The 67191-nt window shown below is 48.3% G+C and overlaps 2 protein-coding genes and 1 pseudogene across 2 annotated transcripts; 1 reads left to right on the top strand and 2 right to left on the bottom strand.

Annotated features, from left to right (window-relative positions):
• The first annotated feature begins 8502 nt into the window (after positions 1-8502).
• On the top strand, positions 8503-10275 carry LOC114508660 (tryptase beta-2-like). The gene is made up of 6 exons (XM_028526671.2): positions 8503-8555; positions 8767-8827; positions 8975-9146; positions 9259-9524; positions 9681-9844; positions 9919-10275. Exons 2-6 carry the CDS (start codon positions 8767-8769, stop codon positions 10081-10083), a joined length of 828 nt encoding a protein of 275 aa, XP_028382472.1. The 5' UTR covers positions 8503-8555; the 3' UTR covers positions 10084-10275.
• A 19012-nt stretch (positions 10276-29287) lies between these two features.
• LOC114508359 lies at positions 29288-55597 on the bottom strand (annotated as a pseudogene).
• Positions 55598-60378: 4781 nt separating this feature from the next.
• On the bottom strand, positions 60379-62899 carry LOC114505751 (mastin-like). Its single transcript, XM_028523490.2, has 6 exons — positions 62872-62899; positions 62716-62776; positions 62350-62530; positions 61854-62125; positions 60819-60952; positions 60379-60723 (listed from the first exon to the last, which is right to left on the bottom strand). Exons 1-6 carry the CDS (start codon positions 62872-62874, stop codon positions 60559-60561), a joined length of 816 nt encoding a protein of 271 aa, XP_028379291.2. The 5' UTR covers positions 62875-62899; the 3' UTR covers positions 60379-60558.
• Positions 62900-67191: the final 4292 nt, after the last annotated feature.

Genomic DNA, 67191 nt, shown 5'->3' with positions numbered 1-67191 from the left:
CCAGGTTGGCAGTTGGTGCTGCGCTCATCTGATCTGTGGTGAAGACCACAGGACACTGGGGCGGGCAGGGTGGTGCGGAGACTCCAGTCATGGGGTCCGAGCCATCTGCCGGGCTCAGCTGGGTCTGGAACTGTATTTCTGTGCTTCCTTTTTTTAAAATATACTTTTAAATTTAGAACAGATTTAGATTTACACCATGCACCCAATGTCCTCTATTATTAACATCTCACAATAGTATGGTTTAGTTGTTATAATTAATGACACGATATGATACATTATATTAACTAAAATCCCTGGTTTATTCAAATGTCCTTACTTTTTCCCCAATGTCCTTTCCTGTCCCAGGATCCCAGCCAGGCCCCACATGACATCTAGTTGTCCCATCTCCTTAGGTTCCTCTGGGCTGTGACAGTTTTTAGACTCCAGGCTCATCCTGTACATTTCCTGCCTCAGTCCCAGAATCAGCCATTTCTCCAAGAACCCCGGTTCCTTTTCATGGAGATGCTGTTAGATGCTGTCTGGGCACTGGGGAGCTGGTTGCTCTTGGGGTGTCCTTGCCTCTAGGCCCTCAGCTGAGAGAAGCAAGTGTGTGTGCACTAACTGGTGTGCAGACACACACCCATGTAAGTGTCTTCACATGTAGCCATCCATAACTTCAAACTTGTGTCTCCAGTTCTAATCCATCCCCACGGGTCTCTCTCGTCTCCTCCCGTGCTTGTCTGCAACCCCCTCCCCGATAGGGAGGACCCAGCTCCCACCACCCTCCGTCCAGTCCCTACCCTGTCCCTGTCCAGTGTACCTATTGGACTGTCACCCTGCACCCTTGTGGGAATCAACTTTGTCAACCAGAGTGCTGTGCTGTGTGAAGTGCCTGTGCTCCTAGTCTCGCAGTCACCACTCATGGCCGGAGGGATTTAGGTTGGCCCCTTTTCTCCGCACCCCCTCCAGGGAGCTCATTTCATACCTTGGTAACACAGGTAGATGTTTTGTCACCTTCTGCATTTGCGTTTCTTTGTGTTGCCAGGTGGCACCCCATTGGAGGGAGTACCACTGTGCGGTCCGTTTCTCCACTCACCTGTTGATGGACTTCTGGTTGTTGCATATTTGGGCTGTTGTAAATAAAGCCGCTGGGCACATCGCTGTTTAAATCTTTTTGTGGAGGTCTCTCTTTATTTCCTTGCACAAGGTTATTCCCAGCCCTTCGAATTTCCAGATTCAGTCACCCCTTCAGGGGGTTCAGCTCCTCCCAGGGGCAAATGGTACTCAGACCCAAGATGCAGGAGAAGGTGCTGCTGATGGCTCTGGGACAGAGCCAGAGAATGTGTGTGTGCACGTGTGTGTGCACTCACACACACGTGCACACACAAGCAAGTGCATGTGAACATATGTGCACATGTATGCACATATGTGCACATATACCACACCCATATTTCTCTCTATATATTGAAATATGAGCCTTCCCCAATTATGAAGCAAAGAGTTTATTTCAGTTTTTCCCTCTTCACATTGGCCCGCTTGGTCTGACATGTGAGACCTGGTTCCTGTCCTTAATTCACTGACGTTTTTGGTCAATTCCCCCCCAGAGGACTCTGGCCCCCACTTGGGGAAGCATAATCCCCAGCACCACCCCTAACCAAAAACATACCTGCCCTGCCCTGCTCCAGGCTTCAGACTGCTCCATTCAGAAGGAAAGGGAGGGGGAGGTAGAAGAGTGGAAAGAGACTGAAACATTCTAGCCCAGCAGTCCCCAACCCCCAGGCCATGGACTGGCAGAAGTCCGTGGTCTTTAAGGAACCAGGCTGCAGCAGGAGGTGAGAGGCTGGCAAGTGAAGCTTCGTGTGTATTTACAGCTGCTCCCCATTGCCGGCATTACCACCTGAGCTTCCCGTCAGATCAGCAGGTGTCACTATTCTCATAAGAACGCAAACCCTGCTGTGAACTGCACATGTGAGGGATCTAGGTTGCTGCTCCTAATGAGAATCTAAGGCCTGATGAGCTGAGGTGGAGAGAGGTGTGACTGCACAGAGACCATAGTAAATCAATTGCTTGCAGACTCACATAAAAACCCTATCAGTGACTCTGGCTACTGTGGCTCAGTGGATTAAGTGCCAGCCTGTGAACCAAAGGGTGGCTGGTTTGATTCCCAGTCAGGACACATGCCTGGGTGCTGGCCAGGTCCCCAGTAGGGGGCGCACGAAAGGCAACCACACACTGATGTTTCTCTCCCTCTCTTCTCCTTTGTCTAAAAAAATAAAAAAAGATCTTAAAAAAAAACTGTCAGTGAGTGGTAAGTGACAGTTAAGCTGCTTTTGGTGGAAGGCTATAAAGCCACCCCGCCCCCCACACACACCCTGGTCCATGGAAAAATTCTTCCATGACACCCGTCCTTGGTGCCAAAAATGTTGGGGACTGCTGTTCTAGCCGTATCAGTGGGTGAGTAGCAGTGTCCCTTCTAGTCTGCAGTTTCCTGATGAGTAAGCAGGATGAGCATCTTGCCATGTGCTTCTTTATCATTTGAACAGCTTCTCTGATAAACTATCAGCACCAACTTGTTATCCACTTTTTAATGGGGTAGGGTGTCTTGGTGAGTTGTAAGAGTTTCTTTTCTTTTCTTTCCTCCCTCCTTCCCTTCCTTCTTTCCATCCTGAATCTGGATATAAGTCCTTTGTCAGATACATGTATTGCAAATATTTTTCTCTCAGTCCATGGATTGTACTTTTATTATCTTAACAGTGTCACTCAGAGGGTAAGTTTTAAATTCTGAAGACATCTCATTTATCAGTTTTTGAGTCCCCTCTGCCTTCTTCCAGGTTGTGATGATTTTCTGCTATAGTTTCTCCCAGATGTTTTATAGTTTTAATGTCTACATTTAAATCTATGATACATTTTGAATTAAATTGTGTATATTACTTGGCAAGTGTCAAGGCTCATGGTTTTTTTTTCCCACATGGATTACACAATCATTCCAGAAATATTTGTAAAGAAAGCCATCTTTTTCCGCTCTGGAAAATGATTTGTCCTTTATAGGGCGTCTCCTCTCTTTCTAGACTGTTGTTTCGTTGATCTAAACATCACTCTGTGCTCTTACTGCACTCTCTTAATCACTGAAGCTTTATATTAAGTCTAAAAGGTGTCAGTGTGTGACCCTCCAGTGGAAGCCGGGGTCATCATGCGCAGGTTTGTTTGTTGGAGACTTCCACAGTGCAGGTCTGGTGACCCCACTTCTCTTGCAGCTTGTCCCCCCAGAGCCTCTGGAGCCCCCTGAGAGTCCACAGGAGGTGGAAGTCATTGTTGTGGATACAGAGACCTTCAGCCAGGACTATGCTGGCCCAGGGACTCTGGGGATGGAGTGGGACTCTTTGTGCTTCCTGGACTTGCATGTCTATTTCCTTCACCAAATTAGGGAAGTTTTCTTTCACTGTTTTTTTTTCAGATAGATTGCCAATGTCTTGCTCTTTCTCTTCTCTTACTGGCTGCCCCTATGATGTGAATGGTGGACCTCTTGAAGTTGTCCCAGAGACTCCTTACACTGTCCTCATTTTTTTGGATTCTTTTTTCTTCTTGTTGTTCTGCATGGTTATTCTTTTTTGCTTCCTTATGTTCAAAATCATTGATTTGATTCTCAGCTTCATCCACTCCACTGTTGTTTCCCTGTAAATTGTTTTTTATTTTAATTAGTGTATTCTTCGTTTCTGACTAGATATTTTTTTATGCTCTTGATGTCCTCATTAAGCTCCTTGAGCACCCTTACAACCAGTATTTTGAACTCTGCATCTGATAGATTGTTTATCTCCATTTTGTTTAGCTCTTTTTCTGGAGTTTTGATCTGTTCTGTCATTTAAGCCATGTTTGCTTCTTCATTTTGGGAGCCTCCCTGTGTTTATTTCTATTCACTAGGTAGAGCTGCTATGACTTCCTGTCTTTTTTTTTATAATTTTTAAGATACAGTGAAATATTTTTTAAAGATTTTTAAAAAGATTTTATTTATTTATTTTTAGAGAGGGAAGGGAGGGAGAAAGAGAGAGAGAGAGAGAGAGGGAGAGAAGCATCAATGTGCAGTTGCTGGGGGCCGTGGCCTGCAAGCCAGGCATGTGCCCTGACTGGGAATCAAAACTGCAATGCCTTGGTTCGCAGGCTGTGCTCAATCCACTGAGCTACGCCAGCTAGGACAACTTCCTGTCTTGGTAGTGTAGCATAATATAGTAGGTTTCCTCTAGAGTCCTATGGCACAGCCTCCCCTATCACCCAAGCTGGGTACTCAAGGTACACTCTTCATGTGGGCTGTGTATACCCTCTTCTTGTAGTTGAGCCTTGATTGCTATTGGCAGGTCAATGGAAGGGATTTACCTTGGCCAGTCAGCTGCAAGGACTGACTGTGACCACTGACCACCCACCTCCACCCTCCTTGGAGGATCACCTGTGCAGAGGTAGGGTGGTAGTTCTCCAACATGGTCTGTAGCTTCCACTGTGAGCTCAAGCACTAGGATTTTCTGGGTGGTGCAGACCAAGGTCAGCCCCCGCCTGGGTTCTGCCTGGGGTCATCCTGTCTGAGCTATAAAGCAATCTGAGATGGCTGCTACTTGTGCTGGGCTTGAAGATTCCCAGGGGAAGCCAAGCTGTGAATCTAGGCTGACTGCTGCTGGAGCTGGGCCTTGGGCCACTTAGCAAGTGGTACAGGGGCTGGGGGCTCACTGAGGCTGGCTGTTGCTTGTTTGAGAGGATTTAGGAAGTTGTGAAGCCTGAGACAAGACCAGCCATTCACACAGAAAAGCCACAGTTAATAGTTTGAATGGGCCCATAAATTGTGTGGAATGGAGACAGGGGATCTCCAGGGTGGGGCAAACAGTGTCATCCAGGTTGATGGAGTCTCAGATATGGCACCTGCCTGCCAGCTTTGTGGCTCTGTGGAGGGAGGGCTCAGAAAACAGACAATGGCCTCTGCCCACCTTTTTGTCTCAGAGAAAACTGTCACCTTTGTGAAGGCAAAGCTCTTGCCTTAATCCCAGACACTTCAGGTCCTCCCTGTATGCCACTGGTGCCTTTCAAGCAGCTACCCTGGTGCTAGAGCTCAGAAATAATGAGTCTGAGTAAGTCCACATGTGGGTTCTTTAAGGGTAACCATTTGGAACTCCAGAAGTGTCTTCTACCAACTCAATCCCCACTGGTTTTTGCAGGCAGAAGTTATGGGGACTTATCTTCCTGGCACTGGAACCCTGGACTGGGGGCCTGGTGTGGGCCTAGGACTCCTGGCTCTCAAGATATCCCTCCCAAATTTTTATCCACCACATGCTTGTAGGACCAGCCTGTTCCACGTCTGTGCCCCTCCTACCAGTCTGGATGGATGTGGTTTCTTTAATTCCATAGTTGTCAGATTTCCATTCAACTCAATTTCTGATGGTCCAGAGTGATGGTTGTTTTATATTTTAGTTGCAATTTTAATGTGGTTGTGTAAAGTGGTGAGCCATGTCTGCCTGTGCTGCCATCTTGACTGAAAGCCCTGGATCCACTTCTCAGAGTCACAGACCCAGTCCTGCATCCCAGTCAGACCTGTCCCCCTGTTTCCTGAACCCCTATGACCCATGGGCAGATAAGAGGTGGGGAGGCAGCCAGCTTCCTCCACTTCCCCAAGTGCAAGTGCACAGCTCCTCCCAGCAGGTGTTAAGGGGAGTACTAGGGCTTCCTCTGGTGGAGAAGCAGGGAACTGCAGGACTCCAGAGGGACCTGGGCTTGTGGCAAAAATAAGCCTGCTTTATTTGTGGGTAACATGATTATGTTCACAGAAAAGTCAAAGCATTCTACCAACACAAGAATAAATGAATTTAGAAAGACTGTGAGATACAAAATCAATAGAGACAATGCAGAAATATTGTACTTCTAAATATCTACTTCTAAATCATTGAGAAATAAACATAATACTATTTGCCATAGAATACAAAAATTCAAACACTAGGAATAAATATAATGAAAGGTGTGCAAGGTCTCTACATCAAAAACTACAAAAAAGTGATGGAAGAAATTTTATTTTTTATAAGATTTTTGTTTTGATGCCAGTGGTTCTTTTTTTTCAGATTTTATTTGTATTTATTTCTTTAGAGAGGGAGGGGAGGGAGATAGAGAGAGAGAGAGAAACATCAATGTGCGGTTGCTGCGGGTCATGGCCTACAACCCAGTCATGTGCCCTGACTGGGAATTGAACCTGCGACACTTTGGTTCGCAGCCCGCACTCAATCCACTGAGCTACGCTAGCCAGGGCTGGAAGAAATTTTAAAAGCCTTAAATAGATAGAGATAGGTCACGTGTCTGGACTATTAAGATATCAGTTCTCCCTATATTGATTTATATAAATCATGTGATCCAAATTGACATCCCAGCAGCCTTACTTTTTGCAGAAATGGACATTCCAATTCTAAAGTTAATATGAAAAGATAAAGGAGCTGGAATAACCAAGACCATCTATGGCCATCTAGAGGAAAAAGAACAATTATGGAAAACTTATCCTTTCCAATTTTAATAATTAAGATGGTGCAGTACTGGCGGCAAGTTACATTGTGAATATCTACTAGCAGATTCTAAAGTGTATGTGGAAATGGAAAAGACACAGGACAGCTGATATGATATTGAAGAAAAAGAACAAAGTTGGAGGACTGACACTATTCAGGACTTGCTGTAGGTCTATAATGATACTGATGAGAGAATAGACACGTATCATTAGAATAGATCTAGAGACTAGATCTCTCCAGAGAGAATGGGTCTAGAGACTAGAACAGAGAGCCCAGAAATGGAATCAACTGACCTTTGACAAAGAAGCAAAGGCAATTCAGTGGAGAAAATACACTCTTTTCAACCAATAGTCATCAACAACTAAATATCCATATGCAAAAAAATGAGTCTTGACAAAGACCTTTCACAAAAATTAATTCGAAATAGGCCATTTTGAATTAAGTTTTATTAATTTAGGTTTATTAAACCTAACATTTAGGTTTAATAATTTAAAATAAACCTAAATGTAAAATGCAAAACTATAAAACTTCTAGCAGATAACATTAGATACAACACCAAAGGTATGATCCATGAAAGAAAAAACTGACAGATTGTACTTCATAAATATTATAAAATTCTGCTCTGCAAGAGATAATGTTAACAGAATGAAAAGATGAGCCACAGACTGGGAGGAATTCTTTGCAAAGCACATACCCGATTAAAAACTGTTATTCAATATACAAAGAACTCTTAAACCTCAACAATAAGAAAGCAGGCAGGCAACCCAAATCAAAATCGGTGAGCGGAACGTAAAATATTCCACGTGTTCTGTGAGCTCCAGGCATCCTTCTGCCTGCTTCAGTCAGATGATTTTTTGTCCCTGACCTCATCCCTGGTGATGCCCTGGATAGCAGTGGGCACGCAGGCCATTCAAAAGTGCCGGGAGGGAGGAGGTTGGCAGGAGGCCCCAGTGACCAGGAGGCCCAGGGGAGAGTGAGGAGATGGGACAGTTGACAGGCAAGGTCAGGAGGTTGCAGGGAGGGGTGGTGAGGCCTGACTGGGGCAGTGTCCGAGGGAAGCTGGCACTGGCTGCTTGTTATCTCACTGTCACTTCCAACTGCCTGGCCCTCCGCTGATGGCACTCAGATCCAAGATAACAAGGCCCCACTGCGACAGCAGAACTGCTCAGATAGCCTGCACACATGGACTGCTGGACCTGGATTCGGGTCTCCATTCGGCGTGAGGGCAACAGGGTGAGGACGCTCAGGGCTGTTCCCTCCCAAAGTGGACCAGGGGGACTGTGTCGGCCCCTCCCTGGGAGTGAGGTGGGGGTGACTGAGCCCTACTTGTGAATACAAAGATGTGGGGAGGAGTGACAATGGTGTCACTGACCCAAGAGCACCACGCTGCACTTCTTTAAGGGTGGCCCACAGACATGGGTTCCTCGTGGGGAGACGGTTGGGGTGGGAGTGACTGGTCACATAGAGTCGGGACAGCACCACCGTCCCTGCATGCAGCATGCCTGAAGGCCTCTGGAGGGACTCCTCTCTGCACCTGGCAGATGAGAGGGGTCTAATTAATACTGGCAGCTGGAAGCGGAGCTGTCTCAGTGCCAGGGGTCAGCTGGCTGAAAGGGAGAGGAATGCTCAATGTCTGGTTCCCAGTCTGTGGCAGGACCAGGAGGCCCGGGCACACGGGGGAGGGGGGGGACTGGAGGGCACTGTATGGGTACTAGAGCTCCTCTCCCCTCAGTCGTAACCAGACTGGATTAGGCATCTCAGCCACCAGAACCTAGGAAGCCAGGACCCACCCAGTGAGGTGGCTTGACCTCTGCTTGGGTGCATATCTGTGCTGGCTGACAGGCTGGGGTGATCTGGACCCATGAGAACTATGGATACCCAGATCAGTGGTTGGGCAGTGGGGGCATATGTCACATGGAAGTCTCTGTCTGAATCACCCACTTCCTCCACACTGGATTGGAGGGTTGCACAGCCCTCCTCTGACCCCCTCTTGGCCCGCAAGGATAAATGGGGAAGGGAGAGCTGGCTGGGCAATAGCAGCACGGAGCAGCCGAGGTGAGCACGCCCTGCCAAACCCCAACAGCTGGGTGTCAGGGCTCAGAGCAGCTGAGCCTCAGATCTGCCGCAGCGAGGCCTCAGACTCCAGGCATGAGCCGACTGCTCCCTGACCCTGGGGTCCCCAACTCCATCTGCACCCCAGAGCCTGCAGACCCCTGCCTGGCCCAGCCCCCAGCTGGGCCCTACAGTCCCTCCTTGCTCCTTGCAGATGCTGAGCCTGCTGGTGCTGGCAGTGCCCCTCCTGCTGAGCCTGGCCCATGCAGCCCCTGGTGAGTCCTGACTCAGGCCAGCCCTGTCCCTGCCCTTCTCCCCACACCCCCAGGCCCCACTATGGGTGGGTGGGTTCACAGAAGCCCAGGTTTGTGTGGGCACAGGGGCCAAGCTGTGTCCTGTCCTGAGTATGCTTTCTGCCTCAGCCCCAAGCCAGGACCTGGAGAGAGTGGGCATTGTCGGGGGGCAGGAGGCCCCTGAGAGCAAATGGCCTTGGCAGGTGAGCCTGAGGCTCAAACTTAAGTACTGGATGCACATCTGCGGGGGCTCCCTCATCCACCCCCAGTGGGTGCTGACCGCTGCCCACTGCGTTGGACCGTGAGTGTCCTGGGGGCCTGGTGGGTGGGAGAGGGCGGGGCTCCACCTTCCTTCCCAGGTGTCCAGGAGAGGAGGCTGCTCAGCCCCCTGAGTGGGTGCCCCCTCTCTCCAGAGAGACCACGGATCCTGCAGTCCTGAGGGTGCAGCTGCGGGAGCAGCACCTCTACTACCGGGACAGGCTGCTGCCTGTCAGCCGGGTCATTACTCACCCCAACTACTACACACCTCCGAATGGGGCGGACATCGCCCTGCTGGAGCTGGAGGACCCCGTGAGCATCTCTAGCCATGTCCAGCTGGTCACTCTGCCTCCTGCCTCGGAGACCTTTGCCCCGGGGACTTCATGCTGGGTGACAGGCTGGGGCAATCTGAGCAGTTCAGGTGAGTGCTGGGAATAGCTGGAGGGCTTAGGAAAGTGGGGACTGCTCACATCCATGACCCAGCTCTGGGGTTCCCTTTGGGGGAGGGGCCCTAGCAGCTGCCTGAGGAGAGTGATCACCTCCCCACTGAGGCAGAATGCTCTCCTCTCACCCCCAGAACCCCTACCACCGCCATACCTGCTGCGGCAGGTAAAGGTCCCCATTGTGGAGAACAGCGTGTGTGACTCAGAATACCACACTGGCCTGAACACGGGGGACAACGTCCAGATCGTCCATGATGACATGATATGCGCCGGGAACAGGAAAAAGGGCTCCTGCCAGGTGGGCCCCTGTCCTCCCCAGAGTCCCCACCCACCCCAGCCTCTGCAGCCACTGCTGACACCTCTCCTCCCCAGGGTGACTCTGGAGGGCCCCTGGTCTGCAAGGTCAATGGCACCTGGCTGCAGGCAGGTGTGGTCAGCTGGGACAAAGGCTGTGCCCAGCCCAACAGGCCCGGCATCTACACCCGTGTCACCCACTACCTGGACTGGATCCGCCAGTATGTCCCTGAGAAGCCCTGAGCCTGCCCCTGGCTCTGACACCTGGTCCGTGGAGGACCCAGCCCCCTCCCGTCCCCAGACCCCTGCTCCCTGCCCTCCCAGGTGCACCTTCACCACCTTCCCTGTTCCTTGTGCTGATCCCCCCACCTTCCGCACCCTCAGCCCAGGGAGCAGGTGGCAGCACCAACCCCCATTAAAGCTCATGGAGAACACTTGTGGTTGTGGCAGTCTTTCTGGTTGTGGGTGTCCCTGACGGGCAGGGGCAGGGCCGGGGCAGCCAGCACAGCCACTGTCTGTCACTGTGGGGTCCCTGGGACCCTGAGGTGGGACAGCCCCCTCCCCAGCCCCTGGTGCCCAGGGCTCATGTCCCTGTGCTGAGCAGCCACCTGTATTCAGGACACGGAAAGCAACACAGAGCATTTACTAGACAATTCTAGGGGCGCCCAGGTGCCCAGCCATGGGGTCATAGCATGTGGCCTTGGCCCCTCCACACCCTGTGTCCCTCCAGCCAGGCAGGGCCCTGCCTCTCCCTCCAAAGCCCCCCAGCACCCCCAGGCCTCAGTGTGCATGGACTCGGGCAGTCGTGCGTCTGCTGCTCTTCACGTCTATGTGATCGGTGGCACCTCATGACAGTTTCAATGAGCTTTTGGTGGTTTTGATGTGGGCAGCCCCTTCACAAGTGAAGCCCTTCCCCTTGGCAGGAGAGGGGACAACTGTCCACCTGCAGCACTGGGGACAGCGCCCTCAGGCCCACGTCTGCTCCCACCGCCTTGGACGCTCTGGTCGCTGGGCGAGCTTCCCTGTCCCCGCTCCTGTGGGTGAGCCTGTCGCTCTCCCACGTCAGGCTGCCATGCCTCTCAGGTCGCCTCCTGGACACACAGGCTGCTGTAAGCCGGCAGCCCTGCTGCCCCCGGTGGTGCACATGCTGCAGGTCTGGGTGGGAAGGGCCTCTGTCCCCTCTCAGCCTGAGCCCTCGCTGCTGTGGAAACTGTCATGGGGCAGGTGCCAGCCCTCCTCATTTTCCTTTCATCTTTAATCATTTCATCGTGGCCAGAATGCACGCCCTCCCTAGGAGCTGAAGGACGTAGATGAACTGGGCCCTTCCCTTCTCCCTCCCTCATGCCCATCCCGCACTCTCGAGGTGGCTTTGGTGGTTGGGGGTGACCTCCTCGGACTGCCCACCTTACACAAGCACGTGGACACTTAGCTCTAAGTGCCTGTTGTGCTGGAGGACACTGAGGGGCAAGCAGCCACCAGCCTCCTCCAGTGGGTGTGGAAGGAAGATAGATGGCAGGGCCTGGGGCTGAGACCCCCCCAGACTGGGCAAGCAGAGACAGCCTCCCCTCATCTGGTCCTGGATCTGGAGGAACTCAGCCAGCTCAGCCAGTGGCAAGTGACAGATAAAGTGAGTGCTGGCTTATCAGGGTCAAACTGGCCTTCCACTGGGCCAGTGGGGGCTGCAGGCGGCCCGTCCCCCCAGGGCCAGGAGGGGGAGGTGGTGTGGGGCACGACGCCCCTCCCTGTGTTGTCCTGCAACATCGGCAGAAACCAGTCCAGCCACAGAGTCCCTGATGGGACCACATGGATGGTCCTCAGAATTTCTGGTTTGACAGCAGGCCTGGAACCCTGAGGGAGCAAGGGCCCTGCCAGGAGCCACGTGATGGGGTGGCAGTGGGGAGAGAAGGGCTTCAGTGCTCTAGGGGAACTGAGCCGGGACAGTTGAAGGCCCTGACATCCTCTCCTGTGGGCACTGGGGAGGGCACTGGGGGTCCAGAAGGCAGAGAACCAGGGTTCCTCTAGACCCACTCCCCCAGCCCACACCCTGGGAGACAGGAGGCCTTCTGGAGCCTGGGAAGGCTGGCTGGGCTCCAGCCCCATGTCCCCAAGCTGGACAGAAAGGGCAGTTCCTTTCCCCGGGGGGCACCACCTAGGTGTGTGGCCGTCACAGAGTTAGCTGAGTCCTGCACACAGAAGTAGCGCCACTGTCATCGCTGTTCATCATCAAAGCGAAGGTAGCCCATGCACTTCTGAGCGCAGGCTCTGGGCCTGGAGCTGGCAGGAAGGAGGCAAGTCTGTGCCCCAAGAAGCTCTGTCCTGCTGCACCTCAGACAACCCACCCTTGCACCTGAGTTTCCCTGCATCTACAGGAGTACTCTCCCATCTGACCTGCAATTTGGTCTAGGCAGAGAGCGGGGGTGGGGACAGGAAAGTCGCAGCCCCTTTCTGAGACCTCTGACCAGCTTGGTCATCGGGCCCTGGCCTGAGAGAGGACGTTTAGGAAGGGCCGCCTGCGCTGGGCAGCTGGGGCCGTGCCTGCCTGGTCGCCAGTGGAGACCACGGGACCTGGGGATAGGTATGGGGACAGGAACACTGGGGAAGGCGAGTTGGGAAGAGTTTAGTCACCTGGCCTGAGCTGTCTCTGCCGGGCTCAGTTGGCCTCGACCTGGGATGGTTCTGAAGAATACTCAAGACCAGACTCCCCAAGGACAGAGGGGAGGAGCCAATGTGCCCAGAAAAACTAGGGAGAACCTCCAGAAGGGGGCAGCACTTGCCACCATCTTTGCCCAGGTGAGGAGAAAAGGCTCAGGTTTGCAGCCAGGATGTCTGGGGTTGGGACTGGTCTGACTGTGCGCCCCTGAGACAGACACTCGCTGTCTGGACTGTAGGGCCCCTGTGGGGTGAATGGAGGTGGGAAACCCTCCCTTCGGGGTGTGCAGGAGGAGCAGGTTGGGTGTGCTGGGAGCCCGGACCTCAGCTCCTCCTCCATCCTCCCTCACTCCTGGGGCGCAGGGCAGGATTGACTGCAGGGGATGCTGGAATGCTGTGTGATTGACTATGGTTGTGGTTACGTGACTGTGTGCCTTTGTCTGACTCAGATTGTGGGCTTAAAATTGGCGAAGCTTAATTATGTGCATATGAAAGACATACACACTAACTGCCACGCCCTCTTCCAACCATGTTTTTTGACAAGGTCTGAACATGGAAAGAGGGAATTCAAGGAATCCATCTTCCTGGAAGAGAGCATGGCATACAAAGGGGGGCGGTAATTTTTCTGGGGATTGCTTTTAATAATTTCCTTGCTAATATTAATCATGGTCTTACTTTGTACCCTGATTCTCATAAGAACAGGCCATGAGAAGAAAAAGTCTCGAAGTGAGTCAACAATTAACTTTGAGGGAAATTCTGAAGGGACAACTAGTTTTCCCTAGACTATTAAATCATGCCCAAATTGTTCTAAACAAGGTGTTATAAACCTGAGTAAGAAATTACCCCCAATTGTTCCCATAAAAGAATTCATTAATCAGTTACAACAGGTTGAATTATTGGTGGACTTTCCCACGCCTGTTCCTTACCCATAGATACAAAGAGTCTTTCAAGAAAACAAGAAAAAACTATATAGACCCCTACCCACAGCCCAGGGATACCCCTGGGTAGCATATTGGATTAATGGCAAATTATGGTATCCTCCAAGAGGAACTAATAGTCTCCAGAGGGTTCCAGATCCCCCACTGCCTTATACAGGAGCATATAATGAGGGTGGCATTAGAATGGTCAATAAGGATGGAGTCCAAGTGCCTTATAATAGTCTAAATTTCATGGAAAGGCTAGCTGGAAGCAGACCTCCCTGGTGTTTATTAACTAAGGAACAAAAAAGGTTTACTGTGGCTGGATTTCCTGTTTATCTCTCCTTACCTGTTTGTTTTGGTGATCAAAAGTTGGTGGGATTGTTAGATACCTGTATCTCAGGTTTATTGATTCTCATAATTCCAATGAAATTGTATAAAATAATTTCTTGATTAGAGAATAAAATCCCCTCTAATGAAATAGCCCCTGAATGTCTAAAAGTTGTTGGAGTAACAGCCTCCCCTTTACTTTGAATAGGAATATATATCAAGTAGAATTAAACAGGCAAAGAAATAAGAAAAGCTGGTTAGCTATTATAAACTAAGCACGTAGAAACAGTTACCAGGGAGTCAGAGTCCATGGTGCATAGAGAAATATTTTAGACAGAAAAGGTAAATAGCTAAGTTAAACATCACAAAGGCCTTATAATAAATTTCCTATAACCTCTATTCAATCTAGCATATCTTTTGCCCCATGACAAATTCTGAGAACTTTAATAAACAATAAGATATTCAAATTCTGTACATACAGCTATTTTTAATTATCTGATTTATGGCTCTCTTGGTCAAAACAATCTTTGTTTAATATAACTGAATCCATTGAAACTTTTGTACAAATTCCTGGTTACCTTTGTATTAATTTTTTTCTGCTTCATCTAATCGCAAATGTTAGTCACTACCAAAAATGAAAGTATGAAAACCTGCTTGTACTTGCAATAAACGGAACAGAGCATCACCGTCCTCTGAGGCGTGTTGTTGTCTGTCTCCCATCGCCAATGCCTTACTCACCTTTCAGGAACCCCTGGACCCAGCTGCAGCCAGACCTCGGCAACTAATGGTGATTTTTTTAAAAATTTAAATTATGAAAGCCTTTTTCTAAAAATATTTGTCGTGAACTATCTGAGCACCAACCCATTTTTCCCCCAGATCAGTAATTTTCTGTGACCGAGCTTCGGAGCACACAGACAGACCTTCAGCCAATGAATGTTATTGAAGCCTGTGGTTGTGATTCCCGCTGTGTGACCCCAGGCGAGCCAGCAAACCTTCCTGAACCTCACCGCAGATCACATCTGTAAAGCGGTTACTCCTTGGGAATGTGGCAGGTGGCTGTGCCTGCAACCACAGGGTCTGGAGGGGTGGGAGGCTCTCGGACTGCTGGGTGTCCTCTCCTCCTTCCTCATTTCTGGACTTTTACTCCTGGGCTGGCTCTCTGCAACCTTGGCTCCACCCAGGAAGCATCCTCCAGGGCACCTAAGCCACCCCCACTGCACCCTCTCCTAGGCCTCTCCCAGCCCACCTCCACCAGCCCTTGTCATCCCCCACTTCCTTCCAACCCTCGCCCAGGTCACAGCTGCAATCTGCTCCCAAGGAGGGTGTGGCTGAGACCCTGGGAGATGCCTCCTGTGCCCCAAGCCCCCACTGGGTGCCTAGACCTGCACATCCATCAAGAAAGGTGACCTAAGTGACAACAGCAGCAGTGTCTCAGTCCATGGGGAGCCTGTTTCCAGGGCTGGACCCTGACACTGGCTGGGTAGGGAGACTCCAGTTCCCAGAGGCAAACCCTGGGCAAAGGGGAGTGCCTGGGGCTGGCTTTGCCCTTTGCCCCCTCTCCCCTGTGTTTGGGGCAGTGGCAACATGGGGAAATCAGGTGTCCTGGCTGGATCTGTGTGTACAAGGCCCATGTATGCATGTGTGTAAACATCTCTCCCTCTCTCTCTCTCCCTCTCTCTCTCTCTCTCTCTCTCTCTCTCTCTCTCTCTCTCTCTCTCTCTCAGGTTTCCCTCTCCACTTAGATGAATTGCAGGAATTTGAGTGGATACTAAGAACCCAAGGAGGAACTGGGGGTTCAGGTTAGATCCCCCAGGAGCATCTAGCTGATAATCTTTGTGTTAGATTGGAAAAAGGTCTCAAAGTCTGGATGGCACTAAATGCTATTCCCGCTAATTGTTAAAATGCAGTACAGTATTTTGCAGACACGGCTGTAAACAGGACCAGCTTGACAGAAACCCAATTGGATAAGTGTAGCCAACTGCAAAGAGGAAATCAATGTGTAATTTACCAAATAGTGTGTGTAAGCGGTGGCTTAACCTCCCTTCAGGAGGACAGATCTTTGGCTGTGAGTCCCTCATCTCCTTCTCTTGCTGCAAGTAAATAAAACTACCCAACAACAACCACGTCTCGTTCTTGAATAAAGCATCCCAATAGATGAACCCCTGGAGTTCAGTAATAAATCTGGTGACTCAGATGGGATTCTTCTAAAGCAACTCCCTCAGCCTGGTGCAGATGCAGCAGCTCATCCAGGGCTTCCTCACCTGAATCTTAACTGCGCAGAGAATCTATTCTATAGGAGGCTCCTGCTTGGTGCTGACCTCAGGAACAGCTGCCCGGTTCACCTTGACAGCAAAGCGGAGTGGACACCTGAACCCATGTCATTCAGAGTTTCAGAAAGGAGAGAAGTAGTTTGCCCCTGTAGTCGCTTTAATTAGTGTGTCTATTCCCATTTGGGTATTGGATTATTGAGAGTTTCAGGCAGGATAGATAGCAAGCCAAGGCAGGGAGGGGGAGGGAAACACGTCTCACCCACTAACTCAGCAGCCCTGAGCCCAGTGCAGTAACATTGCCGGGTGTTCTGAACATCACAAGCAGGGATAGCGCAGGAGGAGGGGAACCCTTGAGATGCTGTGTTGGGAAAGGGGGCCTTTGTAGCGACTTTCCTGAGTCAGAAAGCCTTTACTAGCTGAGAAAGAAAGCCTTTGTAACTGTATATTAATTCCAAGGTCTAGAATGGGGAGGAGGAGAAGTACCTAGAAGCTAGCTAAAGTATACAACCCCTGAACCCCAATAGTCGGAGCACTCAAATGAGCTGAGTGCCCACTTGCAGCCTTTGCTCAAGTGTATTTCATAAATAAATTTGTTATTTCACTTCTACTATACATGTCTCTCGATTGAATTCTTGTCTTGCAAGTGAGGCAAGAATCAAGGAGGGGAAGGCCCCCTGACTCAGGTCTCCCTGGTAACAGAAGGATAGTTTTGGGCATAGGGCTGTTGGAAGGGTTCAGGTTGCTTGGGCAGGAGCTGTCTCTAGGACTCCAGTCCCAGGGCCCAACCTAGTCTCACTCTGGAGAGTTGAGGAACTCCTGCAGGGCAATCCAAGACACCCCCAGGTGACCATCTCTGGTCTGGTCGTCTGGTTTCTAGGGCACTCTGGGTCACTGACAGTATTTTTGGTGGCAGAGGTTATGGGATCATAGCGTCCAACACCCTGTAGTTTCTGTCCTGCAAGAGTTGGATTTTCGGAGGACTTCCAGCAAGATGGAGGCATAGGTGGATGCACTGTACCTCCACGCACAACCAAGATTGGAACAACAACAATTTAGAGCTAGAATAACACCCAGAACTGACAGAGAACCTATCTGAATGGAAATCGGACAGCCAAGAAGTTGAAGTAGACCTGTTCATCCAGACTGGTAGGAGGGGTGGAGCCGGGCAGGCATGGGTCGGCAGTGGCACGAGGTGATCGGGGAGAACTCGGCGCAAACTCAGTGTGTAAGCCATCCAGGGCACCAAGATCGCAGCGGGTGGACCCTGAGTACGCAAGCAGCAGCTGGCAGACCCAGTGAAGCAGCGATTGTGGACCAGGGCAGAGCGCACAACCCAGGATCCCAGAGAGGGGACTGTGATCCCGGGAGAGCGGAACTACCGCCATTGTTCCCTCCCGCCCCCGCACCCGTCCCCACATACAATGTCACAATCTAGCGACTGGGGTGCCCAGCCCAGGTAAACACCTAAGGCTCTGCCCCTCACCGTAACAAGAGTGACCAGACAGGGAAAAGAAAAAAAAAAAAAAGGAGAGACAGAGAGAGACGTGTCTCCAAAAGAAGAACAGATTAGTCCCCCAGGACTTATCCTTTTGAGTGACCAAGAAATAGCCAATCTATCAGATGCAAAGGTCAAAACGCTGGTTATCAGGAAGCTCACAGAATTGATTGATTTTAGGTGCAAATTAGATGAAAAAATGCAGGTTACCATAAAAGAGATGAAGGAAGATGCACAGAGAGCCAATAGTGATGGGAAGGAAAACTGGGTCTCAAAACAGTACAGTGGACCAGGAGGAAGCAAAAAATAACCAAGCAGGAAAACATGATGAAATACGAATTCAAAAAAATGAGGAGGAGCTTAGGAGTCTCCAGGACATCTTTAAACGTTCCAACATCCGAATTATAGGGGTACCAGAAGGAGAAGAGGAAGAGCAACAAGTGGAAGAGTTATTTGAACAAATAATAAAGGAGAACTTCCCCAATCTTGCAAAGGGAATAGACTTCAAAGAAATCCAGGAAGCACAGAGAGCCCCAAAGAAGTTGGACCCAAGAAGGAACACACCAAGGCACATCATAATTACATTAGCCAAGGTAAAAATGAAGGAGAGAATCCTAGAAGCAGCAAGAGATAAGGGGACAGTAACCTACAAAGGAGTTTCCATCAGACTGTCAGTTGATTTCTCAAAAGAGACCTTACAGGCAAGAAGGGGCTGGAAAGAAGTATTCCAAGTCATGAAAGACAAGGACCTACATCCCAGATTGCTCTATCCAGCAAAGCTCTCATTTAGAATGGAAGGGCAGATAAAGTGCTTCTCAGATAAGGTCAAGTTAAAGGAGTTCATCACCACCAAGCCCTTATTTTATGAAATGTTTAAAGGGACTTATCTAAGAAAAGAAGATAAAGAAAAAACATGTATAGTAAAAAGGACAGCAAACTCACATTAACAACCATACCTAAAGCAAAGCCAAAAGAAACTAAGCAAACAACTAGAACAGGAACAGAACCACAGAAATGGAGATCACATGGAGGGTTAGCAACAAGGAGTGGGAGGAGGAGAGAGGGGGAAAAGGTACAGAGAATAAGTAGCATAGAATGTAGGGTTGAAAATAGACAGGGGGAGGGTAAGAATAGTATGGGTAATGTAGAAGCTAAAGAAACTCATAAGTATGACACATGGACATGAACTAAAGGGTGGGATATGGGTGGGAGAGGGTGTACAGGGTAGAGGGGAGTGAAGGGGAGAAAATGGGACAACTGTAATAGCATAATCAATAAAATATATTTTTAAAAAAGAGTTGGATTTTCTTCTTTGTGTTTATGTTTGCGTTTGCCTTGTATGTAAACACACCATCTTATACATAAATGCACCAGCTATAGGAAATACAAACTTGATCCCCAAATGCATCCCCTTAGGGTGCAGTGTCCAGAACTGGATAAAAAGAACTCTGTTTATTTGACTTAAAGAAATTAAGCACTTATATAAGTTAGGAAATATAACAAATGGGCCAGTGGTAGCTGGGAGACATTTAGTGTGGATTTGGGAGGCATTGTTTTCTAAGTGCAGCTCCTTTGCTTTCTCGGGCTTCATACTCCCAGCTGTCCGAATAAGATGCCCACTGTCCTCTTCCTTTGAAGAGTAAGTGTAAAAAAAACTGTATGCCACATCTCTTCAAAGACACTGGTTGATATAAAGATATGTTCTATTAGCAGGTGTGATTTTGGAAATTTTACTAAAGGTGTGGTAACAGAGGCCACATATTGGTGCCAGGAAAAGAGAAACAGATCTGCTGTGGTTTAAAAATGTAGCCTGCGTCAGCCTAACTGGACTTGCAAACTGTAGCAGGTAGAATCAACCACATGTGTGTACATTTTGGGCAACAGAAGCCAAAAGGTTGGACTTCCTGGCCACATGGCATGGGAGAAAGTTGGAAATGACACAGGGAAATGAATTGCTTTTAGTGTGATGGAAAAATTCGTGAAGATTTTAGAGTGGTCTTAAAAAGTCAGGACCAACGTTCATTCATGTGAAAGAACACACATCTGCAAGGATGGTTTCGGGGTCTCTGACTCTGGGCAGCAGCAGTGTCATACGTTCCCTTGGGTCAGAGCCCCGTCAAGCCAAAAAGAGTCATGAGACCTCAGCTTCTTCCCTGAACAGCAGCCCATCAGCCCCCCTTCTCTCCTCCAAAACTGTAGGGGCTGGGGGTGGGGCAGGTTGAGGTGAGAGAACTCACTCTCTGCATCGACAGACAAGATGAGGTGCTTCTAAGCTTGTCCCCTCCTTGGGGAGTAGCCCCCACTTAGCTAGGTCACAAGCCCCTATGTCTGTGGGAGTCTGCTGACTGGCAGTGGGGTGGGCTGACTGGGCACTTGCCCTGCTGTGGTAGCAGCAGGGTGGAGCAGTCCAGTGCTTCATCACAGCCAGAGGCATCCACGGAGCTTGAGAAACAGAGCACAGCACTGCTGAGTGTGAACTGGGAGACAGGTGCGGGGAGACCACAGCACCCAGTAGATTGGCTCTGATTGGTGGCAGGTAAGGCAAGTGGGTAAATCAGGCATCCTGAGACTGTCCTCTGCCTCCCACAGAGACATGGGGGCAAGCCCTGGGGGGCTTCTGAACCATCTTCTCTAGGAGTGCAGAAGCCAGAGGCCTGAGAGGAGCTTGGGCCTGGGACTGGGTAGGAGGTGGTTCTGCCAGTGTGGGCATCTGTGGCCAGAGAGAAGAGGTGAGGCCAGGCGTGCATGAGTGAGAAGCCCCTCGTGATATCACTGACTCTCCTTATTTTTCCCTCCTGTTTCATTTTGGTTTAAGCAACCTCTGCCTGTAGCTGTTTCCTACCTTCACGTTCAGTCTGGAGCTCCTGATGTTCCAAAGTGGGGACAGAAGGTGGATGAGCCACAGTCTGTGAAAGATGGAACCTGTGGGTTACATAGACCCCAGGGGTGTGGCAGACTCCAGCCGGCAGAGTCCACTGGTTGTGACTGAAGACGAGAAGGAATGCACAGGCTACAGCAATCCTGTGGAGAAAAGGGGGACGGCATGACCACTCTCTAAAGAGGAGAGTGCCCTGACCCTTCCTTGGACAGGCTTTTATTGTTTTTCATGGGTCTTACATCAAAGAAGGATTTATTATCTATTACATAGAACAGTATCGTCTACATTTCAGGAACAATCAAGGGAATGAAAATAACACCTGCACAAGGGAAAGCTGGTGAGCTGATTAGCTCCGTCCTTGGGAAAACTCACACAGGCTTTGGAAATTACCTTGAAGACAGACAATACACATTTACTGCTTCAGACCAGGGTGAGGGAGTTTTAGCAAGAGCAAGCCATAACAGTCTGTATGCATTTTCTAGGCCTGATCCCGACGGGAAATCTTGGTTTGAAGGTCTGGCTCCTGCCCACACCTCACTTCTGTAGGTTTTCCATACAGAGCTGAGACACATTTGCCAGATGAAATCAAACCTGTTCCCTACACAGGGAATCTGCTCACCTCAAGCCTCATCCCAGCCCCTCCTGGGCAATGGGTTTGGGGACAAAGAGGCAGCAAGTGAGAGGTGGTTTTTTCCTGTGTCCTGATTCTCAGAAGCATGGTAGTCTCTGAGGTGCAGCCGTGTAGCTGGCTAAGTAGTGGGTGGAGGCTAACAAGATATACCCTCCTCGCACTCGCACGCCCACGTGTGTGTGTGTGTGTGTGTGTGTGTGCGCACCCACATGTATACACATATACACTCAGACTGTATCTCCTGGGAGTGCCTCCTGCCCTCACAGGGGCTTCTCTGCAGTGCACTGTCCCGGGAAAGCAGATGCTGAGAGACCTCCTCCCAAGCTGTCTTCTGCAGGAATTTCCTCACCACCTGCTCCAACGTGTCTTATCAGGTACAGTTCTTCATTCACTCAGCCACAGGGAAAGTATCACTGTGTCTCAGAAACCATGGGGGCACAAACTGGATATTATGCACTGAAACCTCTCATTCATCCAAATGTGGACCTTGGCCAAGCCATCTATCACGGAAACTTGTAAGTCAGGTCATGAACAAGTTTCTTGTAATTAATGTGAATGACCTGAGGAGGCAGGACTGTCATTCCTGATATCCCATCCCCCTTTAGGACTGCTGCTCTTCCTCCACTGGGCTCCCCCTTTCTGCACAGTCACTTCCTGTCCAGACCCTACCTGTCCTTCAAAGTCCTCGATAGACATGCCTACACCTCAGAAGAGCAATGGGCGATTCCTGAATAAAAATCATGGCTTGATGTCCTGGGTCACATGGGAAGAAGACTCTAACGTGACAGCACCTTCCCCTTTCTCTCCCTTGCTGGCATCAGTTCTGAAAGGCTTGGACTCTGTCCTTGGGCAGGCTGCCACTGTGGGCCATCTTGCTTATTAGATCCCCACCAGAATGTGAGTTTGTGAGTGGCAGGGTCTCGGTCTCCTTGATGTTTCCCCTGCTTCTGTATTACCTCCTATGGCACGTGTCACCTGTTAGAGTAGTGCTGTCGTCATGCACTCCTGTCCTTAGGAATCCCAGAACTAGCAAACCCAAGCCTCTCCTCTAACTCAAAGTTGTATTTTGACCATGTTCAGCAGGAAGCAGTTACAGAAGTACAACTCTCATCCCCAGCCCCTCAAGAGTCAGAAGTGAAAAATCTCAGGAGGAATTGTTAGATAGGACAAGAGTCTGAAGGTCTGGGCAGTTCTTACTAAATTGTGTTCTTGCTACATGGTAAACTGTAGCACCCTGTTTTTGCAGACACAGCTGTAAACAGGACGAGCTTGACAGGAACCCAACCAGAAGAGTGTAGCCAACTGCAAAGAAGAAATCAATGTGTGATTAACCACATATTGTATATAAGCAATGGCTAAGCCCTCCTTCCAGAAGGCAGACCTTTGAATGTGAATCCTGTACCCTTTACTTGCTGCAAGTAAATAAAACTACCTAATGACAACCACATCTCATTCATTCATTCATTCACTTATTTTTTTATTTTTTATTTATTTCTTTTTAGAGAGAGGGGAAGGGAGGGAGAAAGAGAGGGAGAGAAACATCAGTGTGTGGTTGCCTCTCATGTGGCCTCTATTGGGGACCTGGCCTGCAACCCAGGCATGTGCCCTGACTGGGAGTTGAACTGGCAACCCTTTGGTTTGCAGCCCACGCTCAATCCACTGAGCCACACCAGCCAGGGCACACATCTCATTCTTGAATATAACAGCCCAAGTGGCAAACCCCTTGAGTTTGGTAACACTTGTATTCATAGGGAGACTGGGGACAGTGGGAGTGGGTGGGGGAAGGTACTTTCCCGAGTCAACCCCGCAGACAGTGGAAGCAGGGGGTGGGAGTTCTCAGGATCCACACAGTCCCTGAGCCAAGGGCTACCTTCAGAGTGCCCTCATTCTCACATTCAATCAGAAACGAATGCGCGGGACCCTTCTCCTTGGGGCCCTTCTCCTTGGGGCACCAAGGTCAGGCCAGCAGCCCAGCCGCATCTATCCTGCATCTCCACCACAACTTTTAGGTGCGGGTTCAGTGCGAACCCAAAGGTTCATAGAGTGAGCCACTTTCTGTAAGACCCCAGTCAGCCAGCCCTCATCATTCCCTAATGATGTTTCTCCAAGTCTCCCTAATACCTACAGTTTTTTTCGATGTTACCCCAGCTGGTCACCCAGCACACTGTTCCAGAAAGGACTCTAAGTGCAGCAGATGGGAGGGTGACAGGGCTGCCATGCTCTGACAGCAACACAGGTGTCCCTCCGGTGCCAGCAAGGCGATGTCTGCACCCCCCATGGCAGACAGGCTCTGGTTGAACTTGGGGTGGAGGGTTATTTCCACTGCCTTATGTAACTGGTCATGGGTCATAGAGTCTCAGATGCTCAGTTTGGACCCTGAAGTCACACACTCCAAGTTCTCCCTGGGGAAAGAGGACCAAAAGCTTCTCAGAGGAGTTTGGGGATGCACAGAGCTGGGAAGGGGCCCACAGCAAGCCCACCTCCTGCACACAGCATACCCCCCCCACCTCTGCCTCCACCCACCTGCACCCAGTGAGGGGATGGGACCTACTGCCAGTTCAACACAACGGGCAGCAGTCAGCATCCACTCAGGATGGATGAGGGAGCCTCCACTTCCCTCCTCCCACAGGCCACACTTCATGCTGTAGGACCTCAGGTCGACCTGTCACTGACACTGCGCGGCTGAGACATCGCACATTCCCATGGTGCCCACTGACTCACACCGTGGGCCAGGGTCTGAAGAAGCAAGCTGAGCACCCATCAGAGACCCAGACCATAACCTTCCCAGAGATCAGGGGCAGGTGAAGCTTTTCACAAGGGGACAGTCTCCACACCTCCAGGGCTTGTCCTGGAAGCACCAAGGGCACAGGATGCAGTCAGGATCATCCAGGGTCACAGGCATGAAGCCCCCCCAGGCAGGGGATGGTTAGGAACAGAGGCACAGTATCTGCAGGGGGAGAGGAGAGAGCCAGAGTAAAAGGACCAGGGCTGGGACCCCAGGATCTGGGAATGGAGAGGGCATGGGCCTGGGCAGAGATGGAGTCCTCACCATGCTGGGTCTCTGCCCTCTGCTCCTGGGGACTCTGAGTCCCTTGATCTCTCCTACAGAGGAAGTGGGCCAGGGGCAGCCCATCTCTGGGGGACCACAGGCCACAAATAGGGCTTCTCAGATAAATGAGGCTAGTGAGGACTGACAGCAGACCCTGGGAACAATTGGAGTTTATGCAGCAGGACAGGTCTAGGGCAAGGAGCATGGTAAGAGAGCTGTGGGACGCTGCTCTGCGATGTGGGGCTGGTTGCTAAATGAGGGACTAAGAGAAGCACTGACTCAGTGAAAAGAACAGCGTCACGGAAGTGGGTGACGAAGGAGGCATTGTAGGGTTGGCCTCTCTGCACAAGCCAGTCTCCCACCTCTCCAGCTCCCTTTCTTCATCTGGGACACCTGCTGTCTTTGGGGATGAAGGATTTGCTTTTTGGGGCCTGGAGCCTGCTTGTTCCCATGAACCTGACACTTTCATTGCTCCAAAATAGCTCCAAGGGGCCTCAGACGGCAGGCCGAGGCTGGAGGAGAGAAGGAGGTCCAGGAAAGGGGCAACACCCACCTGCTACATTCGGGGCAGCGGGTAGCATGGGCCCCACGTGCTCTCTCTGGGCCCTGCCCTGCTCTGAGGGCCTAGTGGGGGGGTATCAGTAATGACTTAGTTGGACCCTCTCAATGACTCTAGAAGTGAGGACTCCATGTTCCATCCAATTTGTTTCGCAAACTTGAGGCACCGGGGTATTGAGGTGGTGGTATTTGTGCTTCCCCTGGGGACCACACGGGCATCAGAGGTCCTTCTCCTGCCCAGCCACACCCCAGACAAGGCACCCTCGCCCCAGCCCACCCTGACTCACAGCTGCAGCAGGAGCCTCATTCTTGCCCAGCACAGGGGAGATGCTCAGAGGCTGATTCAGCCCAGGGGAAAGGGAAAGAAAGCCCAGAGCCCCACCTCAGGAGGACCCAGGCAGCCCATCCATTTTCTCCCAAGCTGGTTCTTCAAACAGCACCCAGGACCCAGGACTCCAGACAGGAGGCTCCCCAAAACCCTGAGGCCCAGTGCTCCCAGGGACCCAGTGGGACCTGTCACAGTTCAGCTGGACACAGAGCCTAGAAATGCAAACGGGGTCTTTCCTCATAATGAACTCACCTTTGGTGAGGAGGCGGGGCACACCAGATATTTCCAGTTTGAGCCCCAGGGAACACATTTGATAAACCAGTGTGAAAGTGAAAAAAAAGCCCAGTCTTCACGGGGGCCATGGGTTGGGAGCGATCGCTCACAGGGCAGCTGAGCCCAGCACCCATGTGGTCCTGGGCAGCCGCCCCTCTCAAAGGCTGAGGGAAGCCAGAGATACTCACACCGATGTACATACAGGCGCACACACACACACACACACACACACAGTGAGACATGCATCTGCACATCTGAACAGGCACATGCATGCATACATGTACACACTCACATGTTGGGTTGACCGAAAAAGTTCGTTTGGCTTTTTCTGTAAGATGGCCCTACTAGTGCTTAGTTGTCTTTAACTTCATCCAAAACAATTTTGTTGGATTGTATTGTGACAGCTGTCATATCAGCATGCATTTAAAAAAAACCTTATCAAAATGGTGAGTTTTTGCGTAGCCGTTCTAATGTTGAAGATGGAAGAAAACATGCAACATTTTTGGCATATTCGGCTTTATTATTTCAAGAAAGTTAAAAACGCAACTGAAACACAAGAAGAGAATTGTACAGTGTATGGAGATGGTGCTGTGACTGATCGAATGTGTCAGAAGTGGTTTGTGAAGTTTTGTGCTAGAGATTTCTCATTGGACAATGCTCAGGTAGACCAGTTGAAGTTGATAGCGATCTAATCAAGACATTAATTGAAGACAATCAACATTCTGCCATGAGGGAGATAGCTGACATAAAACATCCAAATCAATAAAGTTATTGGTGAAATGAAAAATGTGTCTTTTATTGTATGGAAAAAACTAAATGGATATTTAGGCCAACCCAGTGCATGCATGCAAATGCATAGTGAGGGGCACGTGTGCACACACGCAGTCTGCACACATGCAGTCTGCACACATGCAGGCTTGCACCCAGTCCTGCACAGACATTTAGGAGGTCCCTGAAAAGTCAGAACTCAGGTTGAGTGGCTCAGCCCAGGATGGAGTCCACATGGGTCTCCTGTCCAGGGCTGGCAGGAAGAAGGGGCTCTCGCAGCTGGGTGCCTCCAACTCTCCCAACCAGCCTGCCCCACCCCTGAGTGGGAGCAGTGGGCACTGGACTGCTCCTGTATGGGCTCCAGGGGGAACCACAGGTCACTGAGCCCATCCATCAGTCAGGTCCAGGAAGGAGGCACATGCAGTCCTGATGGGAGGTGGTCTGGAGTCCTACCACAGGCAGGCACGCAGGCACTGGGTCAGTTCTGCAGCAGTGAATGCAGACCAGCTTTGGGAGCTAGTGCCTGGAGCCTGGATGGCCAAGAGCAGCCTTGTTCAGCAAGCAGATCCTACCCTGGCCCTTCCCCAGGGACCAGACCCCGAGGATGCTGTGTCAGAGGGGTTCAGGCTCCAGGCCTTAGGGGCCCAGTATCCTGGTGCTTTTTTCCCTCTGGGGAACCACAGGTCTCCGGGGTTGCACAGCTAAGTCCCCTCTTGCCCCCCACGACTGGTGGTCTCCATCCACTGTCCCAGCTACTTCTGAGACTGGCCCCTCCATGATGACAGATCCGCTGCCACAGGGGCCTTCAAGGTCAGGCAGGAGTCTCACTCTGTGACTCTGTTTGGGGACTGCTCAGTGAGGCACAGACTTTGAAACTGATCACCCGTGGCAGAACGTGAATTCATTTGAAGGAGGGGACAGCCCCACACCTCATATTCTTGCCCCATCAAGGCCCTGTCCACTAGACACTCACCACACACTGTCCTCCTCTGCCCTGAGCCTGGACATCATGTCTCTGGGGGAAGATGCTGAGGCGCTGCCTCTCCCAGGGCCCTGGACAAATGGGTGGGAAGGGAGGAGAGAGTGTGGTCATTTCTCAGAAAGGACCTCACACTCTCCTGGAGCCTGCACTCTCCCAGACTCCAGAGCTTGTAGATGCTACAGAACAGGGCAGAGGGGGGTGGATCAAGCAAGAACTGTGTGTGTCAGCCACCTCTGGGACCCAGATGGGACTGACACTGGATCCTCCCTTACTCACCTCCAGACCTGTCCCCAGCCCAGCAGGGGTGGGCAGTGCGGCTGCACCCTCGCCTTGTATGACTGAAACAAAGTGGGGCTTGTGGCTACTTTTTTGCCACCTGGATTAAAATCCCTCCTATACTCCTAGACCCGTCTTGGGGTGAGGGTCTTGAATCAGGTGGTAGGAAATGCTTTGCAACTGCACCAGTCGTTTCCACACTGCTCAGGGGGGTGTACATCAACTCCACACCCCAGTGGGGGGGTGAGAGGGTGTTCATTTCTCAACTGTGTATACACATGGTTTCATTGTACTTTTTACTTTTTCTCCAATCTGCTGAGTGTGAAACTACTTCCTTTTATTTTCCTCAGTATGCCTCTGATTGTGAAGGAGGCCAATCAATGCGCATGGCCATTCAGGTGTGTCTTCTGAGAATGGTATGCAGGGTGCTTTTCCCCATAAATGCCTGGTTTCCCTTGTCCCACACCATTCCTCTGAGTCAAATTTCTTCTTCCTGGGAGAGATCGTTAAATATTTCTTTTAACGAGTGCCTGTAGGTGATAAACACTCTTCATGTTTCATGGTTTGTAATATCACTATTTTGCCCTCAATGTTTCATGACAGTTTACCTGGGAGTAAAATTTTATATTGACAGTGTTTTCTCCCTCCACATTAAGGGTATTGCTCCAGGTTCTCCTACTATAGATTGTTGTTGATCAGAAATCTGCTGAGTCTGATAGTCATTTCTTTTTAGGTTAAACTATCACTTGCTTCTGCTGGCTTTCAATGTTTACATTTTGCAGTTTTACAAAAATGGGTTTAGGGAAGGATTCATTTATCTTTAATCTGCTGAATATTCACAGAGCACTTTCCACTGAACATTCATGCTTTTCTTTGGTTCTATAAAGTTCTTGGGTACTTTAGTACAAACACTGATTTTTGGTTCTTCCAGACAGTTTTTTGAGTTTCTTATAGAGGGTTCTGCATCTCTAATAAGCCTCTGAAGTTGGAGGCTTTCAAACCATCTACCCAGAGTGTTAAATGTGCTTTCATATTTTATGAGATTTTTTTAAGCTTCCACTGTTTCTGATATGCTGAAGTTGAAAACTGAACAAGCCGACATTCAGGTACACTCTGAGAGTGGCCCTCCACCCGCTCAAATCCCTTCCAAGGTCCTGCCTCTGTCTGCACCACCTCTGTTCCAGGGCCTGGAGCTCCCTCCCCCTAATCCCCATTCTGCTCCTGCGTCAGGAGCTAGGCCTGGCAGCTCAGCCCTGTCAGACCCTCCCTACAGGTCCATGTCCTGTGTCGCTCCAGCTTTGTCTCCATTACCTACCTCCACACCATGCCCCACACTCACTGCAGCAGTGTCTTTATGTCTGTCCTCAACTCCCTGTGGATGTTAGGAGCCCAGGAACCAACTCAGCAAACTCCTGACTCCCAAGACCTTCCACACACTAGGCACCTTTGATCAAGGATGATTAAGAAAGGGAAGGAGAGGCGATGCAGGAAGGAAAAGACAAAGAGAAGAATACAGACAAGCAGGGAAAGAAAATAGAAAGGAGGAGGATGGAGGGAGGGGGGAGGAACGGAAAAGGAAGATGAAAGTGGAAGGAGGGAGCATGGGACTGGGGCAAGGACAACCCACCTGAGCTTCCAGAAATGCCGTCACATGGAGCAGTACCCCGAAAACCTCCCCACGCCCAAACATGGAGACCTGGAGCCCCGGGACCTCTCAGGGAGGCCCCCACTGCTCCCTCAGTCAATGCCATAATGAGTCCACACCACCATCCCAAGCCACAGTCTGGAGCTGTCTTTTCCAAATTCAATGAGAAACAGAAGGTGAGCAGGAGGCCATGGGTCAAGCCCCTAACCCTTGGCCCAACCCACCATGAGAGACACCAGCCTTCAGAGCATCTTCCTGTCTCTGCTACACTAAAGGCAAGGAAACTGGGGGACCAGGAGGGCAGGAGAGTCTGAGCACTGTGAGGGGGTGAAGGGTGAAGAGGTTTGGGAGGATGAGGCTGGAATTGGAAAGGAAGCAGGGGTAACCCCTGGCCTCATCTAGGGTCCAGGGGACAGAGGGACATATTGCCAAATCCAGGAAATGTAGCTCATCACTCGGGCATACACCCCAGGAAGTTGTGATGACCACAGACATGTCCCCAGCTCACAATCCCTACCTGGATCCAGGTGCATTTCCAGCTGCACATCTGGGATCCCCCCCAGAGAAACCCTGTGGGGAGAGTCAGGACTCAGAGAACACTTCCACTTGTGCAATGGAGCTTCTGAGTCCTGACTGCACAGGCTAGGAGAGGACAGAGGACAGAGGATGAAGGCAGCCGGGGGTCTCACCTGGTAGGAGTCCTGGCCCTCACTCCCAGCACACAGCATGATGTCCTTCATAATCTGGCCAATGTTGTTTGATGAGTTCTGGTAGCACTGGTCACAGACCTTGTTCCCCACAATGGGGACCACCACCTCCTGAAGCTGGTAGGGTGGGGGCAGCAGTGCTGTGGGGAGGGGTGGCTGAGAACCAGGGCTGGTCCAGGCTCCTGCTTTCTCCCAGCAACTCAAGTACTCCTTCCACTGCTGCTGGGCCACCCCTAGCTATCAGTGGAAGGCATGGGGAGCTGCTCTGTGGGCCCCGACCCTTGGGTCTAGAATCAGCTACACCTGACCCTGAGACTCAGCTTCCCTGCATCCTCTAAGCCCATTCAGTTCCAGGATGCCCAACTTCATCAGCCAGAGGCTGGTCTCCACATGCCCGAGGACAGGCTCCAAGGAGAGTTATCCAGGATGTTTTTCCTCGAAAAGGAATAGCTCAAGGGCTCATGACAAAGAAATAGATTACAACAGGAAGGAAACACTTCTGAGCTGATGAGTTCAGGTTTTCATTCTGATTTAGGCTCCTGTGCACTGTGAGATCATAGCAGGCCCCTGACTCTCGCTCCCAGGTTTCTCATCTTCAGGAGACAATCAAGGTGCAAACACCCCCATGTTGGCATGGGGAGGACCCAGGGAGAGAGAGGCATGGCAGGGCCTGTTATCCTGGCTGAGAATAAACACCTGCATCCCCAGTGTTAATGAGTCTGTCCATGAAACCCCAGCCCTGTACACATTCAGGCTCAACAGGGAACCCCACCTCTAAAACTCAAATGTAGAATTAGCATATGACCCAGGCATTTTACTCCTATCAGAGGAGTCCAACCTTTTGGCATCTTTGGGCCACACTGGAAGAAGAGGAGTTGTCTTGGGCCACATGTTAAATACATTGTGAAACGTAATCAGAAAAAAAAAACTCATAATGTTTTAAGTAAATTTATGATTTTGTGTTGGGCTGCATTCATAGCCATCCTGGGATGCATGTGCCCCTCGGGCCACAGGTCAGACACCCCTGTGTATATCCCGAAGAACCGAAAGCAGGGATCCAAGATAGCAGCAGAGTAGGAGGAAGTTACACTCACGTCCTCCCAGGACCAAATCAGAATTACAACCAAACTATGGAACAATCAGCCTGAATAACCAACTGAACACTAGCTGAACAGAAGTCTTACAATTAGGGACATAGAGAAGAAGCCACATGGGGACGGGTAGGTAGGGCAGAGATGCAAAAAGGGCTGGCCCTTTTCTGTGTGCTGGTAGAGATTTTGGAGGGATATCTCAGCTGCAGAGCTCACCAATGAAAAGCAAGGGGTCTCTACCCCATGCTGAGCTTCCCAGCCCAGAACACCAGTGCCTGAAAGAGGAGCTCACATAACAACAGGCTGTGAAAGTCAGTGGGGATTTCACCTGCCAGGGTGAGATGGGAGACTGCTAGAAACTCAGAAGCCCTTTTAAAGGGCCAGTGCACAAAATCTCATTTGCGGGCACTCAACCTGGTCTCCAGCAGAGGTACAGCAGCTCAGAGTGCACTGGAGTCACACAGGGAGACATTGGTTTTGGGGAGAGGGCTGGAGGGACAGCTTCCATTATCCCTGTGCTGAGTCTCTCCCTCACACCTCCCACAGGTGCCACCTTTCCTGGTTTGAGCACCCCCCTCCATAGAGCATCATCCTGAGGGAATGCACTTGCCCCACCCCCCCAACTCCCAAGCTCACGCCCTGCTGAAGATTCAGCTAGCTGCCGCCATCCAAGGCACACTGAAGTCTTTCTTAGAAGGCTCTCAAGATGGTCAGGGCAGACTTAGGGTCTGTCAGAGATGTACAGGGAGAGACTGAGTGGAGTGCTTTTAGGTGAAGGGCTGTTTTCCCCCCCGAGTGCCCAACTAGTACTTCCCCCAAGGCATCGGCATGGGGATATGCATTGGCCCCACGCTCTTGATTCCCTGTGGTCTTGCCCTGCCAAGCTCATGCCATTCAGAGGAGTCTACTGGCTACAAGCAGCCTGGGCCCCCTACAGCCTTTCTTGGAAGGCTCTTGAGGAAGTCTGAGCAGACTTGAGGGCTGTTGGAGACACACAGGGAGAGATTGAGTTGTGAGTCTTCTGGGTGACAGCCATTTTTCCCCGTGTGCCCTGACAAGCTATCCCTCTAAATGGCCAAACTGTCATCTGTTTTAGCCTGATGAACTCTACTCGCCTCACCCTGATCACCCCTTGAGTCCCTGCCCCACTGCAAAGTTTCTCAGGCCTCAGGCGAGAGGGGCTGGCCTTGGCGTACCTTGAGAACTTCATCGAGTGGCGTCAGATCCAGCACTGGTGCCAAGTTTGAATCTGTATCAACCTGATGGTATCAGCACCACTCAACCAAACCTGTAGACTCACTGAGAAACCACCTCATGCAACTTGCATACTGCCAGGGGCTCTTTCAGGGGCAAAGCCTAAAAGGCAGCTGACAGGAGGAGGCAGATTTTGGGGTGCCTTGGACCTTCTGTGTCCTGACCCAGGCTCAGTACTGGTGGAAACCAGCCTTGGTAGGTAGCCCGACCCCTCTCACATGTACCCAGGTCCAGTACAGAGGAAGCCACTTACTGTAGATCACTTTGTAGCATCTCACCAGCAGCCCAGGGCTGGTCACAGGTGGTGTCTCATATTTGCCTGCACCAGAGATCCTCTCTAGAGGTCCCAGAATGAACACATCCAGTGGCTGGCTACAGACCATACCAGAGTACAACCTGATTAGCACCACAAGCAGCACACCCAGAGGTAGATCTCAATAGGCTCCAGACCCTGCTGGGGCAAATTCTTCTTTGTGGGGTCAGCCTACACACAGCAGCTCATATACTGTGGTTGGGGTCAGTCCTCATAGTCAGTCAGCCGGAGGATCAACCCGACCTACAGACAGGTCAATAGCAATCAAGATTCAATTACAAAAGTAGTGCTCACATAAGGAACATTCCTGGAGCTCCTAGCTTAGGTGACCAGGGAGACGGCACCACTGAGCCCCATGGGACAGGTACTAAACAAAGCCACCATACAGAGACTGGAAGACATAGCAGATCCACCTAACACACAGAAACAAATGCAAAGAGGCAGCAAAAATGAAGAGACAAGGGAACATTCCACAAATGAAAGAAAAGGAGAAGTCCCCAGAAAAATAACTACATAATGGAGGCAAACAATCTACCAGATACAGAGTTCAAAACAATGGTTATTAAGATATTAAGGGAACTAGAGGAAGAGCAGGTGAACTCAGTGAGAACTTCAATGAAGAGATAATAAGCAGGAGAAGAAAAAACACAAAAACCACACACACAAAAATGAAAATGTCTGAAATGAATAGACCAGAAGGAATTAACAGCAGATCAGATGAAGCACGTAATAGAATCTGCAATATGGAAGACAAGGTAGCAGAAAACACCTAATCAGAGCATCAAAAAGAAAAAAGAATTTTAAAAGTTAGGATAGTTTAAGGGACTTGTGGAATGACATCGAGCATAACACTATCTGCATCATAAGGGTAAGAGAAGGAGAAGACAGAGAGCAAGGGGTCAAGAACCTATCTGAAGAAATAATGATCAATAACTTCTCTAACTTGGTAAAGTAAAAAGACACACAAGTCCAGGAAGCACAGAGAGCCCCAGCCAAGATGAACCCAAAGAGGCCCACACCAACACACATCATAATTAAAATGACAAAGACTAAAGACAAAGAGAGACTCTTACAAGCTGCAAGAGGAAGACAGTTGCCCACAAGGGAGCTCCCAGAAGACTGATTTCTCAACAGAAGCATTTCAGCCAGAAGGGATTAGCATGAAATATTTGAAGTGATGAAAATCAAGAATTTACAACCAAGGCTACTGTACCCAGCAAGGCTGTCATTTAAAATTAATGGAGAAATAAAGAGCTTCCCAGAAAAGAAAAAGTTAAGAGGAGTTCATCACCACCAAATCAGTATTACAAAAAAAAATGTTAAAGGGACTTGTTTAAGAAAAACTTAGGAACATAAAATTGTTTAATACAAAGGCAATAAATATGTACCTATTAATAATCATTTTAAATATGAATGTATTAAACCCTCCAATAAAATAGATATAGGGTAGTTGAATGGAAAAGAAAGCAACACCCATAATTATGCTGTTTACAAGAGACTCACTGCAGATCTGAAGACACACAGAGACTGAAAGTAAAGATATTGAAAAAGATAATGCATGCACATTGAAACCCCTCCACCAAAAAAAAAAAAAAAAACCAAAAAAAAACAAAAAACGGCTGAGGTGACCATACTTATATCAGACAAAACAGGCTTTGAAACAAATAGAAAAAGAAAAACATTGCAGACTTTGGGCCAAGATGCAGATGTGGGTAGGTACACTGTATCTCCACTCACAAACAAAAGGATAACAACAAATTTAAAAGCCAAAAACAACCAGAACTGCCAAAAAGTTGAACTGTATGGAAGTCCAAGAACCAAGAAGTTAAAGAATAAACATGCATCCAGACTGGTAGGTGTTGGAAACCACCCTGCCTGGTTTCAGAAGCTGTAACCCCCCATGGCTAAGACTGGATGGAGAAACCTTGGGACCCTAAGCCACTAAGGAGACAAAGCCTATCTCCCTGTCAGGGGCACTGCGTCTGCCCCCTTTACTTCACCCTGCTTAGCCCTGAGCCTCACCGGTTAGCCAATTACGGGGAAGATTCCTCAAAGGATGGATGACCTAAGACAGGCACAGTCACAAAGGGGTCCTCAGGGAAGGACTTGGGGGGCTATAGAAAAAGGGGTGATGAACCTTCACCCCTTAGCTTTGGCAGCCTGAGTCCTCATTCTGTCTGCAAGAAGTCTCCTAATCTCTTGGCTGCCTTATTTCCCCTGCCTGACTTAAGCCTGAAACAATGACAGCGGGTGGTGCCACCCTGTGCTGGCAAGGATGGGTTCCCCACGGCAATCAGGCCTAAGAAAGAATACATAAAATCCTGTGAAACCTGCTTTGCTAAGAATGCCCTCAATCTTCTGAAAAGGGTCCGAGCAGGAAATGAGTTTGTTTCCCAAAGTTTTATAGCCCTTTAGCTATCTCACCCTGACTCAGAATAAGCCCTCATAGTTCTTTGTATGTTACCTATTATTTGATCCTTACTGCCTGACAATGATTGATGAGCTTTACCTATATTCCTATGCAAATTAATCCCAGTAAAAGCCCATTGAGGAAAAGACTCCTGGCTTGTATCCTTTGAGAGATTGGCCACCTTGTCTCCCCAAGCAGATCATGTCTTGGTAGACCTATTCTCATCCATGGCAGAAGGAGGGGCTCTGCAGACAGAACCCCCCCACCAAGGTACAGGGAATAAGTAGCAAAGCTGCCTGCAGAGTCTCCCTCTCCCACAGTTAGGCGGGGCAGAGATGGGCAGACAGGAGATGAGGACTCCAGGCAAGGTGGCTGCAGGCGAACTGAGTGAGGCAGTACCTAGTGGAGTGAGTGGTCCCACATTTGCATGAGGATAAACAGGGAGGAACAACCAGGGAGCAAGACAGACCACGCAACCCAGGGTTCCAGTGCAGGGAAATAAAGCCTCAAAACCTCTGGTTGAAAAATCCTGTGGGGGTTGCAGCAGCAGGAGAAACTGCCAGCCTCACAGAAGAGTCCATAGACCCAGAGGGTCCAAGATTGCACAGAAACCAACAGGAATAAGCACCAGAAGAGCCCAGTTTGATTGTGGGTAGCAGAGGAACTCACTGAAATCTGGCCAAGAGCTGAGAAAGCTGCACTGTTCCCTCTTGGGCCCCTCCCCCACAGACAGCACCACAAAGCAGCAATGTGGGTTACCCCACCCTCACCAATACCTAAGGCTCCACCCCTTACTACATAACAGGTTCACTGAGACAAAACAAATTGAGCCAAATGAAAGAACAGATCAAAGCTCCAGAAAAAATACAACTAAGCAATGGGGAGATAGCCAGCCTATCAGATGCACAGTTCAAAACACTGATAAGCAGGATGCTCAGAGAAATGATTGAGTATGACTGCAAAACAGAGGACAAAAGTGAAGACTATGAAACAGGAAATGAAGGAAAGTGTACTGGAACCAACAATGACAGGAAGAAAACCGGGACTCAAATCAATGGTTTGGAGCAGAAGGAAGAAATAAACATTGAACCAGAACACAATGAAGAAACAAGAATTCAAAATAATGAGAAGAGGCTTAGGAACATCCAGGACAACTTTAAACATCCCTACATCGAAGTCATAGGGGTGCCAGAAGGAGAAGAGGAACAGCAAGAAATGGAAAACTTATTTAAAAAAATAATGAAGGAGAACTTTCCCAATCTGGCAAAGGAAATAGACTTCTAGGAAGTTCAGGAAGTTCAAGAAGTTGGACCCAAGAAAGCACACACCAAGTCACACCATAATTACATTAGCCAAGATTAAAGATAAGGAGAGAATATTAACAGCAGCAAGAGAAAAGGATAGAGTTACCTACAAAGGAGTGGGAACTCCTTCAATAAGGCTATCAGCTGATTTCTCAAAAGAAAACTTGCAAGCTAGAAGGGGCTGGAGAGAAGTATTCAAAGTCCTGAAATGCAAGGACCTACATCCAAGATTCCTCTATTTAGAAAAGTTATCATTTAGAATGGAATGGCAGGTATAGTGTGTCCCAGATAAGATCAAGTTAAAGGAATTCATCATCACCAGGACTTTATTACAGGAAATGGTCAAGAGACTTATCTAAGAAGAAGAAGATCAAAACTACGAACAGTAAAATGACAACAAACTCACAACTATCAGCAACCAAACCTAAAAAAAACAACGAAGCAAACAACTAGAACAGGGACAGAATCACAGAAATGAAATCACATGGAGGTTATCAGTGGGGGTGGGGGAATGGGGGAAAAGGTACAGGGAATAAGTAGCATAAATTGTAGGTACAAAATAGACAGGAGGAGGTTAAGAATAGTATAGGAAATGTAGAAGCCAAAGACCTTATATGTCCAACCTATGGACATGAACTAAAGGGGAGGAGGAGTGTGGGTGGGAATGGGGTGCAGGATGGAGGGGAATAAAGCAGGGAAAGTGGGACAACTGTAATAGCATAATCAATAAAATACATTTTTAAAAAGAAAAACACTGCATAATTATAAAGGGACCAATCCAACAAAAGGATATAGCCTTTGTAAATCTTTAGGCATCCAACATAGGAGCATCTAAATATATAAACCAAATATGATGGACATAAAAGGACAGAGCAACAGTAATACACAGTAAAGTAGAGGACTTTAACACCCCATTTACATTAATGGATAGATTTTTGAGCTATAAAGTAACAACAGAGGCTTTAAATGAAACCCTAGACAAGATCGTTCTGATATTTCCAGAGTGTTTCACCCAAAAGCAGCAGAATATACATTGTTTTCAAGTACACATGAGACATTTTCCAGGGCAAACACATTAGACCACAAAAAAAGTCTCAATAAATTTAAGAAGATTGCTATAATATCAAGCATTTTCTCTGACCATAATGGCACAAAACTAGAAATTAATCACAAGAAAAAACCCTGAAAAACACAAGAACATGGAGCCTAACTAACATGATACTAAACAATGAATGGACGAACAAGGAGAGCAAGGGAAAAAATTGGCTCTGACTGGTGTGGCTCAGTGGATTGAGTGCTGGCCTGCTATCAAAGAGCCAGTTCGATTCCCAGTCAGGCCACATGCCTGAGTTACAGGCCAGGTCCTCAGTGTGGGCAGTGTGAGAGGTAACCACAATGATGTTTGTTTCTCTCTATTTCTCCCTCCCTCCCCTTCTCTAAGAATAAATGAATAAAATCTTAAAGAATAAAATAAATATTTTAAAAAAGGAAAAACCAAAAGATACCTTGAAACAAATGAAAATGAAAACACAGCAACTCAAAATCTATGGGACACAGTAATAGCAGTCCTAAGAGGGAAATTCATAGCTTACCAGAAGAAAAAAGAAAAATCTCAAATAAACAATGTAAATTTACATTTTAAAAATTTTTAAAAAGAACAACAAAGTCCAAAGTGAGTAGAAGAAAGGAAATGATAAAGATCAGAGTAGAAATAAACAAAATAGACTCTAAAAAATAATTAGAAAAGATCAATAAAACCACCCTGACTGGTGTGGCTCAGTTGGTTGGGCATCTTCCTGCAAAATGAAAGGTCACTGGTTCAATTCCCATCCAGGGTGCATGCCTGGGTTGTAGGCAGATTTCTGGCTGGGTTGCATGTGAGAGGCAACAGATCAGTGTCTCCCATCCTTTCTCCCTCCCTTCCCCTCTCTCTAAAATAAATAAATCAATAAATAAATTCTTCAAAGATTGATAAAACCAAGGATTGGTTCTTTGAAAAGATTAATAAGATTGATAAACCTTTAACAAGAATTGAGAGAGAGAGAGAGACCAAATAAATAAAACCAGAAATGATAGAGGAGAAGTAACAACTGACAGCACAGAAATACACAGGATATAAGCAAATATTATGAACAATTATATGCCAAAAAATTAGACAATATGGAAGAAATGGAAAAATTCTGAGAAACAGTCTTCCAAAACTAAGTCAAGAAGAAGCAGAAAATCTGAACAGACCAATTATAACCAACAAAATCAAAGCAGTAATCAAAACCCTCCCAACAAAATCCGAGATCATGTGACTGGTTTCACAGGTGAATTTTAACCAAACATTCAAAGAACTAATACCTATCCTCAAGTTATTCCAAAAAATTCAAGGAAGGGAACATTACCAAGTTCACTTTAATGGGCCAGCATGATCCCGATTCCAAAATCAGATAAAGACACAATAAGAAAGAAAATTATAAGCCAATATCCCTGATGAACACAGATGCTAAAATCCTCAACAAATATAACCAAACCAAATTCAGCAATACATTTAAAATGCGTTCGTTTATGTATTCAGCAATACACAATCAAGTGAGATTTATTCCTGGGATGCCAGGATGGCATAAATATCCTCAAATCACTTAATTTCATACACCACACAAACAAAATAAAAGGTAAGGATTATTTGATCATATCAATAGATGCAGGAAAAGCATTTGACACAATCTAGCACCCATTTATGATAAAATCTCTTAGCAAAGTGGAAATAGAGGCAATATACATCAACACAATTAAGGCCATATATGACAAACCCACAGCCAACATCATATTCAGTGGGCAAAAACTACAAGTGTAGTAAACTTTAAGTAAAACTACTTAAGGTCGGAACCAAGACAGGGATGTCCCTTTCACCGGTTTTATTCAACACAACACTGGAAGTCCTAGCCACAGCAATCAGCATGAAGAAATAAAAATGATCCAAACTGGAAAGGAAGAAGTGAAACTGTCATATTTGCAGGTGACATGATATTGCATATAGAGAACTCTAAATATTCCACACACACACAAAAACTAGAAACGATAAATAAATTTAGTAAAATAGCAAACTACAAAAAAAATTCAGAAATCAGTTGCATTTTATACACCAGGAATGAACTCTCAGATAGAGAAATTAAGAAAATATTCCCATTGACAATTGCATCAAAAAATTAAATGCCTAGACATAACACTAACTAAGGAGCTAAATGACTACCTGATATCAAACTATATTATAAGGCTATAGAAATCAAAGCAGCATGGTACTGGCGCAAAAACAGACACATACATCCAAGGACCGGAAATAAATCCACACTTATATGGACAATTAATATATGACAAAGGAGACAAGAACATACAATGGGGTAAACACAGTCTGTTCAATAAATGGCTTTGGGAAAATTGGACAGATACATGCAAAATATAAACCTAGACCATCTTCTTACACCATATCTGAGAATAAACTCAAACTGAATTAAAGAATTAAATGTAAGACTTGAAACCATAAAACTCCTAGAAGAAAACATAGGCAGTAAAATTTCTGACATTTCTCTTAGCAGTATTTCTTCTCATATCTCCTAGGGCAAGGGAAACAGAAGAAAAATAAATAAATTGGACTATATCAGACTAAAAAGTTTTTGCACAGCAAAGGAAACCATCAACAAAAAGAAAAAGACAACCCACTGAATGGAAAAAAATATTTGCCAGTGATACATACAGTAAGGGGTTGATATGCAAAACTTACAAAGGACACATACAACTCAACACCAAGTAAAACAATCCAATTAAAAAGTGAGCAGAGGACCTGAATAGACAATTCTCCAGAGGACATACAGGGTGACGTCAGAGGAATGACAGTGTGAGAAGTCCCCTTGGTCTCTCCCTTTCAGGTTTCAACAGTTTGAATAGCTATAATTCAACAAAAGATTCCCTGATCAATACACAAACATGTCTATGAGAGCCACATATTGATCTCCATGTGGGCAAGTGGGAGCAACCCAGGGAGGTGGAAAGGGAGAAGAGTTGAGATGATGCCAGCGAAACACTCACTGCAGGCTCACTGCAGCCAAAGCCCACTGCAGGCTCAGCCCAGAGAGGGGAAATTGGAGTTGTGACTGGCACTCCCTTTGCCAGGAGGAGCAGGGAGATGCAGTAAGCTTTCCTGCAGGAGTGGGTCAGTATGTGCTGGGGCTGAGCCCAGTGACCTGGGCAGGGATGAAGCATAGAGTTGCAGCTATGGTTGTCTGGCAATCGGCCTTCCAGACAGAGAAACAAAGCCAGGGAGCCTGGCTGCTTCCCTTCACTCCCGCCAGAGCTCACCATCCCTCATTCTCCCAGACCTACAGCAGGAGCTATAGCAGTGTCAGGTTGCAGAGCACATTACCTGCAAATCTAAAACTGATTCTGCAGAAACATTTTTTTTCCTGAGTGACAGGTGCACTCTTCAACTACTCCCAAGGTTGGGTGAGATGCAGAAGGGAAGCCACTGAAATCTGCCAGTCACTCTTAATGGAAGAGAAAAGCAACAAAGGCAGCAGCCAGCTTCCCCTACCTCACCCCACCCCCACCCATTGCAGAGGCACTGCCAGCAGCATAGGGCTGCAAGGGACAGCACTGGGATTTCATGGATGTGGAACCCCATCACCCACCACATTCCCCCAGAGGGTTAGTCCCCAGAGATCAAGGTGACCTTAATGCAGAGGAGATGCCCCCCCTCCCAGGGAACACAGGACATTTTCCACCACCCTGCAGAGATCTGAGAAGTCAGAGTGGTGCAAGTGAACCAAAAAACTTGTGCTTCAGTGTCACCTACTAGAAAACAATAGAAAGCCTTCTTCTTATCAACCTGACAGAGATGTGTCACTCACATATAGATGCCCAGGCAGAGAAGGAATCCCTCAAATGCCATGAATAACCAAGGTTTTGAGGCAGCTCAGAAAGGGAATGAAAAATTTCCAGAGAATAAACTTAGACATGGAAATATATGATTTAAATGATTAAAAAAATCAATATTGCAGTACTAAAAAAAACCCTCAAGTTATAAGAAAACACAGGTAGGCAGTTTAATGAATTCAGAAATAAAATCAATGAACAAAAGGAGTATTTTACTGAAGGGACTGAAACACTAAAAAAGAAGCAAATAGAAATTCTGGAGATGGAGAACACAATAAAAAAGATGAAGAATGAACTAGAAAGCTCAGAATATAGAGCTGATAATATGGAGGAAAGATTTAGTGATATCAAAAATAGAAATCTAGAAGCTATGCAGAGAGAAGAAAAAAGGACCTTGAGGTGAAAAACCAAAAACTCAAGATTTGAAGAAAATCCCAGGTGGTGACAGAGTGGGTGGAAGCTACACTCACCACCTCCCAGGACCAAACTGGAATTACAACTAAAGTACAGAAGGTCAACTGAATAACCAACTGAAGACTAGCTGAAGAGACTGGTAGAAAGGGCAGAGATGTGAAAAGGGCTGGTCCCACGCCCGTGGGAGGCAACTGAGGTTCCACAGGAATATCTCAGCTGCAGAGGTCTCTTTTGAGAAGAGTGGGGCCTAAATGCCAAGCCACGCTCCCCAGCCTAGAGCACCAGAGCCAGAAAGTGGCACCCACAGAGCATCTGACTGAAAGCAGCAGGGTTTCTGTCCATCAGGGGGAGACACGAGTCCACTAGAGACATAGGCACCTTCTTAAGGGGCCAACCCACCTAATTTCATTTGCAGCCCCTCGCCTAGGCTTTCTGTGGACAGAAGGTGGGGAGGACTAGAGCTGAAGGGACAACTGCGGGGATCCCTGTGCAGTCATTCTCCTGTACTGCTGACACCATCTCTCTTGGGAGGAGCACTCCCCTTCATGTGGCACCAGCCTCGGAGAAAGCAACATCCCACTCTCTGGACTCCCTCACACCCTACCCTGTGGAGCTTACACTCTGCTGAGGAGTCAGCTGCCTTGGAAGGGGTACAGGTCTGAGCAGGGGGTGTCAGTGACTGAGCTGAGTGACTTCAGGGTGGGGCCATTCCCTCCACTTTCCTGTGAACCTGAAGGGCACCTTCCCCTCACCAGAGATCTGCTAGAACCTCCAGGCCTCTGGCAGACCCACTCTCTGGGCTCTGGAGTCCCAGCTGCCCAGTTCCTAGTGGCTCTATCCTGCTGAGGTTGAGGCAAAATCTGGGGCAGATTGAGTAATGTGGCTCTGGGGTGGGGGCCACCCCCCACCTTCCCCAAAGCTGGCCAGCATCTTCCCTTCACAAGGCAACCACTCATCTCTACCTAATAACTCATGTGAACCTACCTCATGCAATTCGGGTACAACTATAGGCTCTTTCAGTGACTTACCCTAACAGGCAGACAGCTGGTGGAGGCAGGCAGAGGCAAATTGCAGGGTATTGGGATTTTTCCTATCTACTCCCAGGCTTGGTGTTGGTGAAAGCTGGTCTTGGTGTGCAGCTTGGTCTCCCCTGTGCAAACCCAGGCCCAGCAAAGGCAGCCACAAACTGTGGATCACTGGTAGTTCCAAACAGGTAACAGAGGACCAGTCCCAGACTGTCTGACATTGATCTGAAACAGAGTCCCTCCCAAGAACCCAAGGACCACCCACACCCAGTAGCAAGCATCAGACAACATCTGAGCAGGATCCAATAAGCTTCACAAGCAGCATATGAAAAGGGAGATCTCAGCAGGCACCAAACCCTGCTGAGGTGAATTCTGCATTTATGTGGTCAGCACCTGTATGGCAGCTTGCACACCATGGTCAAGGTTGAGCCTCATGGTCAGCCAGCCTGAGGGTTGATCCCAGGCACAAATGGGCCAATAGAATCAAGACTCAACTACAATAGGAGGACCCACAGAACACACCCAATGGACATTTCTGGAGCACCCAGCTCAGGGGATTAAGGAGACAGCACCATTGGACTCCACAGGACATGCACAACAGAAGGCCCAACCACAAAGACTGGGACTCATAGAGGATCTATCTAATATATGGGGGCAAATACAAAGAGGCAGTCAAAATGGAAAGAAGCATGCCCAAATGAAATAACAGGAGAAATCTCCAGAAAGAGCTAGATAAATTGGAGACAAACAATTTATCAGATTCACAGTAATGATTATAAGGATGCTCAACCATGTGAAAAACGACATAGATATCATTGAAAAGGACCAGGCAGAAATGAAGTATACAATATCTGAAATGAAGAATGAACTGGAAGGAACAAACAATAGGCTGGATATAACAAAGGACAGAAGCAGAAATTCAAAAGACAAGTTAAGGAAACACCAATCACAGAGGCAAGAAGAAAATAAGAATAAAAAAAGTGAGGATAGTTTAAGGAGCCCTTGTGACAATATGAAGTGTAACAATTTCTGCATCATAGGGGTAACAGAAGGAGAGGAAGGGTCAAGGATCTATTTTTAAAATAATGACTCAGAACTTCCCTAACCTGGTGAAGGGAAAGAAACACAAGTCCAGGAAGCTCAGAGCATCCTAAACAAGATGAGCCCAAAGAGGCCCACACCCAGACACATCAGGATTAAAATGACAAAGGTTAAAAAACAAAGAGAGAATCTTAAAAGTTGCACAAGAAAGACAGTTAGCTGCCTACAAGGGAGCTCCCATAGGACTGTCAGATGATTTCTCAATGGAAACATTTCAGGCCAGAAGGGACTGCAATGGTATATTCAAAGTGATGAAAAGCAAGGACCTATAACAAAGAGTACTTTACCCATAAAAGCTTTCCTTTAAAACCGAAGGAAAGTACAGAGCTTCCCAGACCAGAAATAGCTAAAGGAGTTTGTTACCACCAAACCAGCATTATAGAAATGTTAAAGGACCTGTTTGAATAAGAGAAAGAGGAAGAAGAAGGAAGAGGAAGAGGGGGAGTGGAAGGAGAGAAGAAGAAAAACAGAGGAACATAGTTAAAAGAATAAAATGGGAATAAATATATACCTATCAATAGTTATAAATGAAAAAGGTTTTCCCTTCCCTGTGTGGTCCAGTTGAATGGAGTATCATGCTGTACACCAAAAGGTTGGGGGTTTGATTCCTGGTCACAGCACACACCTAGGTTGTAGGTTCATCACTGGTAGGGCCATATATGGAAGGCAACCAATCAATGTTCCTCTCTCACATCAATGTCTCTCTCTCTCTCCTCTCTCAATCTTTGTCCATAAAATCAATAAAAATATATATCTAAAAAATTTAAGAGTTCTTGCTGATATGGTTCAGTTCGTTGGAGCATCGTTCCATACATCAAAATGTTGGAGGTTCAATTCCCAGTCATGGCACATAACTAGGCTGCAAATTCAGTCCCCAGTTGGGGCATGTATGGGAAGCAACCAATCAATGTTTCTCTCTCACATTGATGGTTCTTACTCTCTTCCTCTTCTCTCTCTAAAATCAATAAACATACTGCAAAACATGTTTTAAAAAATAAGAATAAATTGCTTAGGAGCTCCAGTCAAAAGACATAGGGCAGCTGAATGAATAAGAAAACAGGACCCATGTATATGCTGTCTAGAAGACACCCATCCAAGAACAAAAGATACATACAGACTAAAAGTAAATGGATAGAGGGAGGTATCTCATGCAAGTGGAAAGGAAAGACAATGCCAGGATAGCAACATCCTATATCTGACAAAATAGACTTTAAAACAAAGGTTATAGTAAGAAAAAAAGAACACTCATAATGGTAAAAGAAGCAATCTAACAAAAGGATATAACCCTTGAAAACCTTTAGGCACCCAAAATAGGAGCACCTATAGACTTAAAGCAAATGTTGATGGGCAGGAGGAGAGAGATTAGCAGTAATACAGTAATAGCAGGGGATTTTAATGCCTCATTGACATCAATGGATAAATCTCTCAGAGAGAAAATCAACAAGAATGGTGGACTTAAACTTCACACTAGATGAATTTTTAAAAATATATTTATTGATTATGCTATTACAGTTGTCCCAGTTTCCCCCCTTTGACCTACTCTACCCTGACTTACTCAGGGTACCCCTGTTCCCTCCAGCAATCCCCGCTCTTAGTTCATGTCCATGGGTCATTTATATAAGTCCTTTGGCTTCTCCATTTCCTATACTATTCTTGACATCCCTTTGTCTATTTTATACCTAGCAATTATGTTTCTTATTCCCTGTACCCTTTCCCCCATTCTCCACCCTCCTCCCATCTGATAACCCTCCAAATGAGCTCCCTATCAATGATTCTATTCCTATTCTGGTTGTTTGCCTAGTTTGTTATTTTTAGATTCACTTGTGGATAGTTGTGAATTTGTTGCCCTTTTAATGTTCATAGTTTTGATCTTCTTTTTCTTAAATAAGTCCCTTTAACATTTCATGTAGTAAGGGCTTCGGATGGTGAACTCCTTTAACTTAACTCTGGGAAGCACTCTATCTGCCCTTTAATCCTAAATTATAGTTTTGTTGGATACAGTAATCTAAGCTGTAGGTCCTTACTTTTCATCCCTGGAATACTTGCCAATCCCTTCTAGCCTGCAAAGTTTCTTTTGAGAAATCAACTGATAGTCTTATGAGAACTCCTTTCTAGGTAACTCTCTGCTTTTCTCTTTCTGCTTTTAAATTTCTCCCTTATTTTTAAACTTGGGCATTCTAATTATAATGTGTCTTGGTGTGCTCCTGTTTGTGTCCATCTTGTTTGGGACTCTCTGTGCTTCCTGAACTTGTATGTCTATTTCCCTCACCAAATTAGAGAAGTTTTCTTCCATTCTTTTTTTAACTTTCTTTTTTTTAAGACTTTATTTATTTATTTTTAGAGATGGGGAAGTGAAGGAGAAACAGAGGGAGAGCAATGTCAATGTGTGGTTGCCTCTCATGCACCACCCCATGGGGGACCTGGACCACAACTCAGGCATGTCCCCTGACTGGGAACTGAACTGGAGACCCTTTGATTCACAGGCCCATGCTCAATCCACTGAACTACACTAGCCAAGGCCTTTCATTATTTTTTCAAATAAGTTTTCACTTTCTTGCTCTTTTTCTTCTCCTTCTGGCATCCCTATGATTAGAATGTTGGTACATTTGAAGTTGTCCCAGAGGCTCCTTATCCTGTCCTCATTTACTTGGATTCTTTTTCTTTTTGCTGCTCTGATTGAACTTTTTTTCTTCCTTATGTTTCAAATCATTGATTTGATTCTTGGCTTCATCCACTCCACTGTTGATTCCCTGTAAATTTTTATTTATTTCATTTAGTGTGAACTTTATTTCTGCCCCCGTCTTTTTCATATTGTTGAAATGCCCAGTGAGTTCCTTGAACACCCTAATAACCAATGTTTCAAACTCTGATATCTGATAGATTGTTTATCTCCATTACATTTAGCTCTTTTTCTGGGATTCTGTCCTGTTCTTTCATTTGGGCCATATTTCTGCATCTCCTCATTTGGGCAGCCTCCCTATGTTTGTTTCTGGTACTACGTAGGTGGAACCTTGGGTAATCAGCAGGGCGGGGCAACCAGCTTCACCACTTTGTGGCTCTGTGTCAGGGAAGGGCTTGGGGAGGGAAAATGCCACTCTCTGATTTCTGTAGGTTTGCTAGGCATGCGCCCTATTTCCAGTCACTTCACTCACTTTCCACATGCAACTGGTGCAATTCCAGCTGTTGCCCTGGTGGTGAACACCAGAGTGGGTGGGTTTGCCTATGTTCTAAGTCCATGCAGGCCATTTAAACAAATTATCCTGAAAATCTGGCAGTTTCTATCACCAACCCCCTCTGCTTTTTACAGCCAGAAGTTATGGGGATTTATCTTCCTGTCACTGGAACCCTGGGCCATGTGGTCTGACCTGTGGCCAGGATCACTTGCTCCCAAGGTATCTCTCTGATTTTTATCCACCACAAATGATAAAGTGAGTGTGGGACCACCCAGTATGCTGTCACTGCTGCCTCCACCTCTCCACGCCACACCATGTCTCCTTGCCTCTCTGCCCATCTCCACAACTCTGCCCCTCCTACCAATCTGGATAAATGTGGCTTCTTTAAATTCTTGATTGTTGGACTTCCATACAGTTTGATTTTCTGACAGTTCAGGCTATTGATTGTTTTGAGATATAGCTGTAAATCTCTCTGTGGTTGCATAAGGAGGCAAAGCGTGTCTACCTATGCCTCAATCTTGACCAGAAGTCCTAGATTAGATGAATTTTAAGAATAGTTTCAGAGCATTTCACCCCAAAGCAGAAGAATATACATTGTTTTCAAGTGCATATGCACATTTCCTAGGATAGGAATGCAAATGGTAGGATACAAAACAAGTCTCAACAAATTTAAGAAGAGTGAAATCATATCAAGCTTCTTCTCTGACCATTATGGTATGAAACTACAAATCAATCACAAGAGAAAAATTGAAAAACACACAAAGACATGGAGGCTAAATAACATGTTACTGAACAACAAATGAGTTACAATGAGATCGAGAGAGAAAAATAAAAGATACCTTGAAAAACTGAAAATGAAAACATAACAACCCCAAATCTGTGAGACACAGTGAGAGCAGTCCTAAAAGGGAAGCTCATAGTATTACAGGCCTATCTCAAGAAACAAGAAAAGTCTCAAGGGAATAACCTAACTTTACACTTAAAGGAATTTGAAAAGGAACAACAAATGAAGCCCAAAGCCAGTAGCAGAAAGGAAATAATACACATTAGGACAGAAATAAGTGAAATAGAGTCTTTAAAAAATACAAAAGACCAATGAAGCCAACAGGCAGTTCTTTGAAAAGATAAACAAGATTAACAAACCTTTAACCTGACTCATCAAAAAAACAAGAGAGAGGACTCAAATAAATAAAACCAGAAATGAAAGAGGGGAAGTAACAACTGACACCAAACAAGCACAAAAGATTGTAAGAAATATAACAAAAGGGACAATCTGGGAGTGGATCAATTCCTAGAAACATACCATCTATCCAAAATGGAATAGAGAAGAATCAGACAGTTCGAATAGGCAGATCACAACCAATGAAATTGAGGAAGTAATCAGAAAACTCCCACCAAACAGAAGTCCAGGAAAGGATGTCTTCACAGGTGAATTTTACAAAACATTCAAAAAAGAACTAACATCTATCTTTCTCAAACTATTTCAAAAATTCAAAGGAGGAAAGACTTACTCATTTTATGAGGCCAGCATTATCCTAATGCCAAAACCAGATAAAAACATTACAAAGTAAGGAAAGTATAAGCCAATATCCCTGATGAACATAGATTCTAAAGTCCTCAACAAAATATTAGCAAATCAGATCCAGCAATACATTAAAAAGATCATACACAGTGGGATTTATTCTAGGGTGCGACATTGCTGCAATATCTGCAAATCAATAAATGTGACAGACCACAGAAACAGAATGAAGGATAAAAATCATATGATCATATCAATAGATACAAAAAAGCACTTGATAAAATCCAATACCAATTTATAATTAAAAAAAAAACCCTCTCACTAAAGTGGTAAGAGAGGGAACATACCTCAGCATAATAAAGGCCATATATGACAAACCCACAACCAACGTCATATTCAATGGGCCAAATATACAAGCTTTTCCCTCAAGATCGGGACCGAGACAGGAATATCCCTTTCACCAGTGTTTGTTTTTTTAATTCTATTGCTTCCCTGAACCTTCCACCAGTCTTATTCAATATAGTACTAGAAATTCTAGCCACAGCAATCAGACAAGGAGAAAGAAAAAGGCATCCAGATTAGAATGGAAGAAGTAAAACTGTCATTATTTGCAGATGACATAACATTGTATGTACAGAACTCCAAAGGTTTCACAAAAAAACTACTAGAAATGATAAATAAATTCAGTAAAAGAGCCAGATACAAAGTAAATATCCAGACACCAGTGGCATTTAATACAGTAATAATGAACTATCAGAAAGGGAGACTAAAAACCAATTCCATTCACAATCACTTTAAAAAATAAAATACAAAGGAGTAAATTTGACCAAGAATTTAAAAGACTTGCCCTGGCTGATGTGGCTCAGTGGTTGAGAGCTGGCCTGAAAACCAAAGGGCACAGGTTCAATTCCCAGTCAGGACACATGTCTGAGTTGCAGGCCAATTCCCCAGTTGGGGGCGCACAAGAGGCAACCACCCATTGTGCTTCTCTCCCTCTCTGTCTCCTTTCCTTCCCCAGTCTCAATAAATAAATAAATAAATAAATAAATAAATAAAGTATTTTTAGAAAAGATCTATACTCGGAAAATTTAGCACACTGAAGAATATACAGATAAGAGGAAGCATATATGTGTTCATGGGTAGGAAGAATTAACATCATTAAAATGCCCATACTACCCACAGCTATCTATAGGTTGGTTCAACACAATTCCTATCAAGATGCCAACAGCATATTTCATGAACTAGAACAAATATTCCAAACATTTATTTATTTTGGAATAAATAAATAGCCTGTTGGAACCACAATAGGCTTTGAATAGCCACAGCAATCTTGAGAAAGAAGAACAAAGTTGGAAGACTCACATCTCTGATATCAAACTATCCTACCAGGTCATAGTAATCAAAACAGCATGGTGCTGGCATAAAAACAGATGCATAGATCAATGGACACAATAGAGAACCCAGAAATAAATTTATGCCTTTATAGTCAATTAATATTAGACAAAAGAGGCAAAAACATACAATAAGGCAAAATCGAACAGATTAGAGCAAAAAAAAAAATGAAACTAGGCAACCTTCTTATCTGTACACAAGAGTAAACTCAAAATGGATTAAAGACTTAAATGTTAGACTCAAAACCATAAATATCCTAGAAGGGAGCATGGGCAGTAAGATCTTGGACATTTCTCATCAATATTTTTTCTGATACATCATCTCAGGTAAGGGAAACAAAAGAAAAATAAACAAAGAGGGGACATAAAACTAAGAAAGTTTTGCACAGCAAAGGAAACCATTAACAAAATGAAGAGACAACCCAGTGAATGGAAGAACATATTCACCAGTGATGCATCTGATAAGAGGGTAATATCCAACATTTATAAAGAACTTATATGACCAAAAAACAAATCCAATTTAAAAACTGAGCAAAGGATCTAAATAGGCACTTCTCTGAAGAGGACATATAGATGGCCAATAAACATGCAAAGATGTTCAATGTCAGTAATTGTCAGAGAGCTACAAGTTAAAACTATGATGAGATATCACTTCATACCTGTCAGAACGCCTATCATGAATAAATTAACCAAGATGTGGAGAAAAGGGAATCCTCGTGCACTGTTGGTGAGAATGCAGATTAGTGCAACCACTGTGGAAAGCAATTTGGAGTTACCTCAGAAAATTAGAAATGCAACTGCCTTATAACCCAGTGATTCCACTTCTGGGAATATATCCAAACAAACCTGAAATACTAATTCAAAACAATATATGCACCCCTAAGTTCCTTGCAGCATTATTTACAATAGATAATATTTGGAAGCAGCCCAAGTGTCCATCAAGTGAATGAGTAGATTAAAAAAAGCTGTAGTACATTTACACGATGGAATATTGCTCAGCCATAAAAAGAAGGAAATTTTACCCTTTGCAATGCCATGGATAGACATGGAGAGCATTATGCTAAGTGAAATAAGCCAGCCAGAGAAAGACAAGCACCATATAATTTCAATCATATGTAGAATCTACTGAGCAAAATAAACAGACAAAACAGAAACAGACTCATAGTTATAAACAGACTGAAAGCTATCAGAGGGGAGGGAGGTTGTGGGGATGGATAAAAAAGGTGAAGTGATTAAGCAAAAACAAACAAACAAAACTCATAGACACAGACACCAGTATGGTGATCACCAGAGGGAAAGGTGGGTGGGGGGAGGTAGAAGAGGGTAAACTGGGGACAAATGGTGATGAACAGAGACTTGATTGGGTGGTGAACACACAATGCAATATACAGATGATGCATTATAAAATTGTACATGTGAAACCTATATAATTTTACTATGTCACCCCAATAAATTCAATAAAAAAGAAAAAATACTGAGACTTCCAGCCAAGATGAAGGCATAGGTACATACACTTTGCCTCCTCACACAACCAAAAGAAGGACAACAACAAATTTAAAAACAAAAAATCACCAGAACTGCCAGAAAATCAAACTGCGAAGAACTCTGACAACCAAGGGGTTAAAGAAGAAACATTCATCTAGACTGGTAGGAGGGGCAGAGAGGGGCAGCCAGGGGGAAGAGAATGCTCACAGAAAGGTGGCAGGTGGAGGACAAGGCGGGAGAGGCAGTGGCTGGCAGACCAGGTAGCCCTGTTGCGGAAGATCACTCACTCGCGGAGAGATGACAAAGCACAGACTTTATTACCCAGGGGGCTCAGAGGGGAATCCCAAATTCTGAGCCCCAAAAGGCTGGGCTGGAGCCTGCTTTAAATACTTGTTACAAGGCAGAAAGGAGGAGGGGATGAGTCATTTGCTAAAGCAAGCATACAGAAGCAGAACCAAAGGTCAGTATTTTGGCCTTGAGATAACTGTTACCTTGGTGACGGCTCCTAGTCAGCTCCCCGTCATACAAAAACAAAGGCATTGTGACATTTGCAAGTGTTACAGAGAGCACTGCTCATCTACAGAGCATAGAAACTTTTGTTCATGGGGTTTTCTTTTCCTGCCACAGCCCCACATTCGCATACAGATAAACCAGAAGGAATAATGGAGGAGAGAGACAGACCTCACATCCCCAGCTTCCAGCGCTGGTAAATAAAGCCTCAAAACTTCTGACTGTAAAAATCTGTGGAGGTTGCAGCACTGAGAGAAACTCCCAGCCTCACAGGACAGTTCGTTGGACAGGTCCACAGGGTCCTAGAATGTACACAAACCCACTCACCCTGGAATCAGCACCAGAAGGGCCCAATTTGCTTGTGGGTAACACAGGAACTGACTGAAAGTGGGTGGAAAGCCGAGAAAGCAGCATTGTTCCCTCTCAGACCCCTCCCCACATATAGCACCACAACACAGCAACACACTTTGCTCTCCCTGGTGAATACCTAACACTCCACCCCTTACAATGTAACAGGTGCGCTGAGACAAAGAAATATGGCCCAAAGTAAAGGACAGATCAAAACTCCAGAAAAGAAACTAAGCAATGAGGAGATGGCCAACGTATCAGATGCGCAGTTCAAAACACTGATTATCAGGATACTGACAGAAATACTTGAGGATGGTCAAAAAATAGAGGAAGATGTGAAGGCTATGCAAAGTGAAATAAAGAAAAATATGCAGGGAACCAATAACAAAGGGAAGGAAATCAGGATTCAAATCAATAATTTGGAGCAGACGAAAGAAAGAAATATTCAGCCAGAACAGAATAAAGAAACAAGAATTCAACACAATGAAGAGAGGCTTAGGAACCTCAGGGACATCTTTAAATGTTCCAACATTTGAATCACTGGGGTGCCAGAAGGAGAAGAGAAAGAGCAAGAAACTGAAAACTTATTTGAAAAAAAAATTAAGAACTTCCCCAAACTGGCAAAGGAAATAGATTTCCAGGAAGCTCAGAGAGTCCCAAAGAAGTTGGACCCAAGGAAGCACACATCAACGCACATCATAATTACATTACCCAAGATTAAAGATAAGGAGAGAATCTTAAAAGCAGCAAGACAAAAGGAGACAGTTACCTACAAAGGAGTTCCCATAAGACTATAAGGTGATTTTCCAAAAGGAACCTTGCAGGCAACAAAGGTCTGGAAAAAAGTATTCAAAGTGATGAAAGGCAAGGACCCATATTCAAGATTACTCTATCCAGCAAAGCTTTCATTTAGAACGCAAGGGTAGATAAAGTGGTTCTCAGATAAGGTCAATTAAAGGAATTCATCTATACCAAGCCCTTATTATATGAAATGTTAAAGGGACTTATCTAAAAAAAGCAGCTCAAAACAATGAACAGTAAAATGCCAACAAACTCACGACTACCAACAACTGAACCTAAAACACAACCTAAACAAAAACAAACTAAGTAAACAAACAGAACAGGAACAGAATCACAGAAATGGAGATCACATGGAGGGTTTTCGGTGGGGAGGGGGTGGAGGGAGAGGGGAAAAATGTACAGGGAATAAGAAGCATAAATGGTAGGTAGAAAATAGACAGGGGACGGTTAGGAATAGTACAGGAAATGGAGAAGCCAAAGACCTTACGTGTACGACCCAGGGACATGAGATACGGGGGTGGGAATGCTAGTAGGGGGTACAGGGTGAAGGGCAATAAAGGGGAGAAGAAAATGGGACAACTGTAATGGTATAATCACACACACACACACACACACACACACACACACACACACACGAGATATATCAGCCTTAAATAGCACATTAGACCTAATGGACATAACTGACATCTACAGGGCCTTTCACCCCAGAACAGCAGATTATACATCCTTCTGCAGTGCACATGGAACATTCTCAAGGTAAGACCACATGTTGGAACACAAAAATAGCCCCCACGAATTTAAGGAAGTGAACATCATAGCAGCATGTACTCCAACCATGATGCTCTGAAAAGTCAAACCAACAGGGGAATGATAGGGGAACTCAGGTGTTAACGAGTTTAGTCTTAATTGACAGGCTCAGGTGAATAGTACTCATGGAAAGCTCCTATTCGAAAACTGTGAAGCTTTGGAATAAAGACTCCTTCCCTTCATCACTGAAGCTTTGCCTCTGGGATTGTGCCTGGAGGGAGGCAGTGGGCAGTGGGACCCCACTTGCTGTTCAGTAGCACATGCATGTGATGTATCATAGAATTCTACACTTCAAACCCCTACAGTCTCACTAACCAATGCCACCCCAATAAATTTAATTTTTTTAAGAAGGGGAAAGACAGATGGCCAACAGACGTATAAAATGATGTGCAACATCACTAATCATCAGAGAAACTCAAATTAAAACCACAATGAGGTACCACCTCACACCAGTCAGAATGGCCATCATCAATAAATCAACAAACAAGGGCTGGTGAGACTGTGGAGAAAAGGGAACCCTGGTGCACTGTTGGTGGGAGTGCAGACTGGTGCAGCCACTGTGGGAAACAGCATGGAATTTCCTCCAAAACTCAGAATGGATCTTCCCTATGACCCAGTGACCCCACTTCTGGGTACATATGGGAAGAAACCCCAACACTAACTGGAAAGAACGTGCACACCCCCAAGTTCTTTGCAGCGTTACTTACAATCGCCAAGATTGGAAGCAACTGAAGCACCCAGTACACTCGGTACTCTGCAGACGAGCACAGACAAGGGGGGACACATACACACAGTGGAACACTCCACATGGCCATGAAAAGGATGAAATCTTACCGTTATGCTCAGTGAAATAAGTCAGTCAGAGAAAGACAGATACCACATGATCTCACCCATATGCAGAATCCAAAGAACAAAATAAACAAATAAAACAGAAACAGGCCATAGACACAGAAAACAGACAGGATGGCCAGAGTGGGATGGGCGGCTGCGTGAAAAGGGGGAGTGATGCAGAAGGACAGATCGGCCGTTACAGACAGTCAAGGGGACGCAGCCCAGCACAGGGGGCACAGCCCGTGGTGCTGTGGACACTGTGTGCGGTGCCTGGGGGGCACTGCAGATATCAGGGTGGGGGGGAGAACAGTTTATAAAGTCTTAATATATGATTATCTAATCATTGTCCTGTACATCTGTACATCTGTACAACAAGCACGATTCACAACATCCAAAGGTGGAAAGAGTCTGTCAGCTCAGGATTCAACAAGAAAATTATCCATCCACACAATGGGATATTATTTGGCCGTAAAAAGGAATGCAGTCCTGACATGTGCTTAAGGCAGCCCAATCTTGGAAAAAACCTCCTGCTAAGTGAAAGAAGCCAGACACACACATGCACACACACACACACGTTGTGTGATTCCCATTTACATGAAATGTGCAGAGCAGGTGAGTCCACAGAAGCAGAGAGCAGGGTCGTGGTTACCGGGGCCCAGGGGGCGGGAGGCATCACTGCAGGGGGACAAAGCTTCTGTCTGGGGGCGAGGACGTCCTGGAGGAGGCGGTGGTGATGGCTGCCCAGCAGTGGGAGTGTGCTCACCTCACTGAGCTGTGCGCCTAACAGTGCTTAACATGGTCAGTTTTCGTTCTGTGTACTCTGCCACAACCAAAAGGTGGAGGATTCCCCAAAACCGCAGGCAATAAAGCGTTTTCAGCAAAGCCGCTCCCACACGTCCAGCAGACCACCCTGCATCTGCACACACCCCACCAGGCCTCCCTGAGCCTTACCTCCGAGGCTGGTGGAACCCCAGCCGGTCACCCAGCACATCTCCTTCTCAGGGACTTTTAGGGAGGCAGGTGGGAGGGTGACCTGGCTGATGTGCTTGGAGAGTGTCACCGGGGCCCCCAGTTTCAGGAGGGCAATGTCTGTGCCCACCTCCTCAGACGGGCTGCGTGCAGTTGAACTTGGGGTGGCAGATGATCTGAGTCACATTTGTCAGTTTGTTTTGGTCACTGAATCTCAGCTGCCCAACTCAGACCCTGACTGCATAAGCCTCGAAGACCTCCCTGAGGGAGAGGGTCCAGGAGCTTCTCAGAGGAGGGGAGGGGACAGCCTAGTCTGGGCACAGCAGCAACAACTGGGCCATCCACTAACAGTGGCTTTCCCTGACACCCAGGGGCCTGCCCAAACCCCTCTCCAATCACCGCTTTGCATGCTCCCCACGCCCACCGCTGTCCCAGGGGGCATCAGCCTGTGTGACTCACCACTGGGCACAATGGGCGGTGGTCAGCACCCACTGCTGCTGGGTGAGGGAGCCCCCTCATGTGTGCAGCCACAGCTCAAGCTCCTTGAACTGTCGGAGGCTGAACTGCCAAGACCACAGTCCAGCAGAGGCACTGTGTGCCCTCACATTCCACCCTGCTCCCTCCTAGAGTTGGGGTCTGGGAAGCAAAAAGGGGCACCATCATAAACCACAGCAGGGACTCTCACACTCAGTCCCTCCCAGGAGTGGGCCACCAGTCCCAGCCTGAGCACCTTGTGCTGAGGGTTCTGGGCAGCCTGAGGCAGAAAATGGGGGTCGAGAGTCAGGACTCACCAGGGAACAGATGCACAGAGCCCCCCCAGGCCTGGGAGGGTCAGGAATAGCAGCCACAGCATCTGTGGGGGTGGGCAGGGGCCTGGGTGGGACCCCTTGGGGCCAGGACCCCCGTGTGAGATGGAGAAGCCCTGGTCTGAGCAGGGGCACCCGCACCCTGATGGGACCCTCCTCTCATTCCTCTGGGGGCTCTCTGAGGCCCTTTATCCGCGGCAGGGGAAGGGGCAGGTGGGGTCAGCCCCTTGGCTGGGCTGTGGGCAGGAAGGGGGGCTTCTGGTTTCTCAGGCTCAGCCCAGGTCCATGAGACAGTGAAATGACAATGAAGAGCTCATGCTGTGCTGGCTCTCCCTGCTTCCTCCCAGACTGGCCTACAGGCTGTCACTGGGCAACAAGCAGGCTCCACCTTCAAGGACCTCACCTCAGAACAACCAGGCCAGTGGAAATGAACATGGAGAGGATGTCAGGTGGATGCGGATTTGCTGGAAGAAGCTCTGGAGTGGGGGGCTCAGGCAGGCAGGACAGGGGAGGCGGAGACACCAGGTGCTACATCACTAGAGCCACAGAGCAGCCCCTGACTGCACTGAAACCTGGGATGCCACGTGGAGCACACCACCCTTTGACTGCACTGCAGCCACCTCACTGGCAGGGGACCTGCAGACACTCTCACTGCCACCTGCTGAGCGACATGGCAAACTGTCCTCTCTGCAGGCTGAACTCTTCAGAAGCTGGCAATTCGACGGGGTGTTTCATGCAGGGTACAAATTGGGGAAAGGCATGTTTGTGGCAGGTGGATGGAGCACAGCAGGGCCGAGGGAGGGGCTGGGGCATGATGCAGGACTGACAACGCCTTGGCCAACCCATGGAGAGACCCAGTGTCCACCATTCTTACTGCAACAAAATTCTGGCCCATGCATCTTCCTGCAGTGACCAAGAGGGACCTGATTGGGTGACACAACCAGAAGGAACTGCCAGGCCTCCCAGACAGGGGTCACCTAGTCCGCCCTGGAGGAGGCTCTGGAAGTCTCTCTCTGTGTCCAGCACTGCCCACCACCCTGTGCCTCGGGTGCTGGGGACAGCTGCTGCAGGACCACAGAGGACCTCTGTGCCCAGGTAAGCTGGGAAGGAGAGGTTCCCAGTACAACTGAGGCCGACGGGGCCCCTCCTCTGTCCCTGTGGATCTTCCCCCTTTGTTCTGCACTCTGGTTCTGACCTGGTAGCACAACGCAGACCCCCATCCCCGAGGGTCTGAGCCATGTCTGGTCACATGGACTCTCAGGACAGGGAGCTGCAGCTGTCCATCTGCCACCACAATCGAGGAGGAGGTGCCCAGGGACACAGAAGTGCCCCATCTTCCCTGCCCTCCACTGTGACACAGCAGCCCTTCCTCCTCCCAGTGGTCAGGGCCACTGTCCCTACCGAGGTGGTGGCACTTCCTCGTGCCCACTGGCCCCTAGACACAAGAAACTCTACACGTCCAGGCTCCAGCTGTAGCTTACATCTCAGTGATGTTCCTTGGGCCCTGGCCAGCATGGCTCAGGTGGTCGGAGGGCCATCCCATACAGAAAGGTTGCAGGTTCAATTCCCAGTCAGGGCACGTACCCAGCTTGCAGGTCGGTCCCCAGTCTGGGTGCAGGAGCATGCGATCCCGGTCCGGATGGGAAGGATCCCTGGTCTGGGCAGGTGTGGGAGGCAAGTGATCAGTGCTTCCCTCTCGCATCCCTGTTTCTCCCCCTTCCTCTCTCTGTAGAAACCAATGAAAAAAATGTACTTGGGTGAGGACAAAATAATAATAATAGTAATGGTAGTAGTAGTAGCAGTAATAATATTTTTGGTGCACTTTGCTTGGCCCTTACATTGTCACTCCCCCACTGGGGCTTGCCCACACTTTGACACCCTGTGCCTGCCGAGTCCCTCGGTGCAGACCACAGCCTGGACCTGCAGCGGGGCCCTTCCTAGCACTGAGACTGGAGACAGTAAGTGGAACAGCTGTGGCCCCAGACACCTTGATTTCCGACTTCTGGCCTCCAGACAGTAAGAGGATGGATTTGTGTTGTTTTAAGCACACACCCCACCTTCTGTGGGTTTTTGTTATTGCGCACCAGGACACCAGCGCAGGTGGGAGAGCCTGATAGTGACTGAGGTGTGTTCCACCTTGAGGGAGGGCCATGCCCCTAGATAGACTGCGCTTCAAAGTTCTCAAGGTGTCTCTGTCTCCCTCACCTCAGGAGAAGAGACCAACACCTGTGGGCCCTTACCCCAGAGTTCCCCTGGGCACTGACCTGGCCATGGGGTGACACCTCTTTGGGTGACAAGGCCCTGCTGCTCAGCTGCCCCAGCGCCCACTTCTGCCAGGCCAGAGCCCAGTCACAACTGATCCCAGACACTAGAAGCAACACGCCATCCCCAGCCTCCATCTCCAGCCCAGGCCTCCTGGCTCAGCCCGCCTGTCATTACAGCCCAGCCCAGGAGGTGAGGTGCTCTGGTGGTGATTTGAGTCCCAAAGCAGGCAGGGCCCTGGGCCCATCCTCAGCAGAGAGAGCCCTGAGGGTCCACCCTTTGGCCATGCCTGCAGACACAGTCCCAGATCAGGTGGGTCAGACCCAGCCCTCCCTCCAACACCAGGTCCTAGCCAGGCCCCTCTCCCTCCCTTGGGAGCTCTGGCCCTGGAGTCTCTCAGACACTCATTCTTCACCCTGCAAACTCTAAAGCTCTGACCATGCCTCCCACCAGCAGAGGAAAGCTTTCATGGGCTGCAAAGGGATTCACAATGCCACGGAACCAGGCAGCAAGGCAGGCACAGCCACACCCTCCTGCAGGCAGAGGGCCACCTGGATCTGAGTGGGTCACCTGGCAGCTGCTCTTCAGCGTGGCCCCACTGACATGTGCCTGGGACTCCAAGGAGCACAGGCCAGGCTATGCTTGTGTCAGCCCCACCCCCCTCCCTGGGGTGGAGCAGACCCCCGGGGGACCCATCTGCACAGTGGTGCCTTCCAGCTGAGTCTCAGGCCTCATTTCCCAGAAAGGGGTTTTGCTGCAGAGCTCCGGGGTCCCAGGAAAGCCAGGCTGCAGTCCCTGGGCACGTGGGGGGAGCAACTCCTGACCCACCCACCCTGGAACTTTCACTCTCCCTAACTCAGAGTCCAACATCCCCCCAGGCACCCAGGTCACAGTTAGAGGAGAGGACTGTTTTCTCCCTGGTCCCTGAGGGCAGGGGTCACGGTCACTGAAAGATCTCAAAGGCCGCCGTCACATTTTAGAAATGAGACTCTGGGGACCAGCCTATCTCTGAAGGGTGTGGAGGACCCTCCCCCACAATAGAGGGCTGCCTCAGGCTGCAAGGGCCTGGTGGGTCCTGTCCCAACCAGAAGGTGCAGGGACCCACCCAGGAATGGGGTGGGTTCAGCAGGAATGTGCACATCACTGCCTCAGGGTGTGGAGTGACTTCACAGCTGACGAGATTTGAAACAGAGGAGGTTTTCTGGTGCACTGGAACCCCCATCCCACCCACAGCAAAAAGAGAGGAGCTGTGCAGATTTGGAGGATTATGCAGCATAGTTCCTCTCCAGCAGGGGGCAAACCTAGGAGAATGGCGTGGGTGAAGGATGAACTTCAGCCTCTTCAGTTCTCTCTGGCCAACTCCAACCAATGAGGAACCAGGAGTGAAGGAACCACAATGACTTGGGATGGGAAGAACCAGAACTGGGTTTGTCCCTGGCCTCCTGCAGGTTCTCCTGCTCAGAGGAAGCCCTGAATGAGAGACTGAGGTTCTGCATTGGAGCAGGTAGCCTTTTTCACCCCTAGTAACGGGACTGCACTTTACTGGGCCCAAGAAGCTGATCAAACTGGAAGGAGGGTTAGGTGCACAGACTCAGAAAGAGCAGGGGGTACAAAGGAAACCCAAATCTCTCAGCTTTCACACTGCCAAGTCCAAGCCATTCCAAACACCAGTTACAGGCTGATTGGGATGGAAGGAGAAAGGATGGAGTTCTGATGCAAGACTGTTCGGGGAGCAGTCCTCTGTGCTGAGGTTTCAGAGCCCAGGCAGAAATCCTGCCCTTCACCCCACCAAGAGAACCCACCCACGTGGCCCTGGTCCATGCTGCGGTCACGGTTGCCCATCCACCTCCCCCCAACACCGTCCACCTTCTGTAGCCTGGGCTCCCCCACCAGGAAGATCCCACCCAGCAGCTGCCTCGGCCACACCCACAGGTAAGTGCACTCAGTCCACATTCTGGTTTTGATGCAGTTTAATGAGCTACAGAGTGGGCAGGAGACCTGGAATGCTGCCTCTAACCTCCAACCGCAGTTGGGACTCTCCCTTTTACCTGTCAGGGGAGAGACAGATGCTGAAGGAGGGGACAGAGGCAGAAGATACTCAGAGCAGGAAGTGGAGGAGGGTGCTAGGGGCAATGAAGAGCTAGTTTTGGGGAAGGAGCAGGGAGGGCCCCCCACAGGCCCTAGAGGGACTGTCTTCATCGCATGTGGGCAGCATTCTTGTCCCTGCCCTGGGCTCAAGTAGATGAGTTGACATAGCGGTGGATCCAGGACAAGAAGGATGTCACTCGGGCATAGACTCCAGGAAAGCTGGGATGGCCACAGCCTATGCCCCAACTCACCACTCCAACCTGCAACCAGGTGCCCGTCGAGTTACAGACCAAGGGGCCCCCAGAGTCACTCTGTGAGAAGAAGACACAGATGTTCAATACTCAGGGTCCCTGTGAGCAGGAAGAAGAGATGGAGGCAACAGTTGGGGCAGAGCTGGGGGTCTCACCTGGCAGGAGTCCCGGCCATTGCTTCCCGCACAAAGCATGTCATCCTTGATCTGCTGGTATCGCTGCCTGCAGATCTCGTTGGCCACGATGGGGACCTCCACCTCCTGCAGGTGGTAGGGTGGGGGCAGCGTCTCTGTGAGAAGAAGCCAAGTGAGCCTGTGATCCCAAAGGGGCAGGCAGTCTCAGGTCATGGGTTCCAGGACCACACTGTGAGCCTCAGTGCCCCAGGGGTCGCTGGGTGGGAGTTACCCAGGGCTTCAACTCCCTGGGTCATTCCAGGTCAGTGGTTCATAATCTCTAGGCTGACACTGGGGGCACCAAGCTCGAAAAAGAAGCAAGGAGATAGATTTTTTTGTTTTAAAAAATTACTTATTTATAGAGAAAAGGGAACAGAGGGACAAAGAGAGGGAGAAAAACATCGATGTGAGAGAGAAACATCTATTAGTTGTCTTTCCCACAACAGCAACTGGGGACCTGAAGCACACCCCAGGCATGTGCCCTGACTGGGAATCCAACCAGCAGCCTTTCAGCTCACAGGCTGGGGCTCAGTCCACTGAGCCACACCAGCCAGGGCACATTGCTTTTTAGCCCACAAAGAATTATTTTTAAAAAGCCAGAACAAGTGTTTTCCCCAAGAAATGCAGGGTGAGTTAGGCATAGGGTCAGATTTGACTCTGTCCTTTTCATAATGAATCCGTGAGCAAGTCCCTCAAGTTCTCTCTCCCCTCATTTTCCAACCCCCCATTGGGACTGCAGGGGGAAGGGGAACTGAGGAAAGTGGGGAGGCCCACGTAAGGGCACACTCGGGGCCTGGCACAGAATGAGAGCAGAGAGACCCCCTTGGCCTGGCCTGGCTCTTGCTCCTCTGGTGTCGGCCCCTCAGCAGAGTCCTGGGGAACTGTCTTCCTCCTGTTCCCAGGAGAGGCCCCAGGAGGGTCCCAGCTAAGGCCTCATCTGCAAAGCTTGGCCGTCACCCCACTGAGTCTGCCCCTGAGTCTTCTCCTCTCATTTCAACTCCTCATCCTGGTTCTTACCATTGACAGCAATGTCACCCCAGCCTGTCACCCAGCACCTGGTGCCCGCGGGGACCGTGAGCCTTTCTGGTGGGAGGGTGACCCAGTTGACCAGGTTAGATGGTGTCAGAGGGGCCTTCAGCTTGAGAAGCGCCACGTCAGCGCCACCGACTCCCTTCTGTGTGAGGTTGTACTTGGGGTGGCGGATGACCATAGCCACTTCCACTTTGTCACTGTTTGAGAGTCTCACTTGTCCCACTTGGACCCTGAAGTGCTGAGGCACTGGGTATTTCCTGCGGGACAGAAGACCAGAAGCTTCTAAGAGGCTGCAGCAGAGCAGGAAGTGGGTCAGCCCCTTAGAGCCCAGGGTCCTCCCTCTGAGGTGGGCCACAGAGCTCCAGGAAGCTGATCCCAGCAGGCAACCTGCAGCCCCCCTGGCCCACAACTGCCCACAACACACATCGAATGCCTCCCAACATTGTCTACCGCCCCTCAGGGGTGGCAGGTGGGAACTTACCATGGAATGCAGTGGGCGGCCGTCAGCACCCACTGGGGGTGGATGAGGGAGCCCCCACACTTGAACCCCCAGTTGTTATGTGTCCGGTGAAAGGTCCACAGGCTCACCTGCCACGGCCACCTCCCGGGGGGGGCATTGTGCCCTCCCACAATGCCCACCAGCTCAGCGCCTGGGCTGGGGTCTGGAGAAGCAGAGGAGGAGCCATCAGGGACCCAGGCACCCTTACCTGGCACCCAGCATGGCCCTCATACTCAGTTCCCCTAGGGCCGTCCCCATGTGGGGACTGCCACCAAATCCCAGGGGTGGCCTCTGAGAGACCAGGATCAGGAGTTTGGAGACAGGGCAGGCCTGGGGATCAGGACTCACCAGAGGTCACAGGCATGGAGCCCCCCAAGCAGGGGAGGGTCAGGAAGAGCAGCCACAGCATCTGCAGGGAGGGAGGGGAGCCAAAGTGAGGGGAGTAATGGGGCAGGGCCCTGGGACTGGCAGGACAGAGGGTGGGGGGCTGAGCAGTAGCCTCACCATGCCAGGTCTCTCTGCATTCTGCTCCTGGACCCCTCTGAGCCCCTTTATCCTCCCTGCCCAGGAACTGGGCAAGGGGAAAGCCCACCCTCCCTGGGGGTGGGACGAGGGAGGAGGCAGGGCTTACCCCTTCAGTGGGAGCAGTGGTGGCCAACAGGCCATCTGTCAAACGAGAAACATTGACTGTCTTCTCGCAGCCCATCAGAGAACTGGGTGCTGGAGACATATCAGTAGTGACATGAACAGTATGCACATGGGAAATTTTTTTAAAAGATGAAACAAATAGAAGAAAGTAAGGACATGAATGGAATAGGGGGCTTTGCACCTGAGCCCAGAGCTAGGTGCTAGGAGACCCCGCACTTCCACTGCTCCCCTTCTCGTGAGGTGCACGTCCTCCTCGGAGAAGGAGGGACTTGCTGGAGCCAGAGCCACCACTTGCCAGCAACACCAGGACTTGGCAGAGATAGGGAGGACCCTTCCCTGGAGCCTTCGGAGGGCGTGGAGCCCAGCCGACACCTGAACGTTAGACTTCCGGCCTCCAACACGGACAGGACACGGTTCTGTGGTGAGAGGCCCCAGGCTGTGGTGTCTGCTCCCCCTGCCCAGGACACTGCTGCACACTTGTTCCACTGTCCTAGTCCATCGTGCGCACGATCCAACTTTGTCAAAATGCAAAGAGAAGAGTGAGAGAGGGGCCAGTGTGATGCTCTTTTCCTCACCTCTCAGGACGACCTCTGCCTGCACCCCAGGGACCCCACCATCCTCCACAGTAGTGGCAGTGCCCCCCAATGCTTTCTGCTTTCTGAAAACAGTAACTTTGTCCCCCAAATCCATCCCCAGGCTGATGCCGGCCACCCAACCAGGCAGATTTTTCTGTCCTTTGACATTCTGAGACTCATTCTCCACCAACCATACGATGGGGCCAGGGAACGGTTTGAGAGGAGAAGCAAGAGGAGGGGATCCCCACACTTCAGAACCTCAGCCCTGTCCCCAATGAGCAAGGCAATGAGATGATCTAGGGGTGCTTTGCAGCACTCAAGTGAGCTCAGGTCTCTAGAACCCCATCATTCCCTCTTGGGTCCAGAATCACTGTCACCCTCGCTGAGGTTGTGGGTACTTTGGGGGCACCTGGAGTCTTCAGGAGACACAGTCATGATCCAACATGGCCTGGGGGCCTGACAGAGATGGGGTCTTGAGCTCCCAGGAGAGGAAAGGCTGGGCTCACAGGCCCAGCAAGTCCCACAGGCCCACAGGACAAACCCTGTAGGTGGTGAGGGCAGGGTCCGTCCCCGTTCCCCCACTGCTGGTCTGGACCAGACCTTAACCTTTGCCCACCCAAGTGTGGATGTGGGTTCAGGGCTGGCCCCCAGCCAGGTGACAGGAAGACAAGCCACAGATGTGTCAGCAAGAAGCCACAGGTCCCTGACCCCAGCCTGACACTGGACCCAGTCTTCCTGTCCCCCAGCCCCAGGCTGGGTGATAAGCAGCTGGGCCGGACCAACTGGAGGACAGAGACAGCATTTGAACCTTAGGAGCAGAGCTGCCAGAAGCAGAAGCAAGAGGTTCGTGGGCCTTGGGGGAAAGTCTCATGATAATCGTTGACAGATAATACAGTCTTACGCCCAGTAAAGCCAAAGCCTCAACTGAAAAGGTTTTAAGATTAAGTTTCTCAAGGTGTCTAGATGAAGATAAATATTTTAAACACAAGTTAGGAGAGAAAGAAGAAGAAACTCATCTTTTTAATCTCAGTAACAGGCAGTGAGGTGCCGTACCCGTGAAGACCCAGTGCACAGAGCATCCGGACATTCCTACTGCCTGGCGCTGAGAACAGCCTTCACAGTGCTGTTTCAGAGTCAGGGAAACCACAAAACTTTCCCGAGAAGGAAAATATCGTGAAATAACATGTCATGCAAATCTGCAGAAGGAGATGCTGCCATCAAATATCAGCTCTTCAGAAATCCCGATAGAATGTGCAGTGCAGGCAAATCTGACTGTTGTTACACAATGTTATTATCCTCATCTGAGCAGGCATCAAACCAACAACCTTTTGGTTTATGGGGTGATGTTCCAAACACATGAGCCACACTGGCCAGGGCTGATTGAGTTAACGAACATTAAAAGTGATGCCCAAGTTTGTCTGGAGAAAAATACAGGGGAGGCTGTTCCAGGAGCTGTGAGGCAGAGCATGGGGCCAATCATGCAGCTGGCATGAAGAAGTTGTGAAAGTGGAGACCAGGCAGCTTTCCAGTACAGCAGAGTGGGCTGGACTGTGGGGGCAGGGATGGGATGGGGTGCGCGGAGGGCACAAAGGGGGGACATGGGGACAACTGCAGTAGAATAACAATAATAAGAAAATAAAAGAAGCCACAAATGAGATAAACAGCAAAGAGTAGAAATTTGGGGATAACGGTTTTATTATTAACTGACCTATAATGCTAACAAAAACAAAGATCTTTATGTTCACATAAAAAGAGAGAGAGAACCCTAGTCATGTTTTAGCTGTTAATAAAAGCAGTTGTTCTTGTTTGTCAGAAAAATATAGTTAGTTATGGTGGTGATTTTTGGCCTGAACTACCCCAAAACCTAGTGATTTGTTCTTTTTTTTGTAGTATATTTCATGGATTATACTATCACAGTTGTCTCATGTTTTTTCCCCCTTTGTCCCCTGTGCCCTGCGCCCCTCTCCCACCAACACTCTCTTCCCGCCTTAGTTCATGTCCATAGGTCGTACATACAAGTCCTTTGGCTTCTCCATTTCCTATACTATTCTTCACCTCCCCCTGTCTATTTTGTACCTGCATTTATGCTTCTTACTCACTGTACCTTTTCCCCATTCTCCCCTCTCCTCTTCCCCTCTGATAACTCTCCATGTGATCTCCTTTTCTGTGATTCTGTCCCTGTTCTAGTTGTTTGCTTGGTTTGTTTTTGTTTTTGTTGTGTTTCAGGTTCAGTTGCTGATAGTTTTGAGTTTGTTGTCATTTTACCGTTCATAGTTTGTATCTTCTTTTCCTTAGGTACTTCATTCTAACATTTCATATAGTAAGGGCTTTTTGAAGGTGAACTTCTTTAACTTGACCTTATCTGAGAAGCACTTTATCTGCCCTTCCATTCTAAATGAAAGCTTTGCTGGATAAAGGAATCTTGGATGTAGGTCCTTGCCTTTCATGACTTGGAATATTTCTTTCCAGCCCCTTCTTGCCCTTAAGGTTTCTTTTGAGAAATCAGCTGACATTCTCATGGGAACTCCTTTGTAGGTAGCTCTCTCCTTTTCTCTTGATGCTTTTAAGATTCTCTCCTTATCTTTAACCTTGGATAATGTAATGAGATGTGCTTTGGTGTGTGCTTCCTTGGGACTCTGAGCTTCCTAGACTTCCTGGAAGTCTATTTCCTTTGCCAGATTGGGGAAGTTCTTCTTCATTATGTTTTCAAAGTTTTCAATTTCCTGCTCTTCCTCTTCTCCTGCTGACACCCTTATGATTTGGTAGTTCTAACATTTAAAGTTGTCCCCGAAGTTTCTAAGTTTCACCTGATTGTTCTGAATTCTTGTTTCTTCATTTTGTTCTGGTTGAATGTTTCTTCCTTCCTTCTGGTCCAAACTGCTGATTTGAGTCCTGGTTTCCTTCCCTTCACTGTTGGTTCCCCTACATTTCCCTTTATTTCATTTTTCATAGCCAACAGTTTTTCCTCCATGTTGCAAGCATATTGAACCATTTCTGTGAGCATGCTGACTCCAGTGTTTGGAACTCTGCATCTGATAGGTGGGCTATCTCATTGCTTAGTTCTTTTTCTGGAGTTTTGATCTGTTCTTTCCTTTGGACCCTATTTCTTTGTCTCAGCTCACCTGTTACTTTGTAAGGGGTGGAGCGTTAGGTATTCACCAAGACGGGGCAACCCCCAATGCTGCGTTGTGACGCTGTAAGTGGGCAGGGGTCTGAGAGGGAACACTGCCACTTGCTCGCCTCTCCCCAGCTTTCAGTCCGTTCCCCCACTACCTGCAAGCAAAGTGCTGCTGATTCCCCAGATGGGTGGGTTTGTGTATGTTCCAGAACCCTGCGAGTCTCTCCAGCAAACTCTCCTGTGAGGCTGGGTCTTTCTCCTGCTGCCTCAACCCCCACAGGTTTTTACAGTCACAGGTTTTGAGGCTTTATTTCCCTGCTCTGGAACTCTGGGTTGTGTGGTGTGTCTCACTTCTGAGCTGTTTCTCCCGGTTTATCCTCACACAGATGTGGGACCACAAGCTGCCATCTGGCCCACTGGGTCCTCCAGCCACCACCTTGCCACGTGTCCCCTCTGCCCTGAGTGCCGGTCTCTGCCCCTCCT

The sequence above is a fragment of the Phyllostomus discolor genome, chromosome 3, assembly GCF_004126475.2.
Source record: "Phyllostomus discolor isolate MPI-MPIP mPhyDis1 chromosome 3, mPhyDis1.pri.v3, whole genome shotgun sequence".
NCBI lineage: Eukaryota > Metazoa > Chordata > Mammalia > Chiroptera > Phyllostomidae > Phyllostomus > Phyllostomus discolor.
Note: the sequence above shows the minus strand (reverse complement) of the source record. Positions and strands in the feature narration are given on the sequence as shown.

Coding starts and splice junctions, on each gene's coding strand:
- LOC114508660 (XM_028526671.2), top strand. CDS start 8,767: ATGCTGAGCCTGCTGGTGCTGGCAGTGCCCCTCCTGCTGAGCCTGGCC. Junction 9,525..9,680: donor GGGCAATCTGAGCAGTTCAG/GTGAGTGCTGGG, acceptor TCTCACCCCCAG/AACCCCTACCACCGCCATAC. Junction 9,845..9,918: donor GGAAAAAGGGCTCCTGCCAG/GTGGGCCCCTGT, acceptor TCTCCTCCCCAG/GGTGACTCTGGAGGGCCCCT.
- LOC114505751 (XM_028523490.2), bottom strand. Junction 62,531..62,715: donor CTCCATGCCTGTGACCTCTG/GTGAGTCCTGAT, acceptor CTGCTTCTCCAG/ACCCCAGCCCAGGCGCTGAG. Junction 62,126..62,349: donor GCCGCCCACTGCATTCCATG/GTAAGTTCCCAC, acceptor TCTGTCCCGCAG/GAAATACCCAGTGCCTCAGC.